This window comes from Saccopteryx bilineata, chromosome X (assembly GCF_036850765.1).
Source record: "Saccopteryx bilineata isolate mSacBil1 chromosome X, mSacBil1_pri_phased_curated, whole genome shotgun sequence".
In the NCBI taxonomy this organism is placed as follows: domain Eukaryota; kingdom Metazoa; phylum Chordata; class Mammalia; order Chiroptera; family Emballonuridae; genus Saccopteryx; species Saccopteryx bilineata.
In genome coordinates, this window is record NC_089502.1 from 76822626 (window position 1) to 76893517 (window position 70892).

Below are 70892 nucleotides of genomic sequence, written 5' to 3' on the forward strand. Positions count from 1 at the left end.
ATAGTTAAATCTATCTTTTTATTTATATTTTGGTTGTTCCGTTATCGCCCACCATGAAAGCTGGAACGCCCACTAGTGGGCGGTAGGGACCAGGTTGACCAGCACTGGTTTAGAGGGTTGAGGAAAAAAGGTGAAGGGATTAAGAAGTAAAAGTCAGCACTTACAAAACCCATGGATTCTTATTTAGTGTTTTATACTATTCTAAAGTACCCTGAAATGAAAAAGAGGGAAATGTGCCTCAGGGAGACACTAGGAAAATGCTAGCTTGTGAGCTCTTGAACAAGAGAACAGTTTTTACACATCTCTATCTCCAGCATCCAGCATAGTCCCTGATGAATACTCAATAAATGTTTATCGAATGAAATCAAATTGTTGCCTGACCAGGCGGTGGCACAGTGGATGGAGTTTTGGCCTGGGATGCTGAGGACCCAGGTTCTAAACCCTGAGGTTACTGGCTTGAGTGCAGGGTCGCCAGCTTGAGCAAGGGGTCACTGGCTCAAGTGGAGCCCCTTGGTCAAGGCACATATGAGAAAGCAATCAATGAATAACTAAAGTACCGCAAGTAGGAGTTGATGCTTCTCATCTCTCTCCCTTCTGGTCACTCTGTACCTGTCTGCCTGTCTCTCTCAGGCGTGCGCGCAAAAAATAATCAAATTGTAACAATATTTATATAATTAATATAAGGCCTAATAAGGAAAGAAATGAGATCGCTTCTCAGCCTTTTGGCTAAGATCAAGTGTAGGAAAGAAATGCGAGTGAAACAAAAGAGAAGCAAAGGCAGGCAGGCAAAGATGGGGAGTTTTCATCTTTATCTTTAAAAAGAAGGATAAGTGAAATGTAGTAAAAAGGCACTTGTTTGTCCTTATCAGCAAGTCCAACGGTGGCAGTTTGACTTAATAGTGTGATTGAGGCCAACTCCATTATTTAACATCCACTCTGTCTTATCCAAACATCTCTCGCAACTTTGTAGGCAATATAGCTGTTTAATCCACAGAAGTTCAACATTTTTTAAAAAACCTTTATGTATTGATTTTAGAGGGAGGAAGGGAGAGGCAGAAATATCCATCTGGCTTGACCTGTGGTGGCACAGTGGATAAAGTGTTGACCGGGAACACTGAGGTTGCCGGTTCAAAACCCCGGGCTTGCCTGGTCAAGGAACATATGGGAGTTGATGCTTCCTGATCCTCCCCACTTTCTCTCTCTCTCCCACATCTCTAAAAGGAATTAAAAAAAAAAAGGGAAAGACATATCAATCTGTTCCTGTGTGTGTACTGACCAGGGATCAAACCCGCAACCTTTGTGTATTAGGATGACACTCAAAACAACAAGCTATCTGGCCAGGGCAAGAAGTTCAACTGATTTTATGAGATGTACTCCCTAGGTTCTATGTGGGTCCTGAGGTCTCTATAGGACTTTATGCTATGGCACTATCCCTTGAGAAATCAACTTGGGTTAGTATTACATCTTTGGTTCCCACTTATACTGATTTTTAAACCTCTTTTTTATTGATTTTGGAGAGAGAGAAACATCGATTTGTTGTCCCACCTATTTATGCATTCATTGGTTGATTCTTACATGTGCCCTGACCAGGGCTTGAACCTACAACCTTGGTGTATCAGGACGATATGCGTATTTAAAAAACATTAGAGCTTTATTGAGATAGCATTCATATATTATACAATTTTCCCATTTAAAGTGTACAATTCAATGGACAGATATGTGCAACCATTACCACAGTTTATTTTACATTTTTATCATTTTAAAAAGAAACCTGTACCCTTTAGCTATCTCCCCCTATGTCCCCATATGCTACAGCCTATGCAAGCTACTGTTCCACTTTCTGTTTCCATAGATTCATCGGTGCTGGATATTTCATATAAATGCAATCATATAATATGTGGTCTTTTGTGACTGGCTTTTTTCACTTAGCATAATGTTTTCAAGGCCTATCCATGCTGTATCAGAATTTCATTCTGTTTTACAGCTGAATAACGTGCCACTGTATGGATATATCATAATTTATTTAACCACTCATTAGTTGATGTACCTTTTGGCTAGTATCAATAATGCTCCGATAAACATTCACATGCACAAGTTTTTACAAGAACATAGGTTTTCAGTTCTCTTGAGTAGATAACAAGGAGTAGAATTTCTGGATCATATGGTAACTTTATGTTTAATTGAGTAACTGCCAGACTATCTTCCAAAGTAGCTGCACTATTTTATATTCCCTCAACAGAGCTCCAGTTTCTCCACATCTTTGCTAATGCTTGTTATCTGATAAATCAAAGGCCATTTATTTAGATCTTAAATTTCTTTCAACAATATTTTGTAGTTTTCAGATAACTTTTGCACGTTTTTCAAATTGTTCTTAAGCCTTTTATTCTTTTTAATGTTATTGTAACTGGAATTGTTCCTTAATTTAGCTTTCAAATTGCTCATTGCAAGTGTATAGAAATGCAATTGACTTTTTACATATTGATTTTGTATCCTGAAACGCTGCTTAACTTATTATTTTACTCATTTTTAGTGGTGTCCATAGGCTTTTCTATATACAAGATCATGTCATCTGCAAGTAGAGATACTGTAGTTTAACTTCTTCCTTTTCCCTTTTGGGTAACTCTGATTTCTTTTTCTTGCCAATTGCCCTGACTAGAACCTCTAGTACAATGTTGAATATAAGTGATATCCACTTATAGTTCTTAAAACAGAGTCTTGCACATTAGGCCATTGACTTTTTCTTTTACTTATTGATTTTATTAATAAGATTTTATTTATTGATTTTAGAGAGAAGAGAGAGAAAGGGGTAGGAAGTATAAACTCATAATAGTTGTCTCCCTGTGCCTTGACCCGGCAAGCCTAGGATTTCAAACCAGCGACCTCAGCATCCCAGGTTGATGCTTTCTCCACTGCACCATCACCTGGTCAGGTCAGACTCACTCTTTCTTGATTAACATTTTATATTTATCTAGTTATTTGGTAATTTATTGAGGACAGTAATCAACGTTAGTACTGATAGACCACATGTTATTATGTTCAGTACCTTGAAAGTACTCGATAAATATTATATGTCTGATAATAGTAGTAATTCGAAAAAGAATTACTCCTTGGCCAGATAGCTCAGTTGGTAAAAGCATCATCTCAATGAACAGTTGCGGGTGCGATCCCCTGTCAGGGCACATATAAGAATCAACCAATGAATGCGTATATGAGTGGAACAACAATTTTTATTCTCTTTTTCTTTTTTTAGAGAGAGAGATATCAATTTTGTCCTGCATGCGCCCCAACCGGGGATCGAACCTACAACCTTTACATATCAGGATGACACTCTAAGCAATCGAGCTATCTGGCCAGGGCATAAATAATTTTTTTTTTTTAAAGAAAAGAATGGCCTGACCTGTGGTGGCGCAGTGGATAAAGCATCTGCCTGGAACGCTGAGGTTGCCGGTTCAAAGCCCTGGGCTTGCCTGGTCAAGGCACATATGGGAGTTAATGCTTTCTGCTCCTACCCCCTTCTCTGTCTCTCTCTCTCTCCTATCTCTCTAAAAAATGAATAAATAAAATCTAAAAAAGAAAAAAAGAAAAGAATGGCCTGACCAGGCAGTGGTGCAGTGGATAGAGCGTTGATCTGGGATGCTGAGGACCCAGGTTCCAAACCTCAAGTCCACTGGCTTGAGCACAGGCTCATCCGGATTGACTGCAGGCTTGCCAGCTTGAGTGCGGGGTCACCAGCTTGAGTGTGGGATCGTAGATATGACCCCATGGTCGCTGGCTTGAGCCCAAGGTCCCTGGCTTGAGCCTAAGGTCGCTGGCTGGAGCAAGGGGTCACTGGCTCAGCTGAAGCCCCCCAGTCAAGGCACATGTGAGAAAGCAATCAATGAACAACTAAAGTGCCACACTACAAGTTGATGCTCCTCATCTCTCTCCCTTCTTGTCTGTCTGTCCCTGCCTGTCCCTCTGTCTCTCTCTCTCAATCTTTCTCTTGCTAAATAAATAAACAAATGAATAAATAAATAAAAAGGAAAAAAATGACTTCTCAGAGCCTCACTTGGACTCTTTTCTTCCTCTTTTTCTCCTTCTCCTTCTTCTTGTTAAATTTTTTCTACTGATTTGAGAGAGAGAAGCATCAACTTGTTTCACTCATTGATTGCTTCTCGTACATGGCCTGACTGGGGGGTTGAACTCATGACCTCTGGCATGCTGGGACAATGCTTTATCCACTGAGAGATCCGGCCAGGGCTTTTGTAAGAAAAAAAAAATTCTCTCACAGTTCTGGAAGCTGAAGTGAAAGTGTTCTGAAAGCTCTAGAGAAAAATACTTCTTTATCTCTTCTAGTTTCTGGTGGCTTCCAACAGTCTTGACACTTCTTGTCTTGTAGCTGCATCACTCTGAGCTGCCTGTCTTCACATGGTCGCCTTCTCTCTGTGTATGTTTCTCTGGACCCTTTTCTCCTGTTACTTGGCTGACTACTCTCACCTCAAATTCAACTGGACCAAAACTGCACTGATTGACTTTCTCCTAATGGTGCTCTGCCTCCTAGATTTCCTCTTCTGGTTAGTGGCACAACCAGACAACCAGGCACCCAAAACAGAAATCCAAGAATCGAACCAGTTTTCTTCCTCTTCTTACCTCCTACATTTTTTTGGTTAGTATGTCCCCTTGATCCTACCTTCCAAATATGTGTAATTGGTTTCTTCTTCTTTAGCCTTACAACCACTGTCTTAGTTCATGCCTTCCTCATCTTTCATGTGAAATGATTATTTCTGTGTTTTAACTTGTGTCCCTATCCAATAGCTTATTTCCTCCAATCTCTTCTACACTGTTGCCAGGGTGATTGTGATTAGCTAAATGATGCACCCCCAAACATATCCCTGTCTTAATTCCTGGGGCCTGTGAATGTTACCTTATATGGCAAAAATTAAAAGTAGGACTTTGCAGATGTGATTAAGTTAAAGATCTTAAGATGGGGAGATTATCAAGGTAGGCCCTAAATGTAATGACAAGTGTTCTTATAAGAGAGGCAGAGGGAGATTTGACACACAAAGAGAAAAAGGACATTTATCTATGAAGGCAGAGATTGGAGTGGTGTAGCCACATGCCAAAGAATGCCAGCAATGCCTGACCTGCTGTGGCCCAGTGGATAGAGTGTCAACCTTGAACACCGAGGTTGCTGGTTTGAAACTCTGGCTTGCCTGGTCAAGGCACATATGGGAGTTGATGCTTCCTGCTCCTCCCCTCCTTGTCTCTGTCTCTTTCTCCTCTCTCTAATATGAATAAATAAAATCTAAAACAACAACAACAAAACACCCTAGGCTCGCCTGACCAGGAGGTGGCGCAGTGGATAAAGTGTCGGACTGGGATGCGGAGGACCCAGGTTCAAGACCTCGAGGTCTCCAGCTTGAGTGTGGGTTCATCTGGTTTGAGCAAAGCTCACCAGCTTGGACCCAAGGTAGCTGGCTCAAGCAAGGGGTCACTCGGTCTGCTGTAGCCCCACAGTCAAGGCACATATGAGAAAGCAATCAATGAACAACTAAAGTGCCACAACGAAAAATTGATGCTTCTCATCTCTCTCCCTTCCTGTCTGTCTGTCCCTATCTGTCCTTCTCTCTGACTCTCTCTCTGTCAAAACAAAACAAAACAAAAACAAAAAAAAACAACCCAGGCTTGCTCTGGCCAGCTGGCTCTGTGGATGGAGCATCAGCCCAGTGTATTGGATGTCCTGGGTTCAATTCCAAGTCAGTGCACACAAGAGAAGTGACCATCTGTTTCTCTCTTCCTTTTCTCCCTGTTCCCCTCCCACAGCCAGTGGCTCAGTTGGTTCAAGCATTGGCCGTAGGCACTCAGGATAGTTTGGTTGGTCTGAATGCCTCAGCCTCAGGTGCTAAAAATAATTCAGTTAATTGCAGTGGCAGCCCTAGACAGTGGTTGCTGAGTGGATTCCAGTCAAGGTGCATACAGGAGTCTGTCTCACTATCTTCCCTCTTCTCACTTAAAAAAAAAACAAATAAAAACAACAACAATAAAACAAAGCCCCAGGCTTGCCCTGTTAGGGCACATACAGAAGCAACTACTACAAGTTGATGCTTCCCACTCCTTCTCCCCCTTTATTTCCCTCTCTCTCCCCTCTCTCAGTAAATCAATGCCTTTAAAAAAGAATCTATAGTACCTTTTAAATAATTTCCCTCCACAATAGATACTAAAAACCATCATGTGGTAATTAATATTAAACAGTCCTCATAAATCTTTATTTATATGGAAAATAGCTAAAGCACTTTTTTTTAGTGAGGTCATGACTCAGACAAGCATGCATAGCTAGTCCTACATATATATAAAAAAGTGTAAACATTTCTGTTTGGCCAGGGCAGTACAAACATAGAAAGTAGAAATGCAAAAAAGTGATCAAAATTGTAACCATTGGAATGAGTAAAGAGAGACTTTCCTTTATATACTGTTGGGTATTGTTTGATTTTTTTTTTTTTCCATGAGCGGAAAAAAAATGACTTTTTCAGAAAAGATAGAGGTAAAATTTCTTTTTTTTATAATACTACAGGGTTGGTTTTTTTTTTTGTTGTTTTTTTTTTTTGTGAGAGAGACAGACAGGGACAGACAGACAGGGAGAGAGATGAGAAGCATCAACTCATAGTTGCATCATTAGTTGTTCATTGATTGCTTTCTCATATGTGCCTTAACTGAGTGGTCTCTAACCAAACCAGTGACCCCTTGCTCAACCCAGCGAGCTTGGGCTCAAGTCAGTGACCTTGGGCTTCAAGCCAGCAACCTTTGGGCTCAAGCCAGTGACCAGAGACCATGAGGTCATGCCTATGATCCTACATTCAAACTGGTGCCCCTGCATTCAAGCTGATGAGCCCACACTCAAGCCAGATTAGCCCATACTGAAACCGGCAACCTCCGAATTTCTTTTTTTTTAAAATTAAGTTACAGGTGGGGAGGCAGAGTAACAGACTCCCTCATGCACACTGACTGGAATGCACCAGGCAAGTCCCCTACCCGGTGATGCTCTGCCCATCTGGGACCACTGCTCCATTGCTCAGCAACTGAGATATTTTAGTGCCTGAGGTGAGTCCATGGAGTCATCCTCAGTGCCCGGGGCCAACTTTTTCTCGAGCCATTTGAGCTATGACTGCAGAAAAGGAAGAAAGAGATAGAGAGGGGAGTGGGAGGGATGGAGAAGCAGATGGTCACTTCTCTTGTGTGCCCTGACCAGGAATCAAACCCTGGACTTCCACACACCAGGCTGATGCTCTACCACTGAACCAGCCGGCCAGGGCTGACCTCAGGGCTGATCCAGGCCGATGCTCTATCCACCAAGACACTGCCTAGTTAGGCAATACAGGTGCTATTCTCAAAAAGTTTGGGGGGCCTGACCAGGTGGTGGCGCAGTGGATAGAGCATCGGACTGGGATGCAGAGGACCCAGGTTCAAGACCCCGAGGTCACCAGCTTGAGCATGGGCTCATCTGGTTTGAACAAAAGCTCACCAGCTTGGACCCAAGGTCGCTGGCTCGAGCAAGGGGTTACTCGGTCTGCTGTAGCCCCACGGTCAAGGCATATATGAGAAAGCAATCAATGAACAACTAAGGTGTTGCAACGAAAAACTGATGATTGATGCTTCTCATCTCTCTCTGTTCCTGTCTGTCTGTCCCTATCTATCCCTCTCTCTGACTCTCTCTCTGTCTCTGTAAAAAAAAAAAAATGTTTTGGGGAAAAAAGTTTGGGAACTACTGGCCTAGATACATCTGATATGGTGGCCACTGTGTGACTATCATATTTAGTATGTGACTAAATTTTAGCTGATTAGAATGGAATAGGATAGCCTGACTTGTGTGACAGAGTGGATAAAGCATTGACCTGGAATGCTGAGGTTATTGGTTCGAAACCCTGGGCTTACCTGGTCAAGGTGTATATGGAAAGCAACTACTATGAGTTGATGCTTCCCACTTCTCTCCCCTTTCTCTCTCTCTCTCTCAAAAAATAAAAATAAATAAATAAAATGAAATAGAATTAACAATTCAGTTCCTCAATTGCACTAGTCATATTTCAAGCCCTCAATTGTTACATGAGGCCAGTAGCTACTATATTGAATAGAGCAGGTACAGAACATTTCTATCTTTGAAGAAAGCTCTGGATAGTGTAGGTCTAGGTCACTGTGTCCCCACATAAGGTGGAGCCCTGAAACCATGAATATGAATTAGTTAATTAGAGGAATTAACTACAAATACTTATCAGTTGAGCCTTGTAGCGCTTGATTAACCACAGGGCTAGTTAGGCATTACTGAAAAATTATGGTGGTTACCTAATATGTCCTACAGAATATAGAATCATTCTGGTCTTGAGGGCTACACATAATGTATCCATGGCAGTGATGACACCTGTTGAATCCCTGTAAATCTTTGAAACAATAGTGGTGTTTGGATTTTCTGGTTACCATGGAATTGAGTACCTGGCTACAATTCTGTGCAGTCACAGAGAATAAAGTATCAAGGCTTCCTCCCCTTCTCTACTCCTTTTTATATAACCATAACCATAACCATAACCACAACCATATTCATAAACCATAGTGATGATTATTTCAGTTGGGCTTCATGAGCAGACCTGGCAGCAGCAGAAGCAACTAGAAATCTGATTAAGTATGGAGTGTCAGAGTGCAAGCCCTAAGGAGGAAGTGTGAAAAAGAAACATGGCGGGGCCTTTTTTCAGTAGGAAAAGGCTAGATCTACTACAGTGAATACAATGACATTGTTACTCTTGCTTCTTGCACAGGCGCAGTGCAGGAATGCTCAGAGCACGCCTACGCACACATTTTCTCCCCTTCTCTCTCTTTCCATATCCCTCTCTCTCCCTTCTCGCCCTCTCCCTTCCCCCTCCCATCATTTGGCCTTCCAGTCTTTCCGTTAGCACGGTTACGTCTCTTCTTTCGAGCGCCCACCCCCTCCCCCTTTCCTTTTCGGTCTCAAGCGGACGCAAGTAGCGCATGCGCATTAGATACGAAGCCTCGCTCTTTGTCCCCCATCTGTCGTTCACACGAACCTAAGTCTTTCGCATTCGGCAGCCAATAGGATCGTAGAAATGGCGGAAAATTGATTCCGCCTCTGAAGATGAACCTTGATTGGCAGTTTAGCGGACCAATCGAGAATGCCACTTTGTACCTCTGGGGAGGCACCGAGCTCCGTCGTCTCGTTTCCGGCGGCCGCGCGCTCTTTTCTTGGGACGGTAGAGGCCGTGTAGTGTCGCCGTTACTCCGAGGAGAGACGTGTCGGTTGAGGGTGAGTTTGGGGATGACTTAGTTGTCGTTTGAGAGGGGAGTAGTTTTTCTCGCAACGATCGGTGAAAGAAGAGGATGGGGCCCAGCCAGATTTAGAGGGAGGCTGGCCATTTTTTCCAAGGCTCCTTGAGGCCTTGTCCCCGCCACCCCATGGGCTTTGCAGCCCACCTGCGCGCGGGGCCCCGTCGCACTCGAGCCTCACTCGCGCTGCCTTTTCCCGCCGCGACTCCGGGCCGCGTGGCTTCTCGCCTTCGTCCTGTCGGCGAGTCCCCGGCCCTGGGGCTGCCTCGGGCCCGAGGGTGTGGGGTCCAGCATCTCCCAGCCCCGGAGTCGCAGCAGCAGGAGGAGGAGGAGGCGCTTTGTCGGCTGCTCCTCCCATCGGCCTCGCGAGGCCCTGAATTCCGAATGAGCCGCTGGGCCCCCCCGAGCGACATTTCTTTGTCAAAACTCTTGGCTGGGAAGTTCAGCTGCTCTCCAGACCCCGCGCTTTCCTCCTCGGGTTCCTCCGTGCCCTCTTTTTAGTCTTGTTGCCTAGCTGCTTGACTCATGTGTAGCACCACTTTAAAAAAATGAAACTTAAGTTAATGGATTTTTTTTTAAAGTATTTTCCACTTGGACAAACAATTGTCGTGACACCTTTCTTTGTGTTCTTAACAGTGAAGTCAAGGTTAGAGAAGACTGGGAGTTAGTACTTTGCTATCTTAAATCTAGGTTGTAGCAGGTGTTGGGTAGCCAGATAAAATATAGAACAGCCCATTAAATTTGAGTTTCACGTAGACAAAGAATTATTTTATACGTTGCATGGGACAGAAGCATATATTTTTAATCGTAAACTCAAATTTTACTGTGATGTGTATTTTATATTTGGTAAATCTACCAACTCTAGTGGGGGAACACTGGGTAGATTTATATTTTGTCCAAATTCTTTGTTATTAAATGCAAGGTCCTAAGAAACTCTTAGAAAATGAAAAAGGACCTTATCATTTCACTGTATTTTACAGCTTTCAGGTTGGTCCATATGCAGGCACCATCTCGGTCTGGTAGATTTTTACCAGGTTTTCCCCACTATTTACACTTAAAAAGTTGATCCTTATCCTGGAAATTAAAGGAACACTTATTTAGATTTCAGATCTGTGATATAGTACTTGATCCTGTACCTAAATATTTCTGCAGTTGCATCTCAAACCCCAATCTTTCTAAACCAACAATACATATTTTCTCAAGCAAGTCCTGCATCAGGATTAGTCCTTCGGACAGAATTCTTTGCTGTTGGTCCTTGTACTTTGTTTTCTTCTCGGATAGGCCCCATGGTTAGGGGGCAGTGGATTTATTACTCTTAGAGTTGTGCCCAGATTTCCAAATTATATTGGTGGTCATCATCAGAAGTAGGTGATGGGGGGGCAGTACTTACCAAGTACTTCGCTACTCTGTGGGCACTTTGAAATGGTTTATACAATATTACCTAGCCTGCTTGGAAAAGAACAAATTGAAGGGAAAGACTATAAAGCAGGGGTTGGGAACCTATGGCTCGCGAGCCAGATGTGGCTAAAAAAAAATAATGTTAAAAATATAAAACATTCTCATGTACTACAATCCATTCATTTCCTACCTACTGCTCATGTTCATGGCTGTGGGTGGCTGGAGCCAATCACAGCTGTCCTCCTGGACAACACCAGATTTTTATTGGATAATGTGTAAGGTACACTGGTCGTTATACGGTTCTCACGGAGTTACATTTTAAAATATGTGCTGTTCATGGCTCTCAGCCAAAAAGGTTCCCGACCCCTGCTATAAAGATTAGTGCAACTATGTGTGTGTGTGTACATTTCTTTAACAGCATAAAGGTAGGGAATTTGGTTTTACAAATGATTTTGCTAGAATCAGAAGAGTGGAGAAATAATTAATGACATGTGTTTAACTGAAGCACCCACCATATACAGAAATAGGGTTGTGGCTGCCAACAGAAACAACTGCCTGCTATGTACATGATCTCATTTAGTCCTTAAAATAACCAGCCCTGTCAGGTAGATATTGTCATCTCGATCTTACAGGTGAGGCCACTGAGGCTCAGATGTTAGGTGATATGGCTGGTAAGTTTGTTGGCCTCTGAACTCTGAAATTGAGATCAGTTTGATTACAAAGCTCCACTCCATGCTTCATCACACTGTGTGACCTTGGATGGGCATCATTTTTCTTCTCCAGAAGAATTAATAGTGTGAGTACTAAATATGAGATGATGCAATGCAGTGCCTAACATATAACGATTGATAAATATCTTGTATTGTCACCTTAATTACCAGTGTGCGCTTTCTAAAATCAAAAGCAATCTCTCTTGAAGTAATCTTAAATGGTTTAGAACAGTGGTCCCCAACCCCTGGGCCGCGGACCGGTATCGGTCTGTGGACCATTTGGTACTGGTCCACAGAGAAAGAATAAATAACTTAATTATTTCCGTTTTATTTATATTTAAGTCTGAATGATGTTTTATTTTTAAAAAATGACCAAATTCCCTCTGTTACATCCATCTAAGACTCTTGACGCTTGCCTTGGTCACGTGATACATTTATCCGTCCCACCCTAAAGGCCAGTCATGAAAATATTTTCTGACATTAAACCGGTCTGTGGCCCAAAAAAGATTGGGGACCACTGGTTTAGAACATCCTAGCACTTTATCCTCAAAGAGGTAGGTCATTTCTACTACGAAGTTGTAAAATTGTCCTTCTGAAATGAAATGATGAATGGTGGGTATGACATAAATACAGAATTTTTAATATTTCAGTTTTGAGTAGATCTCTAAGGATTTCTATTAACATGTAAATCATAAATTGTAGATTCCTGAATGGGGTGTAAGGTACTGAGGCTAGTACCTCAGTTAAAGGCTGGAGAAAAAAACGGTCCTTGAATTCTAGCCAGGGATAAGATCTAGTTGAAGAAATGACTGGGAAGATATTCAGGTTTTTGTTATAGGCCACTTTGGGGTCAGGGAAGGGAGGTGTTTGATAGCTGGGATTCAAATAGGAAAAGATGTGATGTTTTTATTTCTTCTACATATTATTTTAAAATCATGACTTTCCATTTTTTGTTTGTTAAGTATTCCATTTGCCGTGAATTGCTGTGTTTGTTCATGGCATGTACGGTTACTACAACTTTTTAAGAAAATAATGCTGCACTATGTGGCACGAGTCACGGATTCAGTTATACTATTTTATCCTGAGGAAATAATGAAGCAGAAAGCTACAAGCACAGAGATATTTACTGCAGCATTATAATAGGAAAATGTTGAGAACCACCTGAATGTCTCATAGTCAAGAGTAGTTCAGTACTTCAGTAAATCCATATGGGCTTTCTGCAACTGTAACTGTTAAAAATTGTGATTATGTTGACACTATAGAAATTAGGAAAAGCCGAATATAAAATGGTGCGTTATGATTGTAGTTACTGAACTGATAATACATGTTTTGGAAAGTAAAGCAAAACTGTATGGAAACAGAAAATTTACTCAGGGCTGTGCCCTATGAGCATTGTTTATAATGGTGAAAAATTAGAAACCCAAGTGTCCATCATTACAATGGCTTCGTTGACAGCTGAATATCGTGTCCATTAACAATGTAGAAGATTTCGTGACATGAAAACTATTGTGTCATAAAGTAGAAAAGGCATTATAAATCTGTTACAAATGGTTTTTGTAATATCTTATTTAGAGTAGGACAAGTATCTAAATTAGTGACTGAAGGGGTGTACCAGAATGTTAACAATGATTTTTTTTAGTTTTTGGTCTTTGGATTTTTATTTTATTTTTTGTTTTTATTTTTTTCTGTAACAAAGAGGTGTTTTGTGATAGGTGCCTTATTAATGAGAAACATAAAATTGATGACATGTCATAAATGAGAAAATTCAAGTCTAGGTTTAACAAATCTATTTTAAGTTGCTAATTTGCACCTTCCACTCCCTGTCCACTTAGCCCCCTATAGCCCTTCCCCCGCCCTTTTCCCCCTTTATTTGTGATAACATCTCAAGTACTGTGCAGTATAATTATTATGTAGATTGTTTTGTCTTTCACTAGAAGGTAAGATTCCAGAAGGCAGGAATCTTTGCTTCGTTCATTGATGTATCTCAAGCACCTACTATAATACCTAGCAAATAATACGCATTCAGTGAATATTTATTTGCAGTTAGTTAAAAAAATTATCAATGACTTACAAGCAGGACAGTTTTTATTTTTGCCTACCTACTGTTCTTTGTTTACATTCATGCATTTTTTTAAAGATTTTATTTATTCATTTTAGAGAAGGGGGGAGAGAGGGGGGAGGAGCAGGAAGCATCAACTCCCATATATGCCTTGACTGGGCAAGCCCAGGGTTTCCAACCGGTGACCTCAGCATTCCAGGTCGACGCTTTATCCACTGCGCCACCACAGGACAGGCTACATGCATGCATTTTTAAAAGACCCTTTCCCTCTTAAATTATCAACATTTTTCATGATATTTCTTTATAAATTATAAAATTTATTTATAATTTTTAATACTTGTAACATTCCGTTGTATAGATGTACCATAATTTATTAAAAACTATTCCCTAATTGTGGGTATGTAAGTAATTTTTATTGTTTTGTTACCATAAAGGCCTTTATAGTATTCCACAGGTGTGCGATTTTTTTATTTCAAAGTGATAGTTTTAGGATGAATTTCTAGGGCTAGAATTCCCAAGTTAAAGAATATGAACATCTTGATAGCTCTAGTTACAAGTTGTCTTATGAAATAACTTTTGGGTATACTATTTCATAATTACATCAAGGTGGGATATGATATGAAATATATTAAAGCTTTTATACACATAAAAGTATTCTCATGCCCATCATCCAAAATAACAGTTACCAAGCCTTTGTCACATTTTCTTCGTCTAAGGCAGTGGTCCCCAACCTCCGGGCCACGGACCAGTACCGGTCCGTGGGTCATTTGGTACTGGTCCGCAGAGAAAGAATAAATAACTTACATTTCTGTTTTATTTATATTTAAGTCTGAACGATGTTTTCTTTTTTAAAAATGACCAGATTCCCTCTGTTAAATCCGTCTAAGACTCACTCTTGATGTTTGTCTCGGTCATGTGATACATTTATCCAGTCCGTGGCCCAAAAAAGGTTGGGGACCACTGATCTAAGGAATATAAAAGCTATTGAAGGAATCATAATGTTAACACAGTATTCACAAAAAAGTCCTTTTCTGCACCTTTCCTTCAGCTGAATTCTAACTAGAGGGTCATATATTTAGGGGAAAGGATTTAGAATTAATTTTGCCCTTTGTTTCGTTTACTGAAGAATCATCCTTGGATTCTGAAGACTCTCCTTGGTTTGTTAATCTGATCAGTTAGAAAATTTGCATTTTAAAATTGTCAACTTTTGAATTCAGTCTGAATTGTAGCAGGAATTTTTATTTTTTCTTTTAATCTTTTTTTTTTTTTTACAGGGACAGAGTCAGAGAGAGGGATAGACAGACAGACAGACAGGAACGGAGAGATGAGAAGCATCAATCATCAGTTTTTTGTTGTTGCGCATTGCGACACCTTAGTTGTTCATTGATTGCTTTCTCATATGTGCCTCGACTGCGGGCCTTCAGCAGACCGAGTAACCCCTTGCTCAAGCCAGCGACCTTGGGTGCAAGCTGGTGAGCGTTTGCTCAAACCAGATGAGCCGCACTCAGGCTGGCGACCTCCGGGTCTTGAACCTGGGTCCTCTGCATCCCAGTCTGACGCTCTATCCACTGCGCCACCACCTGGTCAGGCTTATTTTAATTTTTAAATGACAGAGTTTAACATTTTATGTTTATATTGTATATTGAGCTTTGTATTTGCTGCTGTTTCTGCCTTGGTAGCCATTTATCTTTCTATTGTGATTAACAACATTTACTAAGTGCTAATAGTATATGCCAGTACTTGACCTAGTGTTTTCACATATTTATTAATCCTCATGGCCACCTTGAGAGGTAGATATTTATTGTACCTTTTAACATCTTAAGTCCATACAGAAGTAATTTACTAGGTAGTACATAGGTAGTAATTAGGACTATGCTGAAACCTAAGTGTGTCTAACTCTGCAGCCTGTACTTTTCCTGCAGTTCATTCCATAGTGTCTGGTGGAGGCTAGGACTGTGCCCAGTGCCAGAGAAGAACAAGACTTATTCTTGTCCTTGGGAGAACTAGACTCTACTTCAGTCACATTTTTATAATGTGCTTTAATATATATTATGATGGGGCCAGTTTTTAGGGGTTAGAGTCTTTTGGGAAAGTAGTTTCTTATTATGCGTAAAATTATTGAACTAGAAGATTTCTCAGGTCATTGTAATGCAAGCTGTTTTTGTCTGGTACTTGTGTAGTTTCTATGTGCAACATAACTGCTGATGCCTGGCTGTTTTTATATTTTTGAATTGTACCTTTTCGCCAGACTTGTTCAAACCAATTGTTTTGATGTGGCAAAAGCCAGGATAGCAAAGGTGTTTGGTGACTTAAAAGTCATCAGGAAGATGACTGGTTGCATTCTTAGCACTGAATGTATTTGACAGTCCACATTTTCTTTTTAGGGTGCAAAAATGCAGAGCAATAAAACCTTTAACCTGGAGAAGCAAAACCATGCTCCAAGGAAGCATCATCAACATCATCACCAGCAGCACCACCAGCAACAGCAGCAGCAACCGCAGCCAACATCAGCACCTGCAAATGGGCAACAGGCCAGCAGCCAAAGTGAGTATATGCTAAGTAACGGGATAGAGATAGGTTCCTCTTGGGAGTGTGTTCTTGGTTTTTAGATTAGGCTTTTGGGATTATAAAGGAATAGAATAGGTCTTTGTTCTTATTTTTTCTGTTTACCTATTAGAACTTCTTAGGGTGAAAAAGACTGAATCTCTTAAACCAAGGAGCCAAACGTGTTGTGGAATAGCTGTTAAACAGATGTCTGCATGTTTTACTCAGAGCTTGTTTTCTTAGAGGTAATCAGATAACTGGTAGTTAGGGGACATATAGAACAAGTCTTTAAGACTTAATGGAGAAGTAGTTTGGTACTGACTGTTGTTACACGTTCAGCCTGGGGGCTGTGCAAGCCCATTTTTAGTCTGTGAAGGTATGTACCCATTCGTTCAGCAAACTTCTGTATGAACAGCTCTTGTGTGCCTCTAACACTAGAACCTATTCAACCCTCTATTTCCAGAGATTTCCACAAAGACTACTCTTTCCTAACTCATTTCTTTTTATTCTATTACCTTCCAACCTGAAAGAATGGCAACTGTTATGGTTATGAAATTGGGAAATGGAGCAGTTAATGTTTTATATTTTAAAAATTTGGCCCTTCTCACATATAGTTTCCTACTTGCTTAATTTTCTTTTTGTCCAATAGCTCCTGTATTGTCTTTCTGTTTCTGACTTAGTTCAGGTTGACTCTTGGTCCCACCTGGAGTCAACTGTTGAGCTGGTGAGAAGTTCCCCCCAGATCTGCATAGTTTTTTTTTTTTTTTGTATTTTTCTGAAGCTGGAAACGGGGAGAGACAGCCAGACAGACTCCCGCATGCGCCCAACCGGGATCCACCTGGCACGCCCACCAGGGGGCGACGCTCTGCCCCTCCGGGGCATCGCTCTATTGCGACCAGAGCCACGCTAGCGCCTGGGGCAGAGGCCAAGGAGCCATCCCCAGCGCCCGGGCCATCTTTGCTCCAATGGAGCCTTGGCTGCGGGAGGGGAAGAGAGAGACAGAGAGGAAAAAGAGGGGGAGGGGTGGAGAAGCTGGTGGGCGCTTCTCCTGTGTGCCCTGGCCGGGAATCGAACCCGGGACTTTTGCACGCCAGGCCGACGTGCATAGTTTTTTTGTATGTTTGTTTTTCAAGGACAGAGAGAGGGATAGATAGGGACAGACAGACAGAAACTCAGAGATGAGAAGCATCAATCATCAGTTTTTCGTTGTGAGACCTTAGTTGTTCATTGATTGCTTTCTCTTATGTGTCTTGACTGTGGGCCTTCAGCAGACTGAGTGACCCCTTGCTCGAGCCAGCAGCCTTGGGTCCAAGCTGGTGAGCTTTTTGCTCAAACCAGATGAGCCCGCGCTCAAGCTGGTGACCTCGGGGTCTCAAACCTGGGTCCTCTGCATCCCAGTCCGACACTCAACTGCACCACCGCCTGGTCAGGCTCTGCAAACTGTTTTTACATTCTAAGGTGCAATATAGTGAGAAGTGGTTAGTGGATAGATTGCTTTGGGAAAGGGTGTTTGCCTTTTCTTACAGCAATTAGATTTTCTAATCTAGAAGTAGTTGTATCTCTTTGAGAATGACTGTACATCTCTTTCTTTAATCTTTTGAGTGACTGTATGTCTTCTCTCAGATGAAGGCTTGACAATTGACCTGAAGAATTTTAGGAAACCAGGAGAGAAGACCTTCACCCAACGTAGCCGGCTCTTTGTGGGCAATCTTCCTCCAGACATCACTGAGGAGGAAATGAGGAAACTGTTTGAGAAATATGGGAAGGCAGGCGAAGTCTTCATTCATAAGGATAAAGGCTTTGGCTTTATCCGCTTGGTAAGCAACTGTAGGCTTATAGAGCAAAGGCGGGGAAACTGGGGAATGATGGATATGGAGAATTAAGCAGTAAATAATTCTCAGATGGTCTGTTAAAGCTTGTAGTTGTACTTGGTGGAACAGGATCAGAACAATGCAGATAAAAAAATTTTTCTCCTCGTAGGTTTTTGTTTTGTTTCAAGGACAACATAGGTTTATTTGTCTAAGATAATAGGGCTAAGGTATGCCCTTTGGAACTTTGTTTTAATTGGGAAATTTTAAATATACAGAAGTAGACAGGATAGTGTATCGAACCTGCACATATTGCCTGGCATCAGTAGTTAACAGTTCATAGGTAATCTAGTTTTATCTATACTCTTCCCCTATTTACTACCCCATAAATATTTTAGTATGTTAGATTTTTTTTCCAAGAAAAATGAAGATTCACATTTACTAATGGTCAAGGTGTATATAATTTATTTCCAGAGCCCTTCCGTGTGTAGTCTCTCACTTAAGACTAAAACTGGGGGCAGGGGTGGGGTTTTTTTTGTATCTATTTTTAAGTATAGATTTTTTTTTTTTTTTGGTATCTGATTTAGGAAGCGGTTGAGTGTATGGGGGGGCCTTTCTAGGCATTATCTGCATACATGAGGGCTGTGATTTGGTCAGCACTAGTATTCCTTCCAAATCTACCACTCACTTGAGACTGTAGACAGGTCATTTTCTCTGGAGCTCAGCTTCCTCTGGGTCTCAGCAAGGTCTGGGGTTCTAAAGCGGCCTCTTAGAGGGCATAAGTGATTCTGGGTAACTGTATGTAGCTAGCTGAAATTTAAATATTCTAGCTACTGTATTTTAAGGGTAGGTTTCAGGCTGGTCATTGTCCAGATGATCTATTATCACTTGGGATAATAACCTGGGATACTGATGATTATGTAAGTATTAGTAACTTTCAGGATTTCCAATTGGTTTATTGTATGTAAGGCCATCGGGGCAGTTAGGCTAATCAAAGAGTTACCTGAAACACACAATCCCATTCTTCTAATTTTGTCCATGTTCCTTTGTATGCTTGTTGCCAAGCACTTTTTTGAGATATTTTGTATTGAGCTATGCTACTTCAGACACTTGAGAGTATACCGTTGGTCTGTCTAAAGGAGTTATTCTAACTTGCCTCTGCTCCTAGGAAACCCGAACTCTAGCGGAGATTGCTAAAGTGGAGCTGGACAACATGCCACTCCGTGGAAAGCAGCTGCGTGTGCGTTTTGCCTGTCACAGTGCTTCCCTTACGGTCCGAAATCTTCCTCAGTATGTGTCCAACGAACTGCTAGAGGAAGCCTTTTCTGTGTTCGGCCAGGTGGAGAGGGCCGTGGTCATTGTGGATGACCGAGGAAGGCCCTCAGGAAAAGGCATCGTTGAATTCTCAGGGAAGCCAGCTGCTCGCAAAGCTCTGGACAGATGCAGTGAAGGCTCCTTTCTGCTAACCACGTGAGTGTGGGGTTGTTTTCAGAAACAGACCTTAGATTGCTGCTTCCTCTTGTGGTCTGGGGAGTTAGCCTTTAGGAGTCCTGTTCCTGTGCTCATCTAAACACTGTTGATACAGTGGTTCAAGTGTTGACCTGGAACATTGAGGTTGCTGGTTCAAAACTGGGCTTGCAGTCAAGGCACATACGGCAGTTGATGTTTCTTGTTCCTCCCCTTTGTCTGTCTCTCTCTCTCTCTCTCTCCTCTCTAAAATGGATAAATGAAATCTTTTTGTTTTTTAAGGTTTTCCTTTTTTTTTTTAATGGCTAATTTTTTTGAAAAACTTTTTGTAGTTTATTATATTGATTTTAGAGAGAGAGTTCAGAACATAGAATTGCTCCTGTATGTGCCCTGACTGAGGATTGAACTGGCAACCTCTGTGCTTTGGGACAATGCTCTAACCAATTGAGCTATCCAGCCAGAGCCCCTTTTTTTTTTAACAATTGCAATGGATTTACCATTTCCACACATTTTTTTTTTTTTTACAGAGACAGAGACAAGGGTAGATAGGGACAGACAGACAGGAACAGAGAGAGATGAGAAGCATCAATCAGTTTTTCGTTGCGATACCTTAGTTGTTCATTGATTGCTTTCTCATATGTGCCTTGACCGCGGGCCTTCAGCAGACGGAGTAACCCTTTGCTCCAGCCAGCAACTTTGGGTCCAAGCTGGTGAGCTTTTGCTCAAACCATATGAGCCCGCACTCAAGCTGGTGACCTCGGGGTCTCAAACCTGGGTCCTCCGCATCCCAGTCTGATGCTCTATCCACTGCACCACCGCCTGGTCAGGCGATTTCCCCACATTTTTTTAAATTTATTAATTTTAGAGAAGAGAGGGAGAGAGAGAGAAGGGGGAGGAGCTGGAAGCATCAACTCCCATATGTGCCTTGACCAGGCAAGCCCAGGGTTTCGAACCGGCGACCTCAGCATTTCCAGGTCAACTCTATCCACTGCACCACCACAGGTCAGGCCTCCCCACATGTTTAAGCATTTAATAAGGCATTCATTTCCTTATAGTTGGGCATTGAGAGTTTTTCTGGTTTGGCACTTGTCAGGATTAAGTGGGGGGAAAAAATCCATGTAAGACCTTCAGTCCATTTTCCATCTTTGTGCCGGAAATACTAGAAGAGTGCACTTACTACTAACTTGGTGACAAACACATTTTCACAATGTCAAGGTCGATAGTCTTGGCACCTGTTTTATACTGAAGATCAACAAGTATCATCATTTCTCTTATTTAAAATCTACCTTAGCGGAAGGCCAGAACCCCACCAAGTGCCGGCAGTGACCCAACCTCCGGCGCTTTCAGGGAATGAGAGGAGGCCTCTAGTAGGGATTTCAATGTAGGGATTTGCAATGTAATGCAAATAGTGTAAGGGTTAAGAAAGAAACTTGTTTGCCTGACCTGTGGTGGCGCAGTGGGATAAAGCACCGACCTGGAACACTGAGGTTCCCGGTTCGAAACCTTGGGCTTGCCTGGTCAAGGCACATATGGGAGTTGATGCTTCCTGCTCCTCCCCCTTCTCTCTCTCTCCCCTCTCTCTAAAAATCAATTTAAAAAAAATCAAAAAAAAAAAAAAAAGAAAGAAACTTGCCCTGGTGGAGTAGCTGAGTTGGTTACAGCAGTGGTCCCCCAACCCCCAGGCCACGGACCGGTACAGGTCTGTGGGCCGTTTGGTACCGGTCTGCAGAGAAAGAATAAATAACTTACATTATTTCCGTTTTATTTATATTTAAGTCTGAATGATATTTTATTTTTTAAAAAATGACCAGATTTCCTGTGTTACATCCGTCTTCAGACTCACTCTTGACACTTGTCTTGGTCACGTGATACACTTATCCGTCCCACCCTAAAGGCTGGTCCATGAAAATATTTTCTGACATTAAACCAGTCCGTGGCCCAAAAAAGGTTGAGGACCACTGGGTTAGAGCATTGTCCCAAGATGTGAGGGTTGCTGATTCGGTCCATGGTCAGGGCACATACAGGAACAGACTGTTGACTGTTATTCTGCCTCTCTCACTAAAATCTGTAAATAAAAATTTTATGAAAGAAACTTTTCCAGTCCTTCAATGAGTCGTTGTATAATCAGTGTTAACTCTCCTTTTTGAAGTTTTATAACTGAAAAGTTGTTTTGTGGCCCTGGCCGGTTGGCTCAGTGGTAGAGCGTCGGCCTGGCATGCAGGAGTCCTGGGTTCGATTCCCAGCCAAGGCACACAGGAGAAGCGCCCGACTGCTTCTCCACCCCTCCCCCTCTCCTTCCTCTCTGTCTCTCTCTTCCCCTCCCGCAGCCAAGGCTCCATTGGAGCAAAGATGGCCCGGGCGCTGGGGATGGCTCCATGGCCTTTGCCTCAGGTGCTAGAGTGGCTCTGGTCACAACAGAGCAACGCCCCCTGGCGGGCGTGCCGGGTGGATCCCGGTCGGGCGCATGTGGGAGTCTGTCTGACTGCCTCCCCATTTCTAGTTCGGAAAGATACAAAAAAGAAAAAGAAAAAAAAAGTTGTTTTGTGCATGCAACGTCTTACTATATACCCCAGGTTATTGTCTAGAGGTCTATGGATAACCACATATTTAGGCTGCATGTAAGTACTATATCTGCTTACTTTGAACATCTTTTTTTAAGGCTGTGTTCAGAGATCTAAAGCCGGACTCAGTCCAATAAACCCCAGATTCTACATCATGCCATTGAAAGGAATTGGTTACTTGGGACTGAGTATAAAACCCCTTCAGAAGTTTAATTGTCTAGTCCTGACCCCTAAAACTAGTTTATTGAGTCAGCAGCAGGTGTAAAGAAGAAGCCTAGTGTCAGGTATAACTTGATGTTTCTTTTTCTCAGATTTCCTCGGCCTGTGACTGTGGAGCCCATGGACCAGTTAGATGATGAAGAGGGGCTTCCAGAGAAGCTGGTTATAAAGAACCAGCAATTCCACAAGTACGTGGTCCTGAAAGATTCCTTCCCTATTATGTGTCTGACTATTCCGAAGGAAGCTTGTAAAGGGATGTGTAAAAGAGGCAGGTCTTTGCTGTGTGTTTTCACGTGCAGCCATTATCTTGGCCCTCAGGAGAAACGCATTGCTTAGTTGGAGTCTTGGACAAGCCTTAATAACCTGGGCATGTTGTCTTTAGGGAGCGGGAGCAGCCACCTAGATTTGCACAGCCTGGCTCCTTTGAGTATGAGTACGCCATGCGCTGGAAGGCACTCATCGAGATGGAGAAACAGCAGCAGGACCAAGTTGACCGCAACATCAAAGAAGCTCGTGAGAAGCTGGAGATGGAGATGGAGGCTGCTCGCCACGAGCACCAGGTCATGCTGATGCGGCAGGGTGAGTATAGGCCTAGGAGTCTGAAAACTAGAAGAAGAACGGAAAGTATTTTCCCGAGTTTCTTTGTATCAATCGGTAGAGAAAGGCCTAAACCTCTGCTTTTATTCTCTGAAATATTTTATTGATCTTGGTAGGCAAATGAGCTTGGAGATGTGGCAGAAAATACTGGATTCTGTGGAGAAAGAAATAATAGGTTTGGCTTTATTTTGGGAATCTGGATACCTCTGATGGCCACTCAGGGATTATATATCCCCTTTGCTTTCTGGATCTTTAATTATGGACGATTATTGGGCCCATATGAGGAGAGGGAAGCATACTCTCAATCAATTTGTTTTTTTTCTAGATCTTATGAGGCGTCAAGAAGAACTTCGGAGGATGGAAGAGCTGCACAACCAAGAAGTGCAAAAACGGAAGCAGCTGGAGCTCAGGTAACTTCTCAGCCCTTTTTCTCGGACAACTCTAAAAGGCGGTGTCTCCCTCCTGCTTCCTACCACGATGCGACCTTGTGCACTGTAAATGCATTACAAACGCATTTCCAGGCTGCTTCCAAAGCTCTGCCTTTGGAGGGCAGATGTTTCAGCTGCCCGTGCTTCTGGGAGCTACCCAGGGCCATGCCAGAGAGAAAGCGGCTGAGTGCTGGTCTCATGAGGCTCCTTTGGGAAGGGAGACCTTTGTGCCTGAGGGCCATATCTGTGCTGCTCTGGAGCTGGGCTGTTTCCTGGCAAGATTTCCTGGAGGGCTGTGGTAGTTTTCAGCAGGCTCTCGGTCCCCTTAGCTGAAACTTCTAGTGCAGGGGTCCCCAAACTATGGCCCATGGGCTGCATGCGGCCGCCTGAGGCCATTTATCCGGCCCCCGCCGCACTTCCAGAAGGGGCACCTCTTTTATTGGTGGTCAGTAAGAGCAGCATAGTTGCCACTGAAATACTGGTCAGTTTGTTGATTTAAATTTACTTGTTCTTTATTTTAAATATTGTATTTGTTCCCGTTTTGGTTTTTTACTTTAAAATAAGATGTGCAGTGCGCATAGGGATTTGTTCATAGTTTTTTTTTATAGTCCGGCCCTCCAACGGTCTGAGGGACAGTGAACTGGCCCCCTGTGTAAAAAGTTTTGGGACCCCTGCCCTAGTGAGATCATTGCTCAGCTCCTGGAGTGTCTCTCTCTAAATACCTCGGTGATTCTATAGGCAGGAGGAGGAGCGCAGGCGCCGTGAGGAGGAGATGCGGCGACAGCAGGAAGAAATGATGAGGCGACAGCAGGAAGGATTCAAGGGGACCTTCCCTGATGCGGTATATCTTTGTGCCCATGCTGTAGCAGGCCAGTCACAATATGACATGCCCACCATGAATTGTCTGCCCACTAGGACTGTACAGCACACCAGGTTATGATCAAGTTTTCCATTCTCTGAAACTTTTAGAAAATTCGTAGGAAGGGAAGGTAAGGTGGAAAGTAGAGCTCTTTCTGCTCCACAGGCAATTTAGAATGAGAAGCTGGGGCTGGTATATGCTGTTCAGACTCAGTGCCTGCAGGATGGGATGTCCCCAGTTCCGTAGCGGTCTCACCTAGTCTTCTGCTGTCCTGGCAATTGTACTGGTTAAAGCTGTAGAACAAAATCAGCTATCTTTCTCCTCCTTCCACCTCTCCTGTACCTAGTAAGGGACTCTGATCTTGAACTCATCGTATAGTTAGTGAGGTGCTGTTGGTGTTCCTCAGCTTGCTCTCAGTGCACTTGGGATGTGTTATCACTCTTATCTGCCCCCCCCCCTAGTGTGTACACCTCGGTGGATTGTGGGATGCAGTGCTGTCATAGACTGTCTTTAGTGTTTTGTTTTTCAGAGAGAGCAGGAGATACGGATGGGCCAGATGGCTATGGGAGGTAAGGACTCAGGCGGTTAATGGCTTTGATTTCCTTTTTTGTCTTGTGTCTGGTGAACTAGATAGCTTCTCTTACCTAGTCCAGATTAAAGAGTTCACATTTTGGGGGAGTAGGGTGGGATAATGTCTTAGCCTAAAGGTCTTGGATTATTTCCTTTCAAACAGAGAGGCTGACAGTGTCTGTCTCTTGTACTGATCACACTACTCTACTCTACTTTAGGTGCTATGGGCATAAACAACAGAGGCGCCATGCCCCCTGCTCCTGTGCCTGCTGGTACCCCAGCTCCTCCAGGACCTGCCACTATGATGCCAGATGGAACCTTGGGATTGGTAATAGACTGTGGGGCTTTACAGTAACTCTAAATTCAAATAGGAGCAGAAAGGACTTTGCCTCCACGGTCTTGCTACAGATAGCAGTATTTAGAACATTGTTACCCATTAAATGTAATCTCAAGATCTTGATTTTTGAATCTTGAACAAACCCAGTCTCAAACTACACTTAATTTAGTAGTAAGCAGTTGCTTCTGACTGTTCAGTGGTTACCCTGGGTGAACAGGTTTTTTGGGCGAGAAGGCATTGAAAATGAAGCATTATCACATAAAATAGATGGGAATCCAAAAGGCCCTATGGTTTGTACAGTCCTGAAATGGTTTGGGTTCTGTCAAAATATTAAAACTGGTAGATAGGCTACAGGTTGCTGAGGAGTGATGGCCTGCCCTTGTCCATGTACCTAGTTCAGGAAAAAGGATGTAGGTAGAACTTAGCCATCCTAGGAATTTTGTATATGATATTGCTTAGCCAATAAGAATAGGGATAAAAAGCTAACGGTAAGGTGGTTGGGTGGGTCCATAATTCAGGCAGCCTGCCTTTCAGGGACATCTATCAACTAGAGTTTTAAATAAGCCTAGGCACCCCTAATATCAGGACCCTTGAGAAATTGGGGTGGAAATGAGCTCTGAGGGAGGAGCTGCAGATGAGTGGGAAGCTTAGGACTTAGGTTATGTTGTAATGTTGCTCTTTTTTTTTCTTTTTCAGACCCCACCAACTACCGAACGCTTTGGCCAAGCTGCTACAATGGAAGGAATAGGAGCAATTGGCGGAACCCCTCCTGCATTCAACCGTGCAGCTCCTGGAGCTGATTTTGCTCCAAACAAGCGTCGCCGATACTAAAAAAATTGCAGTGTCTAGATTCCCAAAACCCTTAAGAGAAGGACCCTTTTGGACTAGCCGGAATTCTACCCTGGAAAAGTGTTAAGGATTCCTCCCAATAGTTAGGTCTTCCCTGCCTGTACTACTCTAGGGAGTATGTGGAGGCAGAGGGCAAAGGAGGGGTGATACTACCAAATCAGTTCTGTGTGGTATATCATTTAATCATATCTGCGTGGTGCATTTCTGGAGTCTCCTGTGATTATTGAGGGTCTGGGAGGGGGGAACAATGAATGACAAAGTGGATCCAGTTCGAGCCCACATCCCCCATTCATCTTGACCATTCCATTCTTTGTTTATCCTGTTTTATTTGTGTCCTCATTCTTAAAGTCCCCAACCCCAGAGACACTGCCACATAATACCACAGAAACCACAAGCATCCCCCGATGACCTTAGCCTCATCACTCCATTCCACTCCCAGGTGGGAATTCAGGCATATGTCCACGGAGGTCACAGATAACCTAAGTACGGTTCTGTTATATCCTATATATTATCCCTTCATGTCCTAAGGAAGACATTTTCTCTTAGAGATTTTCATTTTAGTGTATCTTTAAAAAAAAAATCTTGTGTTAACTTGCCCCCATCTTTTTCTTGGGTATGGACAACCCAGGAACAGCCCTTTTGTGTCTGATGTTGCTGTTCACAGCTTTTCTTGATAGGCCTAGTACAATCTTGGGAGCGGGGTTGCTGTATGCCGAATTTCAGACAGTAGCTCTTAGCCTTGCCTATCTTAGGTAGTTACGCTGTGCATTTTTTTTATTGGTGTATTATGTTTTAGTTGTCTCTGATATCTTTGGAGTTTTTCTGAGAAATGGAGCAGTAATGCAGCATCAACTTATTAAAATACATTTTAAGCCTTTTAATTTTCTGTGCTATTTTTGAAGGGGAAGGGAGGGAGTGAGGGGTCTTTTGTCTTGGGAGATGAGCAGGTCTCATGAAGTATATCCATCTAGGCCAGTGGTAGTCAACCTGGCCCCTACCGCCCACTAGTGGGCGTTCCAGCTATCATGGTGGGCAGTAGTGGAGCAACCAAAGTATAAATAAACGGATTTAACTATAGTAAGTTGTTTTATAAAGATTTATTCTGCCAAACAGCGAAAATCTGACATAAGGTACTTGGTAAGTAATTATTACATGCTTTAACTTGCTGTAACTCTGCTTTATAAATTTTATAAAGTAAAGTTACTTCCCTACTTTATAAATCATCATTACTGTGGAACCGGTGGGCAGTTAGAGAATTTTACTACTAACATACAAAAGTGGGCGGTAGGTATAAAAAGGTTGACTACCCCTGGTCTAGGCAAACATGAGAAGGGTTGATGCACACTATGGCTGAAGTGATTGACAGTTTAGCGCTATTGGTGGTACATAGGTCATAAGATGGGAGGAAAACTGCTTTGAAAGAGTAAAGGCTGGGGGGATTGGGGTACCATCATTGAGCTGGGAGGGGTCTCAAAATTGGATTTGTATCTGAGCAGCTGCTGGTATGTCAGAGGCTTGGAATTGTCATGGGAAGTCTAAAACGGTCTTGGTGGTGGTTAGCTGACCTCAGCCAAGTTCCCAGCCCTGTTCTGCCTAGTCCTTTCCTAGAGCCTCAGAGCTAAAGTGCTCTGAGCTGCTTCCTATTGGCTGGGAAGGCCCGTTGAGGTTCCCTTGCCCATGTTAGGAGGTGGACGCCTCCTGAACTAAAGATAGATGCAGCTGGCCCGTCCAGGCAGCTAAAAGCTTCCAGACTGAGAGGTGTTCCCCACTCGGCAGCCAGGCTCCTTGAAATACCCTTTCAGTAATTCTAACGCCTCCATGTCTCGACTCTGCTGTAACAAAGGCTGTGGGCAGCACTTTGACCCCAATACCAACCTGCCTGGTGAGTAATCCTGAGTTCACCAGGGGGCTCTGGGTGCTGGGGAGTGGTCCCCTGGGCAGCCTGTTAAAGGAGTAGAAAAAAGTTGTGTGCCTGCTCTAGTGTAACTGATAGGGTGCTCTTCAGTCTACTGAATTTTTTTTTTACATTACATGGAAAAGCCATAGCGTATAAACCTGGGGAAGAGGTAAGACATTTGGTATTGTTACCTTTCCTTTCTTGACCCTTCTACCGGTATCCACAGATTCCTGTTGCCACCACCCTGGGGTCCCAATCTTCCATGATATGCTTAAGGTGAGGTATAGGTAAGGGGGGGATAGAGCATTTCCCAAAGGAAACAGACCCAGAAACCTAAGCTGATCTGGGTCTCCTTATCAGGGTTGGTCCTGCTGCAGGAAGCGAACCGTTGATTTCTCTGAATTCTTAAACATAAAGGTAAATTCTTTAGTTCCTTCAAATTCTGCTCCTAATAGAAGGATTCTATGTCTAATCCTTCTCTCCTTATCTGTACCAGGGCTGTACTGTGGGACCGCACTGTGCTGAGAAGCTCCCTGAAGCCCCTCAACCTGAGGGCCCTGGCCCAAGCAGTGCACTTCAGAAGCAAAAATGGACTACAGTTCCAAAGTCAGCAGAGACTTTGCACCGGGAGAGGCCCAAGTAAAGAGGAGGTCCCAGGGTTTTTTGTTACATTCATGGAGCTTAGTAACGGGTTTGGGAGCTAGGGAGTCAAGATGTGAGGAGGGCCAGTTGTCAGGGCTTGGTGTATATTTTGAGCCATATAGGAACACTGTCTGGAAATAATGTCCCTTCTGTAAGGTGGTATGATGTGATAGGTAGGCATAGCTACTTTGATTTAACAGCAGATAGCTGTTAAATCATGAATAAATAACTGGTTATAATACAAGAGGGGATTATTAGGAAGGACTTGATTTTCTTTTTCTTTTTGGAAAAGAGCTTTAAAATGGTTTTACATCAAGAAAAGGATATGGTGGTACTGTCGGCAGCCAGGAGGCTGCAGAGGAGAGGAACTTAATTTTGTAGAAATAGTATGAACAACAGAAGAAAGTCCTATTAGGTTCACAATGAGTCAGAGGAAGAGGAAATGGTACGGTTCTACAAAGAAGTGTAAGAGAGCAGCTGGGTAGATGGGCAGCAGAGTCCTGGGGACTCCCAGGCTCGGGTTTGGAATGGACACAGAGAAGAACATGGGCAATAGGGCTGTTGGCCACCTCCTCCAGCGCTGACCCCACTCACCAGACCCAGACGCCATTAGCACTGGTGGGAATGTTGGAGCTGTGGATAAATCATGGTGAATGATTCAGAACTCAATCCCTCTGCCCTTACCCCCAGGTCAGAGTTATCTCCAAAGCTGCTTCCACTAAATATATCCAAAGCCCTGGAAATGGCATTGGAACAGAAGGAGTTAGACCAGGAACGTGGAGCAGGTAAGTGGGTCCTTAGTCGGACAGGCCTCACAGACAAATGCAGTGCAAAGGCAGTTGGGTGGAGGGAATGGATATGTTCCTGACTATGTTTCCCTTGCCCAGGACTTGACAGTAGTCTGATCCGGACTGGTTCCAGCTGCCAGAACCCAGGATGTGATGCTGTGAGTGAGAGTTAGTGGCCAGGGGCTACCATACCCAAGGGATGACTGGGTATAGATGTGAAGTTGGGTGGGGTATACTTCAGAGTGACCTGATTCTTTTCCTCTTCTTGATTTGTCTTAGGTTTACCAAGGCCCTGAGAGTGATGCTACTCCATGTACCTACCACCCAGGAGCACCTCGATTCCATGAGGGGTGAGGGAAGGTCCTGGCTGGGTTTGGGAGAGAGGTTTTGCTCAATGTTGATCATAAGGTGGGAGTGGGGGCTTGTGTAAGCGGAAAGAGATTCAAGTGAATTACTCTCCTACCTCAGGATGAAGTCTTGGAGCTGTTGTGGCATCCAGACCCTGGATTTTGGGGCATTCCTGGCACAGCCAGGATGCAGAGTTGGTAGACATGACTGGGGGAAGCAGGTGAGCCCCAACTCTCCTGAATTCTTGACTAGAACCCAATTCCAGAAATAATTTCTCCTCCCTGTACCTCATAGTCAGGCTCTCTAGCTTTTCCCTTCTGCATGGACCAAATAAGATTCTGCTCCTGCCTGACCAGGCGGTGGCGCAGTGGATAGAGCATCAGACTGGGATGCGGAAGGACCCAGGTTCGAGACCCCGAGGTTGCCAGCTTGAGCACGGGCTCATCTGGTTTGAGCAAAAAGCTCACCAGCTTGGACCCAAGGTTGCTGGCTTGAACAAGAGGTTACTCGATCTGCTGAAGGCCCATGGTCAAGGCACATATGAGAAAGCAATCTGAACAACTAAGGTGTCTCAATGAAAAACTGATGATTGATGCTTCTCATCTCTCTGTGTTCCTGTCTCTCTGTCTCTATCTATCCCTCTCTCTGACTCTCTCTGTCCCTGTAAAAAAAAAAAAAAAAAAAAAAAAAAAAAAGATTCTGCTCCTTATCCCTCCGCAGCCTAGAAGCTTTGCAATATAGGGTAGCGTTAACCTTTCTGAGATTGTCTCTTCACACAAATCCTGAGAACTCTTGAGGTGAGAGTTCATTTTTCCCACCCATGTTTCACATCTTCTCTTTAGCTACCAGCATCTTGCCGTCACGACTGGCACCAGACGGATTCCTTAGTCGTGGTGACTGTGTACGGCCAGATTCCTCTTCCTGCATTCAACTGGGTGAAGGCCAGTCAAACCGAGGTGAGGAATGTGTGATGCTGGCTGGGAGGCTGGCTGCTACTACAATCCGACAGGCAGGGTTGCTGTATACAGTTAGCATGGCGACTCCATAGTCCCCTGCAAAGGTAGAGCTATGGGGTCAGGGTTATCTGACTGACCTGGGGATGAATGGATCACACCTCTGGCCTGGCTGGCTCATAATGACTTGTTCTGACCTTCTGGAAGGGCTACTACCTCTGTCCTTCTTTTCTCTCAGCTCCATGTGCACGTTGTCTTTGATGGTAACCATGTGTTCCAAGCGCAGATGAAACTCTGCGGGGTAAGTGCAGAGGAGGTGCCCAGGAGGGAGGGCAGTGGGCTGAGCAGAAGTGCCAGGGCACAATGACTAGAGGGCTGTCGTTAGAAAAGGTGGACGTTTTCTCTTCGTTTGCTTTGATATTCTCTCCCTCTCCTTCCCTCTTTTTCTTCCTCTCCCCCCTTCCCTCTCTCCTTTCTTCTTTCTCTTTCCCTTACTGTGTTGTCTTATTCCTCCATCTTTTCCCCCACTGTACATTTTGATTTTTCTCCCCGTCCCCAACCTTTTTGATTTCCTCATTTTCTCTTTTTTCTGTGTTCCTCTATCTTTCCCTCTTCCTCAGGTCATAAGTGTGGAGCAGAGCTCTGTCTTCCTGATGCCATCTCGGGTTGAAATCTCCTTGGTGAAGGCTGACCCAGGGGCCTGGGCCCAGCTCGAGCACGCTGACGCACTCGCTGAGAAGCCACAGGCAGGGCTTGAGTTAGAGATGGGGGAGGAAGAATCTGAGGACTCAGATGATCTGAGCTGGACAGAGGAGGAGGATGAGGAAGAAGCGATGGGGGAACAGTGACACCAGACAGTCAGGTATCTAGACAGGACCTCAGTGACTCTCCTAGGATCTCAGAGACCAGGACATGGTTGGCCATGTGGTTTTGAGCAGCAGGAGGCTGAAGGAGGGGAGAACAAAAGTATCCAAACCATGCTGTTTTTTCCCTTAAATAAATCTGCTATTCTACAGTTTCCCATAGCGTCGTTCACTCACCTCACTGAGACTGTGTTCATTCCCCCCAACCTCTGTGTGTGTTCGACACACGTGTGAAAATAAGCACACGCACATTCAATCTGTTCTTCACAACCACCAGGTATTCACTGAGTCCTTACCGTGTGCCCAGTTATGTGTTAGGTGGTTTAGAGAGATTTGAGAAACAGAAGACTTACTCATTCCTCTGAGGAAAATACAGTATGGCTGATAAGTCATAGCTAATCTATGCGAAATAATAATAAACATCAGATAGTTAAACTGAGTACTAAACTGTACAGTATAGTTTTTAAGAGCTGTAGGAGTTGAGAGAATGGAGGGATTAATGTGGACTGTGTGCCTGACCAGTACTGGCACAGTGGATAGAGCATCAAACTGGACACTGAGGTCCCAAGGTCGCTGGCTTGAGTGTGGGCTCATTTTGCCAGATTGAGCGTGATATCATTGATATGATCCATGGTTGCTGGCTTAAGCTCCAGGTCGCTGGCTTGAGCAAGGGGTCACTGGCTCGGCTGGAGCCTCCCACCCCCGTCAAGTCATGTATAAAAAGCAATCAGTGAACAAACTAAGGTGCCACAACTATGAGTTGATGCTTCTTATCTCTCATCTCTCTCCCTTCCTGTCTCTCTCAAAAAATAAAAAATGTGGACTACAATGGAGAGGGAAGGCTCCATGGAAGGAATACTTTTTTTTATAGCTTTGGTGTGATACAATTGACATGCCATACAACACATACTTAAAGTGTAAACTCTTGTTTTTTTTAGTATATTTAGAATTGTACAATCGCAATCAATTTTAGAATGTTTTCATCACTCCAGAAGAAACCTCGTACCCTTTAGCGGTTACTCCCAATTTCCCTTCAAACATATAGCCCTTTGCAAACAACTCATCTACTTTCTGCCTCCATGGGTTTACTTATTGTGGATATTTCATATGAATGGAGTCATATAATATGTGGTCTCTTATTACAGGCTTCTTTCACTTAGCATAGTGTTTTCAAAGTTCATCGATATATCGTTACATCATTCCTTTTTTTTTTTTTTTTTTTTTTTTTTTTGGCAAGCAAGAGAGACAGGCAGGAAAGAGAGATGAGAAGCATCAATTCTCATTGCAGCTCCTCAGTTGTTCATTCTTAGCTTTCTCATATGTGGCTTCTTTCACTTAGCATAGTGTTTTCAAAGTTCATCCATGTTGTAATATATCATTACATCATTATTTTTTATTTTGGCAAGTAAGAGAGACAGACAGACAGGCAGGAAGAGAGAGAGAGAGAGAGAGAGAGAGAGAGATGAGAAGCATCAGTTCTTTGTTGCAGCTCCTTAGTTGTTCATTGATAGTTTTCTCATAGGTGCCCTGACCGGGGGGCTCCAGCCAAACCAGTGACCCTTGCTCAAGCCAGCAACCTTGGGCTCAAGCCAGCGACCATGGGATCGTGTTAACGATCCCACACTTGAGCTAGTGACCCTGTGCTCAAGCTGGATGAGCCTATGCTAAAGCCAATGACCTTGGGGTTTCGAACCCAGGGCCGCAGAGTCTCAGGTTGATGCTCTATCCACTGTGCCACCACCAGTCAGGCAGTAAGTAGTTTATTTCTATTTTTTTATGAACAAATAATATTCCACTGTATGATATACCACATTTTGTTTATCCATTCATCAGTTGAGAGATATTTGGATTTTTACTAATTTTTGGCTTTTATGAGTATTGCTGCTATGAACATTCATGTACAAGTTTTTATGTGGACTTGTGTTTTCATTTTTCTTGGATATATACTGAGGAGTGTAAACTCTGGATCAAGTGGTAACTTTAACTTTTTGAGCAACTGCCAGACTCTTTCCAAAGAGGCTACAAAATTTTACATTCCCACCAGCTCTGTAAAAGGGTTCCTGTTTCTCCACATCCTCAATATCACTTTTCTGCCTTATTTTATTCTAGCCATCCTTGTGGATGTGAAGTGGTGTCTCATTGTAGTGTTGATTTGCATTTTCCTGATGGCTAATGATGAGCATCTTTACATGTGCTTATTGGCGATTTATGTCTCTTATTTAGAAAATGTCCATTCCTATTCTTTGTTCATTTGCTAATTGGGTTGTCTTTTTTTTTTTTTTTTTTTTTTTGTATTTTTCTGAAGTTGGAAACGGGGAGGCAGTCAGACAGACTCCCACATGCGCCCGACCAGGATCCACCCGGCATGCCCACCAGGGGGCGATGCTCCGCCCATCTTGGGCACTGCTCTGTTGCGACCAGAGCCATTATAGTGCCTGAGGCAGAGGCCATAGAGCCATCCTCAGTGCCCGGGCCAACTTTGCTCCAATGGAGCCTTGGCTGCGGGAGAGGAAGAGAAAGACAGAGGAAGGAGAGGGGGAGGGGTGGAGAAGCAGATGGGCACTTCTCCTGTGTGCCCTGGCTGGGAATCGAACCCGGGACTCCTGCACACCAGGCTGACGCTTTACCACTGAGCCAACCGGCAGGGCTGGTTATTTTTTTTTTTATTGAGTTGTAAGAGTCTTTAAAAATATATTTCGGAGACAAGTTTCTTGTTAGATATATGACTTGCAAATATTTTCTCCCATTGTGTGCATTCTCTTTCCACTTCTCAGTGGTGTTCTTTGATAAACAAAAGTTTTTAATTTTTATGAAGTCTAGTTTATCTACTTTTCCTTTGGTTTCTTGTGCTTTTGATGCCATATCCAAGAAACCAGTGCCTAATCTAAGGTCATGAGATTTTCTCCTATGTTTTCTTGTAAGAGATTTATAGTTTCAGCCCTTACATTTAGGTCTTTGATCCATCTTGAGTTAATTTTATATGTTAATTTTTGTATGAGGTAAGGAGTCCAACTTTACATTTATGCATATGGATTGCATTCCGTTGTCCCAGCACCATCTTTTGAAGACTCTTCTATCCCATTTAATTGTTTTGGCACCTTAGTTGAAAATCAGTTGACCATAAATGTGAGGGTTCAGAAATACATTTTGAATGGAAATTTGAAGAATGAGAAATTTGGATGGGTGTGGAAGAGAGGGAGAACCAGGATGGGGCAAGAAGCTGTTTTATTTTACTTTTTGTGTTTTAGTTTTAATTCCAGGAGCAGTACATTGCCACTTTAAAAAGATAATCTCAAGTGCAGAAGTATATAGAATAAAAAGTAAATGATTCTCTTCAGGTGCTCCACAAGCTTAGGCCTTTGCTGTTTGAAATGACCGCTAACATATAAGAAGGCATATTTTTTTTTATTTGTTTATTTTTTTACAGAGACAGAGAGTGAGTCAGAGGGATAGACAGGGACAGACAGACAGGAACGGAGAGAGATGAGAAGCATCAATAATTAGTTTTTCGTTGCACATCGCGACACCTTGCTTTCTCATATGTGCCTTGACCGCGAGCCTTCAGCAGACCGAGTTACCCCTTGCTGGAGCCAGAGACCTTGGGTTCAAGCTGGTGGGCTTTTTGCTCTAACCAGATGAGCCCGCGCTCAAGCTGGTGACCTCGGGGTCTTGAACCTGGGTCTTCTGCATCCCAGTCCGACGCTCTATCCACTGCGCCACCACCTGGTCAGGCTAAGAAGGCATATTTAAGGGAGGTGACAAAAAAGTTAAAAGGAGTGTGGCCAGAGTTGGAGGAGCCTAATATTCTAAGTCAAGGATTTTGAACATGATTTAAAAGAGAGTTAAAAAGGCATTATAGGCTTTTTCTTTTTAAATGTAGATTCTGAATCAAAGGATAATCTCTTTTAAGTCTCCCCCGAGTCAAATTTACTCCCTCAACAGTGTGGCCAAGAATTTGAGAGATTCAAACTCCAAGAAACATCAAACTAGGAAGCTTACCAAACCTCAGATGACCTCAAGTTCTTTTTTCTTTTCTTTTCTTTTTTTTTTACAGAGACAGAGAGAGAGAGTCAGAGAGAGGGATAGACAGGGACAGACAGACAGAAACGGAGAGAGATGAGAAGCATCAATCATTAGTTTTTCGTTGCACATTGTGACACCTTAGTTGTTCATTGACTGCTTTCTCATATGTGCCTTGACTGTGGGCCTTCAGCAGACCGAGTAACCCCTTGCTCTAGCCAGCAACCTTGGGTCCAAGCTGGTAAGCTTTTGCTCAAACCAGATGAGCCCGTGCTCAAGCTGGTGACCTCAGGGTCTCGAACCTGGGTCCTCGGCATCCCAGTCCAACACTCTATCCACTGTGCCACCACCTGGTCAGGCTCAAGTTCTTTTAATAGCACCCTTCCCTCTCAGTTTAGATTCAAGAAACCAAAAGTCTCATTGGGAGCTAGGAGCACAATGGGGGTAAGGGAGTGGTGATGGGCAGCAAAAGTGAGGGGCCACAGCATACTGTGGCTGAGAATTGGGAGACTGAGGCAAGATTAGAGGATGTTAGGCAGTGAGTTCGGGGATACCTCACAGATTGAATAGTCAACAATTATCAATCAGCTCTCTGCTTTCATTCTATGGATTTGAAGTACAAATCAAATTTCCCCCTTGAATTAAACTCTTCAGATCCTTTCTAACCCTGGGAGCAGTTCATTTTTAATGTCATTTTTTTTCTGTGGGCAAGTTGACATCCATAGGGGCTTTGGTGGACATTTAAAAATATGTAGAAATGAAAATGCATATGCAAAAGTGCATAAAGTGCAGTAATCTTAAATGTACAACTTTTTTTCTGTCTTCTTATCAAAATCAGGAGACCAGCAACTACCCAGAAATCCTGGACAGGATGGAGGTGAGGAAACAGAAAATTCAAGTAACCCTTGTTGTATATAAACTTGATCTATCAAATTTCCAATTTATAGCATTAACAAAGTAATGTACGAGTTCATTTTGCATAGCCTAAAATGTCAGAAATTTTCAAGCAGGTGTATAACAATACAACAACAGTAACATAGCTGCCATTTCTGGTACAAACTAACCTGCCAGGCACTACTGTAAGTGCTTTGCATGCATTATCTAATCTAACCCCCACTCCGCACCACGAAATGTATATATTTATTCACATTAGCACAAACCCTCTCCTTATCTCCTTTTACACTTCTCATTTCTTTCTACTGTACTTTGTGTCCTACCCCCTCACACCTTTCCAGAACCTTACACATTAATTATTATTTCTCTTTTCTGTCTATTCAACCGTTCCCTCTTGTTGGATATTTTCATTGGTATTTAAGTATGCTCAAGTCTCTCTGATCTTAACAAAAACAATTTCCCTTGAGTTTACATCCCTCTTTAGCTACTACCAAACTCTCTTCTCTCCTTTATACTAAACTTCTTGAAATAACGACTTTTCCCATTTCTTTCTTCCTAATTCCTTCACAATACATTTCATTCTATCTTCTAACCTTTTCAATCTGTGGTGATAATGTCACCACTGGCCACCAAGTCACTAAATCCAATAGATACTTTTAGTCCTCATCCTGCTTGATCTCTCAAGCAAAATTTGATATCCGTGATGGTTTCTTTCTTTTTTTTTAATTTTTAAAAAGATTTTATTTATTGGTTTTAGAGAGAGGAGAGAGAGAGGGAGAGAAGAGGGGGTGTGGAGCTGGAAGCATCAACTCCCATATGTGCTTTGACCAGGCAAGCCCAGGGTTTCGAACCAGTGACCTCAGTGTTCCCGGTTGATGTTTTATCCACTGCGCCACCACAGGTCAGGCCCATGATGGTTTCTTCCTCGAAACACATTGACTTCCAGGACCCATTGCTCCTCTTGGCTCTCCTCCTACATCTCTGGCCATTCCTTTCAGTCTCCTTTCCAAGCCCCTTTTTTTTCTGCCTGGCCATTCAATGATGGAGTTCTTGAGGACTCGGTCCTAGGCTTCTGTCCTGTATGTGACTCTTCTAGACACTCATTTTGACCATGATTTCAAATATCACCCACATGTGGGTGACTCACACATTTTTATCTCTGACACATACATGTCTCTCCTTTGAGGTCCAGATCAGTATACAATAGCTAACACATATTTGGAACAGTCTCTGGCCTATAGGAAGTACTAGATAAATGTTTGCTATTATTAGTACTACTACTCTTCTATCTCTTCATCGAAAGCTTTCCCCTCAAAAAGTTGGAGTGTTTTTTTCTTAGGAGGGACACATCTCAAATATCAAATTTCATTAAGCTTTAGGAAGAAAATAGCATATTCTTGAGAGTCGGTTTTGCTGTTCCATATAGTGATAACATATTTGCCATAACATTGCATCAGCTTCAAGATTAATGGATATTGTATTCACCTGCTGAGGAAATAAGTTCTCATGAGTAGAATAACACTGGGCGAAGCACTTCTGTCCACATTATTGCACTTACCATATTTTTCACTCCATAAGACGTACCTGACAATAAGACACACCTAGGGTTTTAAAAAGGAAAATAAGAAAAAATATTCTAAACCAAATGTTGTATTAAAATATTTAATAAAATACCGTATTTTTCTCTTCATAAGACACTCGGGCATTTTCCCCTCCACTTTTTTTGGGAAAAAAAGTGGGTCTTATGGAGCAAAAAATGCAGTAATCCTCACACCTACTCTGTGAGGTAGGTATTCTCCCAAATTTTTATAGATGAGGAAACCAAGGCTCAAAAAAGGAAGTAGCTGGCCTGACCTGTAGTGGCGCAATAGATAAAGCATTGACCTGGAAACTGAGATTGCAGGTTCAAAACCCTGGGCTTGCCTGGTCAAGGCACATATGAGAGTTGATACTTCCCGCTCCTCCCCCTTCTCTCTCTCTCTCTAAAAGTTAATAAAATCCAAAAAAAAGAAAAAAAGGAAGTGGCTTGCTTGAGGTTACAAAGCTACGGGTCAAAACCTCAGTCATTGCTAAGAGCCTTCCTAGAGCCACTTGAGAACATCCCAAACCTAGGGACCCACTGGGACCTTAGAAGAGGAAGTTGACACCACGCCCCTCTAGTCCAGCAGTGTCCCTTCGACAAGCCTGACTGGAAACCAGTGGGCCCTTGATGGATCAATGGTATCTCACACTGATGGAATGCTTTTCCAGACAGTGTTGATGTCTCTGATTGCTTCATCTCGAACTTCAGTGGGACTCCTAGGTACCTTACTTCTCATCTCATCCAGATCAGTAATCATCTCCCAGGCACAACAGGTTCAGTGTGACTGTCTCTGGGACTCCGGCCTCCACCGTCCTCTTCCCTTCTGCTCCCAAAGTCCCAACACTGCTGCCAGGAGAACCAAGCAGACCAGTATGAATTCATGCTGTTCAATTTTAACTTGGCCCTTGCAGCTGCTCAGCAACCCTTTTATTTGTCTCATACATTCCCTGGCTTGCTCCCCACAGAGGCTGTTCCAGACCTTCCTCTTCTCAAATTCCAGCTCCTCCTGTTTCACTCCTTCAAAATAACACTCACACTTTCATCAGATGCTCAACAATCCAATAATATTATTGTAAAACTTTTTTATGGAGAATTTAAAACACGTCCTAAAGTTGATAACAATAGAATGAATCCCCAGTTACCACTTAACTTTAGCTAGTATCAACTCTTGGGCTCTCTTGTTTTATCTATTTCCTCCTTCCCATATTACTTTGGAGCAAATCCCAGACATGATATCATTACATACCTAAATATTTCAGTATGTCTTTTTAAAAGGTAAGGATCCATTTAAAAAAGTCATAATTGTGGGGGGGAAATAAATAAAAAAAATAAAGTCATAATTGTGATACCATTAGCACACATAAAATAAACAAGCAAAAATCTCTTAATGTCATCAAATATCAAGTCAATATTTAAGTTTCCAGTAGTTTTCATACATGTCCAAAGAAATTTTTACAGCATTTTTGTTTAAATCAGTATTTAAGTAAAGTTCATGCGTTGTGATTAGTGAATACCTACTATAAGTCACTTTTATTTTTATTGTTTTTTTTCCTTTAGAGGTAGAGACAGGGAGGGACAAACATCGATTTGCTGTTCCACTTATTCACACATTTATTGGTTGCCTCCCAAATGTGCTCTGCAGGGATCAAACCCACAACCTTGGTGCATCAGGAAGATGCTATCACCAAGTGAGCGACATGGCCAGGGCTCTGTTGTATGTCACTTCTAAACTACAGCTGTCCCTTTATTTCTTCTCTTCCTTACAATTTTTGTTGAGGAAATTGGTTCGTATTTTAGTAGTTTCACACAGTCTGGGCTTTGCTGGTTATATTTCTGTTGTATAGTTTGCCTGTTTCCTTGACCTCTGTTGTATATATTAGTAAAATCAGTAACATCTATACAATGCATCCTCTATATTTATTGTCCTATTTTCAGTGGTGTGAGGAAATTGTCCATGTGACCAAAGAAATGGAAAGTTTCTGGCTTGGAGAGTGACTCAGGAAGGAGCTAGAACTTCTTTATCGGGACTGAAACAGATGGTTGGAGTCAAAGCTCAATAAATAGTAACAGAAGTCTAGGCAAGATAGGACGGGTGAGGGGTCATGTCGTGTCGGATTTCCACTCTGCTGGTATGTAGAGCAGGACAAGCAGGGAAGGAGTGATCAGGCTGAAGTCAGAACTGGAAGAGGAGAGGTAGCACTTGAGGCAGCACCTGGGATTATTTCTCAGGGGATTAGTCTATTTGCTATACCCTGTTTTCAAAATATATCTTATTCATTCCCACCTCCGTGCTGTTGCCCAGGGTTTCCTCTGCTTGATACCACCTCCCTTCTCTCCAAACCCTACTTATCTATAAAGACCAGTGCAAGTTCCCTCTTTCTTTTGTAGAGTCATATACTCTCTCTGAAAGGATAAGAGACCATTGATTCTTTCTAAGGAATGGAACTGGATGGCCAGAGGACAGGGCTGGAAGGGAGAAAGACATCACTGATCTGTTGCAGTTGAGACAGTTCATCTGATAAAAGTACCTAAAAGAAGTCTGTGAAAGCACCATATGGAGATTGGAATTTGAAGTTTGAGGAGAAAGAAGAAGGTCTGGAACAGCCTCTGTGGGGAGCAAGCCAGGGAATGTATGAGACAAATAAAAGGGTTGCTGAGCAGCTGCAAGGGCCAAGTTAAAATTGAACAGCATGAATTCATACTGGTCTGCTTGGTTCTCCTGGCAGCAGTGTTGGGACTTTGGGAGCAGAAGGGAAGAGGATGGTGGAGGCCGGGGTCCCAGAACACACTGAACCTGTTGTGCCTGGGAGATGATTACTGATCTGGATGAGATGAGAAGTAAGGTACCTAGGAGTCCCACTGAAGTTCGAGATGAAGCAATCAGAGACATCAACACTGTCTGGAAAAGCATTCCATCAGTGTGAGATACCATTGATCCATCAAGGGCCCACTGGTTTCCAGTCAGGCTTGTCGAAGGGACACTGCTGGACTAGAGGGGCGTGGTGTCAACTTCCTCTTCTAAGGTCCCAGTGGGTCCCTAGGTTTGGGATGTTCTCAAGTGGCTCTAGGACGGCTCTTAGCAATGACTGAGGTTTTAAGCAGGTAGATTTCATCACTGAAACTGGAGCTTCTGAAAGAGATACATTTGAAAAATTAAAGAAACTATTTTGTATTGAGCCTTTACTATGATCCAAGCACTATAATAAAGATATATTGTTTTTCTCTGTTCTCTCATATATATGTATCTGAAATGAGAATCTATATTATCATTTAATTCCCACAGCAGTGTATTAAAGGCATTATTGCCTTACCAGGTAGTGGCACAGTGGATAGAGTATCAGCCTGGGACACAGAGGACCCAGGTTTGAAACCCCAAGGTCTCCCAGTTGAGCACCAGCGTGGGCTCATCAGCTTGACCCCATGGTCGCTGGCTTGAGCCCAAGGTTGCTGGCTTGAGCAAGGGGTCACTCAGTCTGCTGTAGCCCCCAGTCAAGGCACATATGAAAAAGCAATTAATGAACAACTACGGTGCCGCAATGGAGAATTGATGCTTCTCATCTCTCTCCCTTCCTGTTGGTCCTTATCTGTCCTCTCTCACTTTCTCTCTCTAAAAAATAAATAAATAAAGCATTCTCATCTTTTTAATAGATGAGGAAACTGAAGCTCAGGGAGGTTACATAATTTTCCCTGGGTCACCAGGTTTCTCGTGTCAGAGCTGGAACTCAAAATTCAGGTCTGACCACAAAGCAAAAATTCAGGTCTGTGTTCTTTGGTGTCAAGCAGCATTTTAAGCAAACACTTCCCTTTAATAAATGAATCTTATTTTGCCAGTGACATCTGTTATAAAATTATAGGTGCATTTCCAGCAAAAATAATTATACAGAGAATTTTAAGCTTTTGGTGAGTCAGGAGTTAACTGAGGAGGTTGGAAAAGCCGTTTGGAGGCAGTGAAACTAGTTGGCTAACTGCAGTGGTCCAGGGAGAAAGAGGAAACCCCAGACCAAGTTGGTATGGTAGTAAGAGTGGAGAAGAGAGTGAAGAATTTAAGAGCTATGTCTTAGTCCAGGCTGTTATAACAAAGCACCATATCCTGGGTGGTTTATAAACACAAAAATATATTTCTTACAGTTCTGGAGGCTAAAAGTCCAGAGTCAGGGCACCAGCATGGTTAAGTTCTGGTGAAGGCCCTCTGCCAGTGCAGAGCAGAGAGAGCAAGCTGTGTCATGAGTCTTATGAGGGCACTAATCCCATTCGTGACCTCATCTAGTCCTCTTCACCTACCAAAGGCCCGCCATCTTCTAGTACCATCCCAGTGAGGGATAGGATTTCAACATCAGAATTTTAGGGGGACACGTTCAGTCTGTAACAAGATAGTTCCACAGGTAGGAGTGAAAGTTATGTGGCCACAATGGTCTTCTGTGCTCTTTGAACTTAATGCAGTCCACTCCTTTCTCAGTGCTCTCTACTATCTGATCCCCCTGTGTGGGGTTAAGTCTTCCTACAGGTTTTTGAATACCTGGGCCCTTGTCATTCATGTCTCGGCTCAAATATCACCTCTAATGATAGGAAACCAATTCATTATCTTGAAAATTCATCAGTAAAGGAAGAGAATCAAGCATTTATCCTGCCTTTCCTAGATGAACCAGGTAACAAAAGAGTAGGATGAAAGGACATGTCTTTTTACAAAAACAATTTCAATGAATAAGAAATAATAGTGGCCCTGGCTGGTGGCTCAGTGAATAGAGCGTTGGTACAGCATATGGACATCCCAGGTTTGATTCCTGGTTAGGACACGCAGGAGAAGCAACCATCTGCTTCTCAACCCCTCCCTCTCCCCCTTCTCTCCCTCTTCCCCGCCCATAGCCAGTGGCTCGATTTGTTCAAGTGTGGCCCCAGGCACTGAGGATAGTTCGTTAGTCTGAGCATATCAGCCTCAGGTGCTAAAAATAGTTCAGTACTCAAGCATCAGCCCCAGATGGTGTTGCCAGGTGGATCCTGGTCAAAGTGCATGTGGGAGTCTGCCTCGCTATCTCCCCTCCTCTCACTGAAAAAAATAATAATAGTAAAATTAGAATATCATTATTCTGCAACCCTTAATAAATAGATATCAATAGTAAGCATCAACAGCTTTTAAAATTACAAAAAAAGAGACATCAAATGTTACATCTATCCTATAGACCTATCAAAGGGATGGAACTGAGTTTGATCTAGTCTTTTGATCTAGTTGCTATTTTGCAGGAAATACAGAGGACTGCATAATGCCTGTGCAATTAGGAAATCCCACAGTGACAAAACTAAGTTCTTCCCCAAACAAGTCACCTCTCAGAAAGGTCTTTCTTGGCCATGCTTTTTAAACTAACACCAACTATTCAAGTTACTATCATATTTACCCTGTCTGATTTTCGCCACAGCCCATATAAACTAAGGTTTCCCCACATAGAAGCAATATAGCATTAACCGTTTAAGAGGACAAACTATAACATCAGGCTGCCCAGGTTCAAATATTTTAAAATTTTTATTAATTTTAGCGAGAGAGGAAGGAAAGGAGAGAGAGAGAGGGAGAGGAACACTGAGCTGCTCCTGCATGTGCTTTTACCAGACATCAAATCGGCAACCTCTGTGCTTCTGGATGACGATTTAACCAACCGAGCCATCTGGCCAGGGTTGAGGTTCAAATCTGGACTCTTCCACTTACTACCTGTCTGACCTTAAGCTACTTAAAAGCTATGTGCCTCAGTTTCCCAAATTATAAAATAGAGTTAATAATAGTACGTATATCACAGGGTCATTAGGAGTATTAAATGAATGTAACTGAAGGGCTTAGTACAGTGCCTGGTACAGGATAAGCCTTATAAAAGTGTATTGCATATGCAATGTCTTTCTGTATGATTCCAGTCCCTAAAACTGTCTAGCACATACATAATATGTGCTCAATAAATATTTGTTAAGTGAAGGGTCTGAATTAGGGTGGCAAAGAATACACAGGAAAGAGACATGTAAGATATTTAAAAGTAAGAAAAAAATGCCTTGGACATGATGATTTTTTTCTGATAAGGGAGGGAAGGATATAAAATGACTAAGGCTTCAAGCTTAAGTAATGGGGAGAAGGCTAGTGCTTTTGACAGAAATAGGAAAACGAGGAACTAGAACTATTACGGAGAGAGGGGAAGAGAGAGAGGAGGAGAGTGAGGGGAAGAGAAACAGATGGCCGCTTCTCATGTGTGCCCTGACCACAGATCAAAACCGAGATGTTGCACACTGGGATTATGCTCTATCCACTGAGCCAACTGGCCAGGGCCAAGAAATATATATATTTTAAAAAGACAATTACAGTACTAAACCAGACACCTTCAACCAAATCACAACCTCTTCTTAGATGTGCTAATATTTCTTGTGGATATATTCATAAAAGTGGGGTGCATATTCTTCCATATCTAAAATTTTAATAGCCCTGGCCAGATAGCTTGTTTGGTTGGAGCATCGTCCCAGAGCACAGAGGTTGCCGGTTCGATCAGTCAGGGCGCATACAGGAAGAGATGCTCCTGTCTCCTGCTCTCTCCCTTTCTCTCTAAAATCAATAAAATAAACATTTAAAAATGTTAATAGGTGCTGCTGAGTTATTCTACATAAAGGCTGTTCCAATTTACATGATCACCTACCAGTGTATGAGCCTCTGTTTCCCCATGACTTTCATCAATACTTTATCAATTAGCCTGACCTGTGGTGGCGCAGTGGATAAAAGCATCGACCTGGAATGCTGAGGTCGCTGGTTCAAAAACCCTGGGCTTGCCTGGTCAAGGCACATATGGGAGTTGATGCTTCCTGCTCCTCCCCCTGTTCTCTCTCTCTCTCTCTCTTTCTCTCCCCTCTCTCTCTCTAATAAAAATGAATAAATAAAATCTAAAAAAAAGAACTTTATCAATTAAAAAAATTACCAACCAGATGTGCAAATAATAGTACCTAATTTGTATTTTGCGTTTCCTCTGATTATAGGAGAGGGTGAGGATTTTTTTTAACTTTTTTTTTTTTTTAGAGAGAGAGAGAGAGATAGACAGGGACAGACAGACAGGGAGAGAGATGAGAAGTATCAACTCTTTGTTGCAACACCTTAGTTCATTGATTGCTTTCTTATATGTGCCTTGACCTGGGGCTCCAGCCAAGCCAGTGACCTCTTGCTCAAGCCAGGGGTTTTGAACCTGGGTCCTAAGCGTCCCAGACCTGCACTCTATCCACTCCGCCACTGCCTGGTCAGGCTGGGGAAGGTTTTATTTATTGATTTTAGAGAGAGAGGAGACACAGACGAAGGTGAGGGTAGGAGCAGGGAGCACCAGGTTATAGTAGTTGCTTCTTTTATTTTATTTTATTTTTTTTTAATTTTTTTTTAGATTTTATTTATTCATTATAGAGAGGAGAGAGAGAGAGAGAGAAGGGGGGAGGAGCAGGAAGCATCAACTCCCATATGCGCCTTGACCAGGCAATCCCAGGGTTTTGAACCGGCAACCTCAGTGTTTCCAGGTTAACGCTTTATCCACTGCGCCACCACAGGTCAGGCCTAGTAGTTGCTTCTTGTATGTGCCCTGACCAGGCAAGCCTGGGGTTTCAAACCAGAGACCTCAGCATTCCAGATAGATGCTTTACCCACTGTGCCACCACAGCTCAGGCTGTTTTAGGTTTGTTTTTTCTTTTTTTGTGTGTTTTTTTAAGTTTTTTAAAGCAGGATCCAGCCCTGGCCGTTTGGCTCAGTGGTAGAGTGTCGGCCTGGCGTGCAGGAGTCCCGGGTTCAATTCCCAGCCAGGGCACACAGGAGAAGCGCCCATCTGCTTCTCCACCCCTCCCCCTCTCCTTCCTCTCTGTCTTTCTCGTCCTCTCCTGCAGCCAAGGCTCCACTGTAGCAAAGTTGGCCTGGGCACTGAGGATGGCTCTGTGGCCTCTGCCCCAGGCCTAGAATGGCTCTGGTTGCAACAGAGCGACGCCCCAGATGGGCAGAGCATCGCTCCTTGGTGGGCGTGCCGGGTGGATTCTGGTCGGGCGCATGCGGGAATCTGTCTGACTGCCTCCCCGTTTCCAACTTCAGAAAAATACAAAAAAAAAAAAAAGCAGGATCCAAATAAGGACTATACACTGCAATTGCTTGATTTTTTTTTCTTATATATATAGAGAGAGAAATGGAGGGACAGAGAGATAGGGAGAGAGATGAAAAGCATGTATTCATAGTTGCGGCACCTTAGTTGTTCGATTGCTTTCTCATATGTGCCTTGACTGGGGGTGAGGGAGCCATAGCCAAGCCAGTGACCCCTTGCTCAAGCCAGCAACCCTGGGCTTCAAGCCAGTGACCATGGGGTCATGTCTATAATCCCATGCTCAAACCAGCGACTCACGCTCAAGCCAGATGAGCCTGCACTCAAGCTGGTGACCTTGGGGTTTTGAACCTGGGTTCTCAGCATCCCAGACTGATGCTCTATCTATTGTACCATCACCTGGTCAGGCTGGTATGTTTCTTAAATCTCTTAATCTGCCTGACCTGTGGTGGTGCAGTGGATAAAGCATGGACCTGGAACACTTGATGTGACCTACACAGTGTTTACACCTATGTGACCTCCCCCCAGGTCAAAATACAGAACATTTCTAGAACCACAAAAAGCTGATTCATCATGACCCTGTCAGTCATTACCCACTCCTAAGATTAACCACCTTGTGGCTTCTATCATCATAGATTAGTTTTGCCTGTATCTGAATTTCATGTAAATGGAATCATGCAGAGTATGTACTCTTGCGTCTGGCCTGTTTCATTAACAATGTCTGGGCGCTTCATCTATGGTGTTGCATTTATCCATGGTTGTTTGTTTTTTATTGCTGTGTAGAATTAAAATTAACTTCTGTTTTATGTATATATAATAATTTAGTTAACCCTCTATTGATGGATGTCTAAATTGTTTTCAGCTTTTTGTTACTACAAACTACTGTAGTGCATATGTTTATGTATGCTTCTTTGCCAATAAGTGTACGTATATCAGTAGGATAAAATCCTAGATGTGTAAGTGCTAGGTAAAAGATTAGATGCATTATTAGTTTAAATAGATATTGCCAAATTGCCTCCCAAAAAGGGTGTATAAATTTATATACCCACCATCAATATATATGAGGACTTATTCCCAACATCCCTGTTGACCATTAACAAATATTTTTTTTTATTATTCATTTTAGAGAGGAGACAGAGAGGGACAGAGAGAGACAGAGAGAGAGGAGCTGGAAGCATGAACTCCCATATGTGCCCCGACCAGGCAAGCCCAGGGCTTCAAACCAGTGACCTCAGCATTTCCAGGTCGATGCTTTATCCACTGTGCTACCACAGGTCAGGCTAACAAATATTTTTATCTCTGACAATCTGACAGGTAAAATATAGAAACCTGTAATTAATAAGTGTTCTTATTTTATTTTCTATTTATTTTTTAAAATATTTTTATTTATTATTCTAGAGAGAAGAGAGAGAAAGAGAAAGGCGGGGGAGGCAGGAAATATCCACTTGTAGTTGCTGCTGATATGTATCTTGACCAGGCAAGCCCAGGTTTTCAAACCAGCGACCTCAGCATCCCAGGTCAACAGCTCTATCAACTGTGCTACAGGTCAGGGTTATTTTTAACTAAAAATATATGCACATGGTAAAAAAAAAGTCAAGCAATATGAAAAGCTAAAGAATGAAAGTTATAGCCTGACCAGGCAGTGGTGCAGTGTATAGAGCGTCAGACTGGGATGCGGAGGACCCAGGTTCAAGACCCTGAGGTCAACAGCTTGAACGTGGGCTCATCTGGTTTGAGCAAGGCTCACCAGCTTGAGCCAAGGTCACTGGCCCAAGCAAGGGGTCACTCGGTCTGTTGTAGCTCCACGGTCAAGGCACATATGAGAAATCAATCAATGAACAACTAAGGAACCACAACGAAGAATTGATGTTTCCCATCTTCCTCCCTTCCTGTCTGTCTGTCCCTATCTGTCCCCCTCTCTCTGTCTGTCTCTGCCACACACACACACACACACATACACACAAGAATGAAAGTTATATACTACCCCTATTCCTATTCTCAGGTTCCCTTGGCTCCCTTTCCAGAGACTATCACTAATTTGTCAGCCTTTTGTGAATACTCTAGCTATATTCTATACCAGGGGTCCCCAAACTACTGCCCGCGGGCCACATGCGGCCCCCTGAGGCCATTTATCCGGCCCCCGCTGCACTTCTGGAAGGGTACCTCTTTCATTGGTGGTCAATGAGAGGAGCATAGTTCCCACTGAAATATTGGTCAGTTTGTTGATTTAAATTTACTTGTTCTTTATTTTAAATATTGTATTTGTTCCCGTTTTGTTTTTTTACTTTAAAATAAGATATGTGCAGTGTGCATAGGAATTTGTTCATAGTTTTTTTTATAGTCCGGCCCTCCAACGGTCTGAGGGACAGTGAACTGGCCCCCTGTGTAAAAAGTTTGGGGACCCCTGTTCTATACAAATCATGCACGTGCAAGTATAAATAGGTATATGTATGTGTGTGCATGTGTTTGGATATCTCTGTTTATCTGGTCTGGTTTATTGATAAAAACAGATTTCCCTTTTTTATTTAAAAATATAACTCTACCTGCCCTGGCTGGATAGTTCAGTTGGTTAGAGTCATCCCAACTTGCAGAGCTTGTGGGTTCAATCCCTGGTCAGGGCACACAGAAATCGACCAATAATGGCATGAGTAAGTGGAACGGCAAATCAGTGTTTCTCTCTCTTTCTCCTATTCTCCCTCTCTAAAAAGCAATTAAATTGTTTTATATAAAATTTAAAAATATGGCCCTGGCTGGTTGGTTCAGTGGCAGAGCGTCGGCCTGGCGTGTGGTAGATTTGGGTTTGATTCCCGGTCAGGGCACACAGGAGAAGTGACCATCTGCTTCTGTCCCCCTCCTAGTTCTCTCTCTCTCTTCCCCTCCTGCAGCCATGGCTCGAATGGTTCGAGCAAAGTTGGCCCTGGGCACTAAGGATGACTCCATGGCCTCACCTCAGGTGCTAGAATAGCTTGGTTGCCAAGCAATGGAGCAACGGCCCAGACAGGCAGAGCATCGCCTGGTAGGGGGCTTGCTGGGATGATCCTGGATCCTGGTTGGCTGGAGTGCACGCTGTCATCTGCCTCTGCTTCCCACTTCTCACTTAAAAAAAAAAAAAAAAAAAAAATATATATATATATATATATATCCATTTCTTCTTACCTTTTTTTCATCACAAATGGTAGCATATTATTCACTTTTTTTCTCAATATATCTTTGAGATTGTGTCATATCAATACATTTGTAGCTGCCGTAGTCTTTTTTATGGCTACATCACAATTTATTTAACCAGATCCATGCTTTCAGGTTTTTTCAATATCCTGTTTTTATAATAACAGGACATGTTTTTTTTTGTTTGTTTTTTTTTTTTAAATTATTTGTATTTATTTACTCATTTTAGAGAAGAGAGCAGAGAGAGTGAGTGAGAGAGAGAGAGAGAGAGAAGGGGGAGGAGCTGGAAGCATCAACTCCCATATGTGCCTTGACCAGGCAAGCCCAGGGTTTCGAACCGGCGACCTCAGCATTTCCAGGTCGACGCTTTATCCACTGTGCCACCACAGGTCAGGCACAGGACATGTTTGAACATACTTACTTGTATACATATGCCAGTATATTTGGAGGATAGATTCCTAGAAGTATAGTTCCCAAATCAAAGTATATTGTGGCTGATGTGATTCCCTGCCCAACATCTATTTTGTGTCATCCCTTCAGTCATAAAGTTTGAAGGCCTAGAATTGATCTCTCCCCCAGCTTTTGGCAGGTGGTACCACCGTGCTTGTATCCCAATCAGGGTAAGTCCATGCCCTCGTGCCTCAGTGATTGGTTTAGGCAACCCAGGCTTTAACCAATCAACATATACCATTGTCCTGTCAAGGAGATTGTTCAGGAATTAGTCACTGACCCAATTCAAATTAAAAAAGTGTTAGAGGGCCCTGGCCGGTTGGCTCAGTGGTAGGGCGTCAGCCTGGCGTGCAGAAGTCCCGGGTTCGATTCCCAGCCAGGGCACACAGGAGAAGTGCCCATCTGCTTCTCCACCCCTCCCCCTCTCTTTCCTCTCTGTCTCTCTCTTCCCCTCCCGCAGCCGAGGCTCCATTGGAGCAAAGATGGCCCAGGTGCTGGGGATGGCTCCTTGGCCTCTGCCCCAGGCGCTAGAGTGGCTCTGGTTGTGGCAGAGCGATGCCCCAGAGGGGCAGAGCATCGCCCCCTGGTGGGCAGAGTGTGGCCCCCTGGTGGGCGTGCCGGGTGGATCGCGGTCGGGAGCATGCGGGAGTCTGTCTGACTGTCTCTCCCCGTTTCTAGCTTCAGAAAAATACAAAAAAAAGAAAAAGTGTTAGAGGATTTTTGTTGAAGTATTTGGGGGAAGAAGTTTTTTGGTTTTTCTTCTTTGCTCTTCTGAGATAACAGAAGCCAGCTTTGTTTCTTCTTTTGGACAGTGTGGTTTGGCTGATGTGAAGCATTCAAATGGTAGCCCTTTTGCTACCAAGAAGGGAGTCAAATTTACCTTGAAGCTCATACTGTGGAAGGCTAAACTGACAGATGGGAGGAAATTACATCTTTGGTGATATTGTTGATCTGTGGAATCAAACCAATTGCAAAGCCTGCTTATCCCCTGGAATTTGCGTTGTATGAACCAATAAATCCTCTTTATTGTTTAAGCCTATTGGAGTTGGGTTTTCTGTTAGTTACCAATAGAAAAGGCATATTTACTTTTAAAATTTTTGACAAGCTGTCTTCCAAAAGTTATAATTTACAACCCACAACAGAATACGAGAGTGTCTGTTTCTCCACACACTTGCAAAAACAATACATGATCAGATTTTGATATTGTTATTTTTATAGGAAAACAGTGGTATCATATTCTTTAAATTATTTTTATTCATTTTAGGGAAGAGAGAGAAAGAGTGGAGGAGCAAGAAGCATCAACTCCCATATGTGCCTTGACCGGGCAAGTCCAGGGTTTTGAACCGGCAACCTCAGCATTCCAGGTTGATGCTTGATCCACTGAGCCACCACAGGTCAGACTGGTATCATATTTTTAACGATCTTATTTATCATAAGGTTAAGTTTCTAATATGCAGTATTCTTAAGTCAACATATATGTCGTGTGTGTGTGTGTGTGTAGACTGCTTGTGTCCTTTGCCTTGTTTTCTATTTCTATTTATCTTTTTATTGCTTTGTAAAAGCTTTTTGTATACTTTATCATATGGGTTGAAATATATATTCTAAGTTTCTCCTTTAGCTTTTGACTTTTTTATTTTTGTGTTTTTATGGCAAAATGTATAAAACAGTTTACCATTTTTAAGTATACAAGTCAATGGCCTGACCTGTGCTGGGGCAGTGGATAAAGCTCGACCTAGAACAGTGAGATCACCGGTTCAAAACCCCGGGCTTGCTTGGTCAAGACACATATGGGAATTGATGCTTCCTGCTACTCCCCCCTTGTCCCTCTCTCCTCTCTAAAATGAATAAATAAGGTCTTAAAAAAATGTTTTTTTAAAAGTATGCAATTCAGTGGCATCAAGTAAATTCACAATATTGTATACTCATCACTGCTATTTATTTCCAGAACTTTTTCATTATCTCAGAGAAACTCTGTGCCAATTAAACAATAGTTCTCCATTATCTCTTCCCAATAGGCCTTCATAACCTCTGTTTTCTTTCTGTCTCTGAATTTACCTATTCTAGGTACTGTGTATGAGTGGAATTATACAAGATATGGACTTTTTTTTTTTTTTTGTATTTTTCTGAAGCTGGAAACGGAGAGGCAGTCAGACAGACTCCCACATGCGCCTGACCAGGATCCACCCGGCATGCCCACAGATGCTCTGCCCATCTGGGGCGTCGCTCTGTCACCACCAGAGCTACTCTAGCACCTGGGGCAGAGGCCAAGGAGCCATCCCCAGCGCCCGAGCCATCTTTTGCTCCAATGGAGCCTCAGCTGCGGGAGGGGAAGAGAGAGACAGAGAGGAAGGAGAGGGGGAGGGGTGGAGAAGCAAATGGGCGCTTCTCCTGTGTGCCCTGGCCGGGAATCGAACCAGGGACTTCCACACGCCAGGTCGACGCTCTAGCACTGAGCCAACTAGCCAGGACAAGATATGGACTTTTATGTCTAGTTTATTTCATAAGCATAATGTCTTCAAGGTTTATAATTATGTAGCATGTATCAGGATTTTATTTTTTTTATGACTGAATAATATCCCATTGCAAGTATATACCATATTTTATTTATCCATTCATCTGTTGATGGACACTTAAGTCATTTCTACCTATTTCCTATTGTGAATAATGCTTCTGTGAACATCAGTATATAAATATCTGTTTGAGCCTAGGCCAAATGGCTCAGTGGTAGTTGACCCAGTGTGTGGATGTCCTGGGTTTGATTCCTGGTCAGGACACACAGAAGTAACCATCTGCTTTTCCCCCCTCCTCCCACTCCTCTCTCCCTCTCTCTCTCTCTCTCTCTCTCTCTCTCTTCCCCTCCCATAGCCATGGCTAGATTGGTTCAAGTGCATCAGCCCAGGTGCTGAGAATTGCTCCATGGAGCCTCTGCCTCAGGTGCTAAAAATAGCTCTGTTGTGAGCATGGCCCCAGATGGTCAGAGTATCAGCTCTAGATGGGGGTTGCCAGGTAGATACTGGTCAGGACACAAGCATGGGTCTGTCCCTATCTTCCCTCCTCTCAGTTGGAAAAGAATATATATATATTATATATGTCTGACTCTCTGCTTTCAATTTCTTTGGATATATACCTAGGGGTGGAATTGTTGGGTCTATGTTAATTCTAGGTTTAGCTTTCTGAGAAACCAAAATAGCTGCAAACATTTTACATTTCCATCAGCAATGTACAAGGGTTCTAATTTCTTCACATTCTCACCAATACTTGTTATTTTCCAATTTTATTTTTCTTTATTTTTAACTGGCCAGGGCTATATGTACTGTGGCTTTTTTTTTTTTTTTAACAAGGACAGAGAGAGAGTCAGAGAGAGGGATAGATAGGGACAGTCAGACAGGAACGGAGAGAGATGAGAAGCATCAATCATCAGTTTTTCGCCACGACACCGTAGTTGTTCATTGATTGCCCTCCCACACGTGCCATGACCGCGGGACTTCAGCAGACTGAGTAACCCCCCTGCTCGAGCCAGCGACCTTGGGTCCATGCTAGTGAGCTTTTGCTCAAGCCAGATGAGCCCACGCCCAAGCCAGCAACCCCGGGGTCTCGAACCTGGGTCCTTCCACATCCCAGTCTGACGCTCCATCCACTGCACCACCACCTGGTCAGGCTGTCATTGTGATTTTAATTTGCATTTCTCTCATGACTAATCATGCTGAACGCCTTTTCGTGTGCTTCTTCGCTGTTTGTTTGAATATATCTTTGAAGAAGTATCTGTTCAGGTCCTTTGCCCATTATTTAATTGCATTGTTTATGAGGGGTTTTGTTGTTGTTGAGTTGTAGTTCTTTATGTATTCTGGATATTAATTTTTTTGTGTGACAGAGACAGAGAGAGGGACAGGTAGGGACAGACAGACAGGAAGGGAGAGAGGTGAGAAGAATCAATTCTTTGTTGTGGCATCTTAGTTATTCATTGATCGCTTTCTCATATGTGCCTTGACCAGGGGCTACAGCAGAGTGAGTGATTCCTTGGTCAAGCCAGAGACCTCGGGCTTCAAGCCTGCAACCATTGGGCTCAAGCCAGAGACCATGGGGTCATGTCTATGATCCCACGCTCAAGCCAGCAACCCTGCACTCAAGCCAGATGAGCCTGTGCTCAAGCCAGCGACCTTGGGTTTGTTTGGGGTTTTTTTTTGTATTTTTCTGAAGTTAGAAACGGGGAGGCAGTCAGACAGACTCCCGCATGTGCCTGACCAGGATCCACCTGGCATGCCCACCAGGGGGCGATGCTCTGCCCATCTGGGGCATTGCTCTGTTGTGGCCAGAGCCATTCTAGCGCCTGGGGCAGAGGCCAAGGAGCCATCCTCAGCGCCCGGGCCAACTTTGCTCCAATGGAGCCTTGGCTGTGGGAGGGAAAGAGAGAGACAGAGAGGAAGGAGAGGGGGAGGGGTGAAGAAGCAGATGGGCGCTTCTCCTGTGTGCCCCGGCCGGGAATTGAATCCGGGACTCCTGCACACCAGGCTGACGCTCTACCACTGAGCCAACCGGCCAGGGCCGACCTTGGGGTTTTGAAACTGGGTCCTCTACATCCCAGTCTGATGCTCTGTCTACTGTGCCACTGCCTGGTCAGGCTAGATATTAATCTCTTATTAGATATGTGATCTGCAGATATTTTCTCCCATTCTATGTGTTGTCTTTTCACTTTCATGATAGTGTCTTTAGAAGCACAAGAGTTTTTGATTGTGATAAATACCAATTTATGTATGTTTTCTTTTTTTAATTTTCAATTACAGTTGACATTCAATATTATATTAGTTTCAGGTATACAACATAGTTGCTAGACATTTATATACTTTAAGAAGTGATCCCCCAATAAGTCTAGTACCCAGCTGGCACCATACATAGTTATTCCAATACTATTGACTATATTCCTATATTCCCTATGATATACTCTATCTATATTTTCTTTTGTTGGCTGCAGTTTTACTGAAAAGCCTGTCAATTCCCCATTGGATCTTCTGGCAGCCCTGGTCGGTTGGGCCAGTGGTAGAGTATCGGCCTGGTGTGTGATGTTCCGGGTTCAATTCCCATTCAGGACACACAGGAGAAGCGAACATCTGATTCTCCACCTCTCCCCCTCCCGCTTGTTCCCCCTCTCTTTCTCTTTCTCTCCTGCAGTTATGGTTCGATTGATCAGAGCAAAGCTGGCCCCGGGTACTGAGGATGGCCCCATAGCCTCACCTCAGACACTAAAATAGCTCAGTTGCTGATCAACAGAGCAATGGCCCCAGATGGGCAGAGCATCCCTTGGTAGGGTGCTTACTGGGTGGATACCAGTCAGGATACATGTAGGAGTCTGTCCATCTGCCTCCCTGCTTCTCAATTAAAAAAATCTTTTGGCGCCTGACCTGTGGTGGCGCAGTGGATAAAGCATCGACCTGGAAAATGCTGAGGTCGCCGGTTCGAAACCCTGGGCTTGCCTGGTCAAGGCACATGTGGGAGTTGATGCTTCCAGCTCCTACCCCCTTCTCTCTCTCTGTCTCTTTCTCCTCTCTCTCCCTCTCTGTCTCTCTCTCCTCTCTAAAAATGAATAAATAAAATAAAATAAATTAAAAAAAAATCTTTTGGCACTCTTGTTGAAAATCAATTGACTATATACGTGAGGGTTTATTTCTGGGCTCTATATTCTATTCCATTAGTCTATATGTCTGTCCTTATGCCAGTACCACACTGTTTTGGTTACTCTAGCTTTATAGTAGTTTATAATTTTGAAATCTGAGTGTGAATCCTCCAAGTTTATTCTTTTTCAAGATTTGTGTGTGTGTGTGACAGACAGAGAGAGGGACAGATAGGAACAGACAGACAGGAATGAAGAGAGATGAGAAGCATCAATTCTTCATTGATGCATCTTAGTTATTCAGAGATTGCTTTCTCATATGTGCCTTGACTGGGGAGCTACAGCAGAGTGAGAGACTCCTTGCTCAAGACAGTGACCTTGGGCTCAAGCTGGTGAGCCTTGCTCAAACCAAATGAGCCTGCATTCAAGCTGGCGACCTTGGGGTCTCGAGCCTGGGTCCTCTGTGTCCGAGTCTGACACTCTTATCTACTGTGCTACCGACTGGTCAGGCTTCAAGAATGTTTTGGCTATTCAGGATTCCTTAAGATTCCATATGAATTTTAGGATGTATTTTTCCATTTCTGCAGAAAAAAATTCTATTGAGATTTTGATTGGAATTGCATTGAATCTGGTACTGTAGATAACTTTAAGGAATATTTTCATTGTAACAATATAGTCTTTCACCTGACCAGGCAGTGGTGCAGTGGATAGACTGTTGACCTGGGATGCTGAGGACCCAGGTTCGAAACCCCAAGGTCACTGGCTTGAGCCCAAGGTCGTTGACTTGAGCAAGGGGCCACTGGCTAGGTTGGAGCCCCCTGGTAAAGGCACATATGAGAAGCAATCTATGAACAACTAAAGTGCCACAACTACGAGTTGATGCTTCTCATCTCTCTCCCTGTCTCTCTCTCTCTTGCAAATAAAATAAACAAATAAACCAAAAAAAACCCATGAAATACCAGTATATATCCACTTGAATTAGAAAAATTTAAAAGGCTGAGGTCTGCCTGACCAGGCAGTGCCGCAGTGGATAGAGCGTTGGACTGGGATGTGGAGGACCCAGGTTCGAGACCCCGAGGCCGCCAACTTGAGCGTGGGCTCATCTGGTTAGAGCAAAAAGCTCACCACCTTGGACCCAAGGTCGCTGGCTCAAGCAAGGGGTTACTGGGTCTGGTGTAGCCCCACGTTGTAGCCCCACGGTCAAGGCACATATGAGAAAGCAATCAATGAACAACTAAAGTGTCACAATGCTCAATGAAAAACTAATGATTGATGCTTCTCATCTGTCTCCATTCCTGTCTGTCTGTCCCTGTCTATCCCTCTCACTGACTCTTTCTCTGTCTCTGTAAAAATAAATAAATAAATAAAATAAAAGGCTGAGGTCTGACCTGTGTTGGCGCAGTGAATAAAGCGTCGACCTGGGAATGCTGAAGTTGCTGGTTTGAAACCCCAGGCTTGCCTGGTCAAGGCACATATGGGAGTTGATGCTTTCTGCTCCTCCCCTCCTTCTCTCTCTCTCTCTCCTCTCTCTCTAAAAATGAGTAAATAAAATCTAAGAAGAAAAGGCTGAAAAAACTAAGTGTGGTGAAGATGTGGAGCCACTGGGACTCTCATGCTTTAGAGTATAAAATGGTGCCACCACTTTGGTGTATTATTTAGTAGTTTCTTATAATGTTAAATATACATAGTTAAACATACACCTACCCAAAGACCCAACAATCCCACTCCTAGATATTCCTCAAGAGAAATGAAAACATATGTCTACAAAAAATCTTATGTACAAATATTCATAGTAGTTTTATTCATTATGACCCCAAACTGTAAACAAATACCTATATATCTTTGCAATCGAATACTACTAAGCAATAAAGAGGAATGATTACTGTTATGCCCAAACAACATGAATAAATGTCAGAGACATTATGCTGAGCAAAAAAAAGTGTACACAAAACAGTACATGCTGTATGATTCCATTTATAGAAAAGTCTACAAATAACTAATCTTTAGTGACAGAAAGCAGAGAAGTGATCTTCTGGGGCCAGGAGTTGTAGGGATTGACTGCAAAGGGGTTCAAGCGAACTTTTCTTTTTCTTTTTCTTTTTTTTTTTGTATTTTTCTGAAGCTGGAAACGGGGAGAGATGGTCAGACAGACTTCCGCATGTGCCCGACCGGGATCCACCCGGCACGCCCACCAAGGGACGACGCTCTGCCCACCAGGGGGCGATGCTCTGCCCCTCTGGGGCGTCGCTGTGTTGCGACCAGAGCCACTCTAGCGCCTGGGGCAGTGGCCAAGGAGCCATCCCCAGCGCCCGGGCCATTTTTGCTCCAATGGAGCCTCGGCTGCGGGAGGGGAAGAGAGAGACAGAGAGGAAGGAGAGGGGGAGGGGTGGAGAAGCAGATGGGCGCTTCTCCTGTGTGCCCTGGCCGGGAATCAAACCTGGGATCTCTGCATGCCAGGCCGACGCTCTACCACTGAGCCAACCTGCCAGGGCCCGAACTTTTCTTTTTCAAGGTGACTTTTAAAGGTGATGGAAATTTATGTCTTGATTGTGGTAATAATTACATGGGTGTATATATTTGTCAAAAGTCATTAAACTATAAACTTAAAAGGAGCTTTTTGTTTGTTTGTTTGTTTTTTCTTATTTTCCAAGTGAGAGGAAGGGAGACAGAGAGACAGACTCCTGCATGAGCCCCAACCAGGATCCACCCAGCAACCCCCATCTGGGGCAGATGCTCTGCCCATCTGGGCCCATGCTCACAATCTAGCTGTTATTTTTTTTGTAGCACCTGAGGTGGAGGCTCCATGAAGCCATTCTCAGTGTCCGGGGCCAATGCACTTGAACCAATTGAGCCATGGCTGTGGGAAAAGAGAGAGAGAGAGAAAGGAGAGGAAGAGGGGTGGAGAAGCAGATGGCTGGCCGCTTCTTCTGTGTGCCCTGACCGGGAATCTAATCTGGGAAGTCCATGTGCCAGGCCAACGCTCTACCACTGAGCCAACCGGCCAGGGAAAAATGAGCTTTTTAAATGTCATGCCTCTCTAAATTTAATTTTAAGAGAAAAAATACAATTCTACAATAAAAAGGGATGAAGTGCTGATACATGCTACTACATGAAAGAAACTAAAAAACATTGTGCTAATTGAAAAAATCCAGATACAAAGAAGACAAGAGATACCTTGTGTTATACCATTTATGTGAAATTGTTAGGAAAGACAACTTTATAGAGACAATAAGTAGATTAGACTTTGCCTAGGGGCATGAAGCATCTTTTTTCTGGGTAACACAAATGTTCTAAAAATGGATTGTGATAATAGGAGCTCAACATTGTAAAACTACTAAAAATCATTTCATTGTACACTTAAAATTAATGAATTTATGGTATGTAAATTATATATTCATAAAGCTCATTTTAAAAAGATAGCCAGACCAGGCGGTGGCGCAGTGGCTGGAGCGTTGGACTGGGATGTTAGAGGACCCAGGTTCGAGACCCCGAGGTCACCAACTTGAGCACAGGCTCATCTGGTTTGAGCAAAAAAGCTCACCAGCTTGAGCCTAAGGTTGCTGGCTTGAGCAAGGAGTTACTCAGTCTGCTGAAGGCCCACAGTCAAAGCACATATGAGAAAGCAATCAATGAACAACTAAGGTGTTGCAACGCGCAATGAAAAACTAATGATTGATGCTTCTCATCTCTCCGTTCCTGTCTGTCTGTCCCTGTCTATCCCTCTCTCTGACTCTCTCTCTCTCTCTCTGTCTCTGTAAAAAAAAAAAAAAAGATAATTGATCATATGGTCCAATCAACACTCTTTGGTATTGACCCAAAGGAGATGAAAACTTTATGTTCAGAAAAAAGCCTGCACTTGTTTATAGTGCTTTATTCATAATTGCCCCAACGTGGAAGCAACCAAAATGTCCTTCAGTGGGTGAACAGATAAATAACCTGTAGTACATCAGATGATGGAATATTAGCACCAAAAGGGAATAAGCTGCGAAGACATAAAAAGCCATGGGGCCCGACCAGGTGGTGGCACAGTGGATAGAGCATTGGACTGGGATGCCGAGGACCCAGGTTCGAGACCCTGAGGTCACCAGCTTGAGCACGGGTTCATCTGGTTTGAGCAAAGCTGGGACCCAAGGTCACTGGCTCGAGCAAGGGGTTACTCGGTCTGCTGAAGGCCCGCGGTCAAGGCACATATGAGAAAGCAACCAATGAACAACTAAGGTGTCGCAACAAAAAACTAATGATTGATGCTTCTCATCTCTCTCCATTCCTGTCTATCTGTCCCAGTCTATCCCTCTCTCTGACTCTCTCTCTGTCTCTGTAAAAAAAAAAAAAAGCCATGGGGAAACCTCAAATACAGATGACTAAGTGAAAGAAGTCAATCTGAAAAGACTACATATTGTGTGGTTTCAACTATATAAAATTCTAAAAAGGCAAAGCTATAGAGACAGTAAAAAGATCAGTGGCTGCCAGGGGTGGGGAGAGGGCAGGGATGAATAGGCAGACCACAGAGGATGTTTACGGGAGTGAAGCTGTTCTGTATGTTATTATAATAGTGGATACATGCCATTATATATTTGACAAAACTCATAGAATGTACACCAAGAGTAAATCCTAATGTGAACTGTGGACTCTAGGTGATGATGATGTGTCTGTGTAGGTTCATCAGCTGTAACAAATGTGCCACTCTGGTGAATGTCAATCATGGGAGCAGTTGTGCATGTGAGGCGTTAGGGAATACATGGCAATTCTCTGTATTTTCTATTCAATTTTGCTGTTAACCTAAAACTGCTTTAAAAATAAACTCTATTTTAGTTTTGCTAAAATTTTTATTTTTATTGATTGATTTCAGTGAGAAAGGAAGGGCGAGAGAGACAGGAACATCTATCTGTTCCTGTATGTGCCCTGACCTGGGAGTGAACTGGCAACGTCTGCTTTGGGACAACACTCCATCCAAGTGAGCTATCCAGCCAGGGCATAAACTCTATTTAAAAAAAAGAAGATATGGACTCTGGCTGGTGGTTCAGTGGATAGAGCATCAGTTTGGCATATGGATGTCCTGGGTTTAATTTCTGGTCAGGGCACACAGGAGAAATGACCATCTGCTTCTCCCTCCTTCTCCTCTTCTCTTCTTCTTCCTCTTCCACACCCAGTTCGATTGTTTTGAGCAACAGCCTGGCCTTGGTGCTGAGGATAGCTCGATTGATTTAAGCCCATCAGCCTCAGGTGCTAAAAATAGCTAGGTACTCCAGCATTGGCCCAAGACAGGGTTGCCAGGTAGATCCTGGTTGAGGCACATGTGGGAGTCTGTCTCACTATCTCCCCTTCTCTCATTAAAAAAAATGAACTGTTAAGCCATGGAAAGACATGGACAAACCTCAAATGCACATATGACTAAATGAAAAGTCAATCTGAAAAGGCTACATATTGTGTGATTTCAACTATTATGTAAAATTCTAAAAAGGCAAAACTATGGAGATAGTAAAAAGATCAGTGGCTGCCAGGGGTGGGAGGAGGGCAGGGATGAATAGGTAGACCACAGAGGATGTTTATGGCAGTGAAACTATCCTGCATAATAATATAATAGTGTATACATTTGTTAAAACTCATAGAATGTACAACATCGAAAGTGAATCCTTGCCTGACCTGTGGTGGCACAGTGGATAAAGTGTCACCTGGAATGCTGAGGTCACTGGTTCCAAACTGCAGGCTCATCCGGCCAAGGCATATATGACAACCAAGCAATGAACAAGTAAAGTGAAGCAGCTATGAGTTGATACTTCTCACTCCCCCCGTCCTTTGTAAAAAACAAATATTTTTTTACAGGCCAATATATATATTGGGCCTGACAAGGCAGTAAATAGAGCGTTAGCCTGAGGCACTGAGGACCCAGGTTCGAAACCCTGAGGTCACCAGCTTGAGCTCGGGTTCATCTGGTTTGAGCAAGGCTCACCAGCTTGAGCCCCAGGTAGCTAGCTGGCTTGAGCAAGGGGTCACTCAGTCTGCTGTACCCCCCCACCCAGTCAAGGCACATATGAGAAAGCAATCATTGAACAACTAAGGTGCTACAACTGAGTTGATGCTTCTCTTCTCTCTCTCTTCCTGTCTGTCTGACCCTGTCTGTCTATCCCTCTCCCTCACTCTCTTGCTAAAAGGTATATATATATATATATATTTCCTTTATATATATCCAGGGGCTATGGGAAGGAGGAATTGAGTAATTGCTTAATGGGTACAGATGAAAAGGTTTTAGAAATAGACAACAGTGATGGTTCCACAATATTGTCAATGTATTTAATGCTACTGAATTGTACACTTAAAAATGGTTAAAATGGCAAATTTTGTTTTATATATTTACCACAGTTTTAGAAAAGAATATACCAAAACCCACCGAACTGTACAATTTCAGTAGTTGAATTGTATGGTATGTGAATTTATATCTCAATAAAGTTGTTTTTAAAAGTACATACTCTATGATTCCATTTATGTATCGAGAAAATGCAAACTAACGTAGGGTGACAGAGAGCAACCATAATTTCCTCACTTACCTCATTTTCTTTTACCATCTCCGTTTTTCCTAACACTTTCTTAGTTCCCTGATGGCTTCTTTGTGTTAATATTGGTCCCAAGGAAAAACAGGGGCCTGGAGTGGCCTCATTTTACCAGCGGAAAGGTGAGGCCGAGGGTCCCTCGAACCACGACACTGGTCCTGGGGTCAGCATCTAAGTTGTCATAGATTATCAGGAGGTGTAGTTTAGGATTCTGTGACATGCAGCCACCGAGGCTGGCCCCGGGACTTCAATACCCAGGAGGTCTCGGGGCACCGAGTGGAGACTACGTCCCATGACAGGGTGGGACTTGGTCACTGCCTAGATGTGTCTCTGAGCCTGCTGCCCTGGCCCAGCCCAACAAGAGATGCCGGGAGGCTCAGCGGGTGGCGGTTGAACCGCACAGGATGATGCATGCTTTGCTTGGTAATACCCCCTCCAGGAGGTGTCCATCTGCGCTCTTTTCCCGAGCCTCCAGGTCCCGGGAACCTAAGCAATGAGCCACTCCTGGTATGGAGGGGGTCTGAGGGTGGCATGGGCTGTATGTGGAACAGGGGAGCATGAGCCTGATAGATACGTGAATTCCAAACTGCCCTCTTGATGTTCCGCTTATCTGTCAGACCTCACCCTTACTGGACTGTCGCCCCCCAGAGGAATTCCAAAAAGCTGACAAGCTGCCCCAAGGAGGGGCTCTGGACATATCAGGACTTTTGATTCAATACCTACATGCTCAAAGCCCCCCAAGGAGGAGCATTCTGGACATACCAGGACTTTTGCCTCAGTATCCCCTCAGGCTCTCCCAAACACTATATAACTGGCCCCTAGTCTGTAACTGGTGCTCTTCTCCCCCAGAGAAGTGCCCAGCAGGGTTCCTTTCTTCCTTTCAATAAAGCCTGTTACTCTGGTCTTTCGGACTCCCATGGATTCCAACATTTGATGCTGAAACCCAGGACAGGGTACTAACTGCCTGGACGATCCCTTTTGCCATCCAAACTTACAACCAGGAAAGCAATGGGCAGCGGCAGCTCATCCCGGGCTTACTCCCTGATTCTGTTTGGACGTGTAATTGTAGGTCGATTGGCCGGCAGTCTAACCCTGTCCTGAACCCCTGCTGGACCAGAAAGGTAACGAGTTCCTCCCTTCTCCTTCCCCAGTTGGCCTCCAAATTTCTCTCCAAAATACCCCTTCCTGGACGGACGGTTTTGACTTTGGACCCCATATCTATGGGTGGTCTGCCTCTACTCCTTTATGGACTTCTACGAACGTCTAGACGCGCCTAGCCAGGCCCCTTTCCTACATCCTGGGATCTCAGCCTTAGGGTGACAACCTCTTGTCTGAGACTCTCTTTCTTTTTTTTTTTTTTTTTTTTTTTTTTGTATTTTTCTGAAGCTGGAAACGGGGAGAGACAATCAGACAGACTCCCGCATGCGCCCGACCGGGATCCACCAGGCACGCCCACCAGGGGCGACGCTCTGCCCACCAGGGGGCGATGCTCTGCCCCTCCGGGGCGTCGCTCTTTTGCGACCAGAGCCACTCTAGCGCCTGGGGCAGAGGCCAAGGAGCCATCCCCAGCGCCCGGGCCATCATTTTTGCTCCAATGGAGCCCCGGCTGTGGGAGGGGAAGAGAGAGACAGAGAGGAAGGAGGGAGTGGGGGTGGAGGAGCAAATGGGCGCTTCTCCTATGTGCCCTGGCCGGGAACCGAACCCGGGTTCCCCGCACGCCAGGCCGACGCTCTACCGCTGAGCCAACCGGCCAGGGCCTGAGACTCTCTTTCTATGGAGATTTTCTCCTCTTGGAACTGTGACTATAGGTGGGGACGCCCCCTTCTCTCACCAGTCTCCTCTACTGTGGGCTCCTCTCAGTGCAAACCATCCAGCCAGGCTCCCCTTGGAACATGGGCTCCTCCCAATCTCAGGCCAATGTCAGAGACTACTCCTCTACTCCTTCGGGACTACTCCTTCGGGACTCTTCTACTCCTTCAGGACTACTCCTTCAAGACTCCTCTACTCCTTCGGGACTTACCCTACTCTCTGAGGTTCACAGTTTGGGAAGGTTTCTACTCCGAGCGGCTAGCTTCTATGGACGTTCTTGAAAGTCTAGGCACCTAGCCAGGTTGCTTTCTACTACCATTACAATATCCTAAGAGATCTTGACAACTTTTGCCACCGGATGGGGAGGGCATCAGAAATTCCTTATGTGCAGGCTTTTCTTCTCCCTTCTCTCCTGTCCTTAATTTCTGTACTGCTTGTTCTACATGCAGGCTGTTTTTGGCCAGAGAAACCTCACCTAAAACCTCTGCTCCTAATCTTTCTTTCTCCGTGGACTCCCAACTCTCTCCCTCCTGCCTGACCCCTGAGGGCAACTCTCTCTCAGGACCCCTCTCTGGTCCATCTGCAAATCTTTTCCACTCGAGTCTCTTCCCTCCAAGAGCCCCCTCCTTTCTCCACTGTGTTGTTCGTCCCCTCCCCCCTCCTTTGAAGCTGTGGCTCTGGCTGCGGTGCCTGTCTCTTCTCTGACCCCTCCTCCCTCCTTACAAACTGCAGTTCTGTCTGTCTCTTCTCTGACCCCTCCTTACAAACTGTGACAGTGCCTCTTTCCTCCTCGCCCTCTCCCCTCTCCTCAGAGCTCTAAATCTTTTTTGACTCCTCTGACCACGTGGCGCCACACCAGTACTTTACCCTCCTCCTCCACCTCCTGCAGATTCTGAACCTCTTTCTTTCCATCCAGCTGCTCACACTGTCCATCTGTCTGCTTTCTCTCTTCCTCGCCTCTATGCTGGCAACTCCCTGCCATCTTGAAAAACTTAAAAAAGCAGAATTGTATATTAAGCTATGTGAGTAAGTAATCTGTCTTGTCTCTTTGTCAGAAAATATCTCTAGTATAATTTGAATTGAAACAAGTAAAGCATGCTCATTTAAATTTCTTAATTCATAACGTTTATGTAAAGTCTTTGTTTAATGTGTAACTGTGTCTGTTTCTAAGGCCTTAAACCAATAATTACCCACCTCTTAAGCCAGGCTTACTCATCCCCATGGACCTTCCCTGCAATACCCCTATCCTTCCTGTTTGAAAACCTTCAGGGGCTTATTACCTCGTACAAGACTTATGCCTAATCAATGAGGCAATAATTCCCCTCCATCCAGTAGTCCCTAATCTCTACGAGTTACTGTCACACATTCCCTCAAACACCCTCACTTCATAGTCCTAGACCTCAAGAATGTCTTCTTTACCATTCCTCTACACCCTGACTCTTATTTTCTGTTTACCTTATTTAAACTGACCCAGACACCTGACCTGTGGTGGGGCAGTGGATAAAGTGACAACCTGGAAATGCTGAGGTTGCCGGCTCAAAACCCTGGGCTTGCCTGGTCAAGGCACATATGGAAGTTGATGCTTTCTGCTCCTCCCCCTTCTCTCTCTCTCTCTCCTCTCTATAATGAATAAATAAAATCTTTATAAACTGACCCGGACACTATTGCAGCCCAGCAACTTACATGGACTGTCTTACCTCAGGGGTTCAGAAATAGCCCACACCTGTTTGGGCAGGCACTAGCTAGGATTTAGCAGCATGCAATCTGAAAACTAGTCCTCTCTTGGCCCTGGCCGGTTGGCTCAGCCGTAGAGCGTTGGCCTGGCGTGCGGGGCACCTGAGTTCGATTCCCGGCCAGGGCACATAGGAGAAGCGCCCATTTGCTTCTCCACCCCCCCCCCTTCCTCTCTGTCTCTCTCTTCCCCTCCCGCAGCCAAGGCTCCATTGGAGCAAATTGGAGCAAAGATGGCCCAGGCGCTGGGGATGGCTCCTTGGCCTCTGCCCCAGGCGCTAGAGTGGCTCTGGTCACAGCAGAGCAACGCCCCGAGGGGCAGAGCATCTCCCCTGGTGGGCAAAGCGTCGCCCCCTGGTGGGCGTGCCAGGTGGATCCCGGTGGGGCGCATGCGGGAGTCTGTCTGACTGTCTCTCCCCGTTTCCAGCTTCAGAAAAAATACAAAAAACAAAAAACAAACAAACAAAAAAAACTAGTCCTCTCTTACAATATATAAATAACCTACTTCTCTACAGCCCCTCCCTGCCTGCGTCAACACCGCCACCCTTCTTAACTTCCTCGCTATGAAGTGATATCATGTCTTCTCTGCTAAGGCTCAACTTGATTCTCAGTCCCTAGTCTATCTAGGCATCGCCTTAACTCCCACCACCTAAAGTCTCACCCTAAATCGAACTCAGACCCTCCGCAGTCTCCAACCACCTACCATCAAAGACCAAATCCTTTCTCTCTTCAGTCTAATAGGCTTCTTTAAACACTGAATTCCCAATTTTGCTCTTAGTCAAGCCCCTCAGTGAGATCTTCTGAGCATGGCTTTTTTTTATTGGTTTTTTTTTTTTTTTTTGGTATTTTTCTGAAGTTGGAAACGGGGAGGCAGTCAGACAGACTCCCGCATGCGCCCGACTGAGATCCACCTGGCATGCGCACCAGGGGGCGATGCTCTGCCCATCTGGGGTGTTGCTCTGTTGCAACCAGAGCCATTCTAGTACCTGAGGCAGAGGCCACAGAGCCATCCTCAGCGCCCGGGCCAACTTTGCTCCAATGGAGCCTTGGCTGCGGGAGGGGAGGAGAAAGACAGGGAGGAAGGAGAGGGGGAGGGGTGGAGAAGCAGAGGGGTGCTTCTCCTGTGTGCCCTGGCCGGGAATCGAACCTGGGATTCCTGCATGCCAGGCTGAAGCTCTACCACTGAGCCAACTGGCCAGGGCCCTGAGCATGGCTTTTATAGTCTATAATGGTCAAGGAAGTAACAGAAAAGGCAATAAGGCCCAAAAGAGGTCAGAAAATACCAGCTTTTGGCATATGCTCTTAAAGGCTCCAGCACCCTAAAAGGCTTCATAGGACTCCATCAAGGCCCTGCTCCAGAGTGGAAAGAAAGGTCATTGAACTGAAGCCTGCCAGGCTTCCCGGCCCCACTGGTTGACACGTCTGTGCTGTTGAAAGAGGGACATGAGCCTGACTGGGCGGTGGCACAGTGGATAGAGCATCGGACTGGGATGCAGAAGACCCAGGTTTGAGACCCCGAGGTCGCCAGCTTGAGTGTGGGCTCATCTGGTTTGAGCAAAAGCTCACCAGCTTGAGCCCAAGGTCACTGGCTCCAGCAAGGGGTTACTCAGTCTGCTGAAGACCCACGATCAAGGCATGTATGAGAAAGCAATCAATGAACAATTAAGGTGTTGCAATGCGCAATGAAAAACTAATGATTGATGCTTCTCATCTCTCTGCCCTGTCTATCCCTCTCTCTGACTCTCTCTCTGTCTCTGTAAAAAAATAAAAAAATAAAAAAAAAAATAAAAAAAGAAAGATGGACATGAGAAGGTAAGCTACCCCCTTGCTCCATGGAGGGAGGGTTCAGTCTCTTCTAGACCTGCTCCAGCTACCTGTGACCTGACCTTGCCCAGCATGCTGGGAATTGCCACTGAAGGCCCAAGGACATCGTTCATGAGCCTAAGGAATTTCTTCCAAGTAGCAGATAAACTGATCTTGTTTCTTGTAAACACAAGGGCCATCTACTATGCCTCACTTGAATATTTGAGTTTTATTTATCCCTCGAAGATCTCTACTGTGGGTATTGACAGTCTGCTTTTGTTACTTTATTTAATGTATAGTATCTCCTTTATTCTCTTGTCTCAATGCCCCATGCCTATTGTGGGCTGGGACCTACTGCTATTGGGTTGGGGAATAAGTTTGTAGCGTTTTTATATTTTCTTTTATTCCCCCACCCAATAATTCCAGCTAAAAACAGTGGTCACTAGGACTTAAACTCTAACTGCAAAGTGTAGAAATGTAACCACCCTTTCCCTAAGTACTTGTAGTATTACTCAGCAAACTGTCCAAGAGGCGCTTCCAGCAGTACATCACCCAAGGACTGACTTTCACATGGACAGGTCCACATACCATGATCCTGACAACTCCCACTACTGCTAAGGGTGACTCTTTCCTCCACCCTGACCATCTGGAGCTCAGAAATAGAGAAACAAAACCGACTCCTTGTCCTTCTATTCTCTATTCACCTCTCAACCTGCCTCACCTAATCAGGGGTTTTCGACTCATATGGGACCAACACCTATATGTGTCTCCTTACTAATTGGACAGAAACCTGTACCCTAATCTATCTCACCCCAAATATCAACCTAATCCCACCCCATGAGCCTCTTTCAATTCCTAGTACACTACCCGTCAATATAAGGACCAAACGAGCTATACAGGCAATTTCTCTTGTTGCTTTAGGAAGCCTAGCGAATTTGTATACATGGAATCAGTGGTTTCACACAAACTGGGTGTCTTGACTATTGCCTTTCATTAGTCCACTCACTCCTATTTATTTTTCTAATTTTTGTTTTATTTTTTATTTTATTTTATTTTATTCATTTTTCCGAAGCTGGAAATGGGGAGGCAGTCAGACAGACTCCTGCATGCAACCGACCAGGATCCACCCGGCATGCCCACCAGGGGGCGATGTTCTGCCCATCTAGGGTGTCGCTCTGTTGCATCCAGGGCCATTCTAGCGCCTGAGGCAGAGGCCACGGAGCCATCCCCAGCGCCCGGGCCATCTTTGCTCCAATGGAGCCTCGGCTGCGGGAGGGGAAGAGAGAGACAGAGAGGGGGAGGGGTGGAGAAGCAGATGGGCGCTTCTCCTGTGTGCCCTGGCCAGGAATCAAACCCGGGACTCCTGCACACCAGGCCGACGCTCTACCACTGAGCCAACCAGCCAGGGCCTATTTTTCTAACTTTTGGACCCTGCCTCTTACGTTTGTTCACTAGTTTCTTACAGAACCACATGCAGACCTTCGCCAATCAGAAAATTGGAAAAGTCTACCTAACCCTACACACCAACCCTGAAACCTGCCCTCGCGAAACAGTTAAATCTGAAACCCTATATCAGCAAACCTCCTAAATCCTATCTTTCAACCCCTACAGGTTCCCTAACCCTAAAGCTCTCCCATATTCCTGAAGAACTAGGAGAATGAATAGCATTTGCCTCTTAACGCTTCTCAGTCTTTTTACCCTTCACATAGTGAGGGGACAAGATTGCTGAGTCTTCTTGGCGGAAGAAGAGCCTACAAATGATCATGAAACATTTCTTTTAGCTCAAGCTAACTGCTCTCTCTCCAGGGCTGCCAGGAAAGAATATCTCTAACTTTACCATGGAAGAACTTTCACCCCCTGCTATACAACCCTCCTTATCTCTGCATTCCTAATCTCCAAATACTTACCCCCTTCTTTATCAAGCTCCTACAGGCCCAGATGAGAGAAATCTCTAGGATTACCTACAATCAAATGTTCCTACACTCCTATTCCCCAATACCCCAAGGAGAACTTCACGAGGGAAATATCAAATAGGTAGGGATGAAAGCAGGAAGAAGCTGCCCCTCAGCCTGAGAAGTTCCCCCCTGAATGTTCTCCAAACCCCCTTCCTTTTAAACCACACATACTCAGTCCTTCTAAAACTTACACCAACAGGTTCTCTGTCTCTAAAATTTCCACATGTTCTCCCATTCGAGAGGAACCAGACCAACACGTCTCATGAGGCTCATCCAGGAGACCATGTATCACCATGTCACCCTTTTCAATCAATACTCACAGCAAGCAATTCACAATTATTACCTCGCAAAATTTTTTACTTCTTCCCTCAGGTTTTTGGAGACATCGCCTGGTTCAGACCTCACAGCATGGAAATTGACAACCTCCTTAACTGGATGAGGAACTTGGCTTGGCAAGGTTCTTTTTTTGAGTTCTCTCCAGAAGAAGTAATAATTTTCCAATTTCTTCTCCTCTTTCTCCTCATCACCCCTTACCATATATTATAAAATTAATAACTGCCTTTCTTTTATATGTAACCACAGAATTGAGAAATGATAGATACGTGAATTCCAAACTGCCCTCTTGATGTTCCACTTATCTGTCAGACCTCACCCTTACTGGACTATCACCCCTGAGACAGAGGAATTCCAAAAAGCTGACAAGGCCCTGACTGGTTGGCTCAGTGGTAGAGCATTGGCCCAGCATGTGGAAGTCCTGAGTTCGATTCCTGGTCAGGGCACACAGGAGAAGCGCCCATCTGGTTCTCCACCCCTTCCCCTCTCCTCCCTCTCTATCTCTCTCTTCCCCTCCAGCAGCCAAGGCTCCATTGAAGCAAAGTTGGCCCCGGGCGCTGAGGGCTCTATGGCCTCTGCATCAGGCGCTAGAATGGCTCTAGCCACAATGGAGCATTGTCCCAGATAGGCAGAGCATTGCTCCCTGGTGGGCATGCCAGGTGGGTCACATCAGGTGCATGCTGGATGGAGTCTGACTGCTTCCCACTTCTAACTTTAAAAAAATAAAAATTAAAAAATTAAAAAAAAAAAAAAGCTGACAAGCCGCCCCAAGGAGGGCCTTCGGACATACCAGGACTTTTGATTCAACACCCACATGCTTGAAGCCCCCAAGGAGGAGCATTCCTGACATACCAGGACTTTTGCCTCAGTATCCCCTCAGGCTCTCCCAAACACTATATAACTTGCCCCTAGTTTGTAACTGGTGCCCTTCTCCCCAGGAGAAGTGCCCGGCAGGGTTCCTTTCTTCCTTTCAATAAAGCCTGTTACTCTGGTCTTTCGGACTTTCATGGATTCCAACAGAGCCAGCGCTATTTGTGAATCCAATGTGAGGCACCCCTCTGTTCCAGGTTCAAGGGTCCAGATGAAGCCCCGAAACCCACCACCATTGGTGGGAAAGGATGATGTGAATGTGTCAGATAAGCTTGTGGTGGTTATTGACCAGTCAGTGGGATTGCCTCCCTGGTGAAGTTGCCAGGGGCCGGACCTGGGTCTGGGTTGGGGGGCATGCTGTCTGAAGTGCTTGACTGCACATGAACCAAAGAAAATAGTCTTAAGTGTGAAAAAGCTCCCCGATTTAGTGGAAAACTAAGTCACAGAAAATAGTAAATAAAAATGGGGGTGTCTTAAATAGGGGATCTCCTGCTGAATTGTTTTGGTTTCAGAAAGAGTAGTTTCCAGTGTGTGAAGCCAGTATCCACGGCCACCATCACAGCCGCCTGGCCCATGCAGGTTTGCATTAGATTCGGACAGATGGTAATGAAACAACGGAGCCAAGAACTGGTGGGCCATTACCTTTAATCCTAGCTTGCACCCGACAGGCAAGTAAAAACATACACTGGGCTCCAAAACCCACTCATTCAGTGCTCACAAAGCTACTGACTTATCCGAGTTTCCTAGAATCAAAGGTTTCTAGCTCACCAGACTTATTCACCTCTGTTCCCTATCTCCTTCTCCCTGCACAAACTCTGCACAAACCGGCTTCTCCTTCAACACTCCACT

The 70892-nt window shown here is 44.0% G+C and overlaps 2 protein-coding genes across 10 annotated transcripts; both read left to right on the forward strand.

The window, feature by feature from the left end:
- Positions 1-9158: 9158 nt before the first annotated feature.
- NONO (non-POU domain containing octamer binding) lies at positions 9159-26586 on the forward strand. 2 transcript variants are annotated; one of them, XM_066250367.1, is made up of 11 exons: positions 9159-9283; positions 15855-16014; positions 17638-17831; positions 18991-19292; positions 22162-22257; positions 22452-22648; positions 22992-23076; positions 23833-23935; positions 24468-24522; positions 24742-24851; positions 25557-26586. In XM_066250367.1, exons 2-11 carry the CDS (start codon positions 15864-15866, stop codon positions 25689-25691), a joined length of 1428 nt encoding a protein of 475 aa, XP_066106464.1. In that variant the 5' UTR covers positions 9159-9283; positions 15855-15863; the 3' UTR covers positions 25692-26586. The 2 variants fall into 2 exon arrangements, with proteins under 2 accessions (XP_066106464.1, XP_066106465.1); XM_066250368.1 differs by having other exon boundaries at positions 24483-24522.
- Positions 26587-27157: 571 nt separating this feature from the next.
- On the forward strand, positions 27158-50760 carry ITGB1BP2 (integrin subunit beta 1 binding protein 2). 8 transcript variants are annotated; one of them, XR_010727806.1, is made up of 13 exons: positions 27162-27591; positions 27833-27882; positions 27967-28023; positions 28103-28245; positions 28939-29033; positions 29136-29194; positions 29316-29386; positions 29505-29604; positions 30227-30340; positions 30576-30638; positions 30958-31199; positions 36059-36097; positions 50202-50281. XR_010727806.1 is itself a non-coding variant. In XM_066249002.1 (12 exons), the coding sequence occupies exons 1-12, from the start codon at positions 27528-27530 to the stop codon at positions 50328-50330; spliced, it is 984 nt and encodes a 327-aa protein (XP_066105099.1). In that variant the 5' UTR covers positions 27158-27527; the 3' UTR covers positions 50331-50375. The 8 variants fall into 8 exon arrangements, 7 of the variants coding, with proteins under 7 accessions (XP_066105099.1, XP_066105100.1, XP_066105101.1 ...); XM_066249002.1 differs by lacking the exon at positions 30958-31199 and having other exon boundaries at positions 27158-27591; positions 50202-50375; XM_066249003.1 differs by lacking the exons at positions 30958-31199; positions 50202-50281 and adding an exon at positions 50654-50760 and having other exon boundaries at positions 27159-27591.
- Positions 50761-70892: the final 20132 nt, after the last annotated feature.

Bases quoted from the DNA above. Each gene is read 5' to 3' on its own strand.
- NONO (XM_066250367.1), top strand. From the start codon at position 15,864: ATGCAGAGCAATAAAACCTTTAACCTGGAGAAGCAAAACCATGCTCCA. The intron at 17,832-18,990 runs GTAAGCAACTGT...CTCTGCTCCTAG, and splicing joins GCTTTGGCTTTATCCGCTTG to GAAACCCGAACTCTAGCGGA. The intron at 24,852-25,556 runs GTAATAGACTGT...TTTCTTTTTCAG, and splicing joins CAGATGGAACCTTGGGATTG to ACCCCACCAACTACCGAACG.
- ITGB1BP2 (XM_066249000.1), top strand. From the start codon at position 27,528: ATGTCTCGACTCTGCTGTAACAAAGGCTGTGGGCAGCACTTTGACCCC. The intron at 27,883-27,966 runs GTGAGGTATAGG...TCTCCTTATCAG, and splicing joins TCTTCCATGATATGCTTAAG to GGTTGGTCCTGCTGCAGGAA. The intron at 28,246-28,938 runs GTAAAGAGGAGG...CCTTACCCCCAG, and splicing joins TTGCACCGGGAGAGGCCCAA to GTCAGAGTTATCTCCAAAGC.